The 62411-nt window shown below is 45.8% G+C and overlaps 1 protein-coding gene across 2 annotated transcripts; it reads left to right on the plus strand.

Moving 5' to 3' along the window:
* The first annotated feature begins 15778 nt into the window (after positions 1-15778).
* Positions 15779-57650, plus strand: KIAA0040. 2 transcript variants are annotated; one of them, XM_082613244.1, is made up of 4 exons: positions 15779-16184; positions 31133-31205; positions 32344-32534; positions 54086-57650. In XM_082613244.1, the coding sequence occupies exon 4, from the start codon at positions 54218-54220 to the stop codon at positions 54515-54517; it is 300 nt and encodes a 99-aa protein (XP_082469370.1). In that variant the 5' UTR covers positions 15779-16184; positions 31133-31205; positions 32344-32534; positions 54086-54217; the 3' UTR covers positions 54518-57650. The 2 variants fall into 2 exon arrangements, with proteins under 2 accessions (XP_082469370.1, XP_082469369.1); XM_082613243.1 differs by lacking the exon at positions 32344-32534.
* The last annotated feature ends 4761 nt before the right edge of the window (positions 57651-62411 follow it).

Consider the following 62411-nt stretch of genomic DNA (forward strand, 5'->3'; position numbering starts at 1 on the left):
TAATACATGAATCAGCTATGTACATTGTGAAACCTAAGCCTTATGTTGTTTATTCCACAATATAAAAATTTAAACATCTTCCATCAAGAAAAAAATAAAAACAAAGACAAGACATGCCAATTTGTGGAGAGACCCACAGCACCCTAGGGTTTTGTGCCACTACAGATCATCTTATTTATGCTACAGAAATAGTTGATATGTCCACAACAGGTATCACTAAATGATCTCAGTATGTTTTCTCACTGAACCTGAGATAAGGGGATAAGGAGAGGTCAAAGACTAGAGTGGAAGCGTCCCTTGTGCTGTTAAAAATTGTGCTGTTAGGCACCATTGAAATGGCTCTACGGTTGCATTAAAAGAGCCACTTCAAAATGTCATCTACACAATCTTGCGTCTCAGGTCTGCCATGAAAGGGTTATGTGACCTTTCCAAAGGTCACATAAGTTCTTTAAGCTTCTAATTCCTCTCCTGTAAAATGAAGACCTGGACCAAATAACTTCCAAAGTCCCATTCTGACAGTTTACAATTCTGACTTTCCTTTTTACCACATCTAGTTATCCCTAGTCACTATCTGTACTAACAACCAATTGCCTGAGGCAGCAGAAGTCTAACCCCTAGTCCCGAAGACACATGTGTGAATTTTTGACCCAAACAGCACAGTTCACTTGAAATATCCCATGGGCCCATCGGATCAGTGCTTTTGCCCCACACCTTGGGCAAACGTGCACTAGAAGTAAATCAGCAAGAAAATGACTGCTGCCCCCAAAGCAGTGACTTGAAAATCAATATTTACCTTGCCTTCTGTGGTTTCATTTCCTGCCCGGAAATGGAGCTGGGTGCTGCAGATGGGGCCGGAGATGACAAACACTTCTGATATAGGTTCTGAGTTCAGCATGGCTTCCTTTGCTGTGAGATATCGCTAAAACACTACAGAACTTTTCTTTACGTGGGATCAGGCAGAAAGCACAATTCAGATGGACTTCACTTTGGATTTCCTACTTTGGATGAAATTAGATGGAGCATCACCCTCCAAAGTGCTTTCCAGACTCAAGGAACCCCCAGGGTAGGTAAGGAAAGAGGAGGCACCCAAGGGTTCCAGCAGCCAGTAGGCAACCGGTATGAGAAATACAGTTGCACTGGGCACCCTGCCAGGAGGACCACAGAGTTGCCCCAGGAAGAGCCCACCCCTAGCTCAGCAACACTGGATCACAGCCTTCTACTGGGGCAGTGAGCTCTGTCTGCATATTTGTAAGGGCATTTAAGGCAGTGTTTCAAAGCATGAGTTATAACGCCAGAGACCTGGGTTTAAGTTTTATTCCTGCCCCTAACCACCTCTCCAAGCCTCAGCTTCCTCATTGCTAAAATGATGCTAATAGTAGAATCTAATCATAAGGGTCATTGTGAGCATTAAATAAGACAGTGAACGTAAAGCAATAAGGTATAGTCACTATCTCACAGTGCTGTGCTGAGCTGTACTTGAGCCTGAGACAAAAGGAAAAATCAGTACTACTGAGCCTGTCTTTGTTAAAATCTTGATATTTTGTGTTCATCATGAATTTTTTGAATTTTTAATAAAAAAATATTGCATTAAACTATTACTTATCTTAATTATTGAGGGTTTTTTTTGGCATCCCTTAACTCTTACACACTCACCTAAGAACTCAGTAGATGTTGGCTATCATTTTACCAGCATCATGCAATGACTGCACATCACAATTTAGCACTTAATTATCTAATGTCTTGTATTAGTCACTTATGTCCTGTTTCCCAACTAATTTGTATACTTATTAAGGGCAGAAATTATGACATATGTCTTTTATCCCTAAAACTGCTGAGTCATAAGAGATTCAAGTAAGTGCATGTCCAGTGATGGCTTATAGTCTAAGGTAGACAATTTATAACACCACTGTCCTCTAACTGTTTCATGTGTTTGAAGGTTTTGTCTCATGATCCTTGAGAGGGCAGGGATGGCATCTGGCATTTATTCTCTGCCATGTCTGGTGTAAAGATGGGGGACAGAATCAAAGAACTGGCAGGGACCTTTGAGTTCATCTAATCCCACCTGCTCACTTTACAAAGAAATCATTTGATGTCCAAAGAGGTTGCATGATGTAGCCAAAACCCCTCAGTGATAGCACCGGGATCTCCTGGGCTCTTCCCATGCCAGTGCTCTGCTAATTTTCTTTTATCTCTTCTTGCCCATCAGCATCAAGCACGGAATTTTGCATGTAGGATAAATCTAATAAGTGATGTAGATGATTGATTTCTGGAACTTGAGTAACCTTTGCTTAAAGAGGGAGTAGGGAGTCATGGCCTGGAAAAGTGTATGTATTTACCAACTATCCACGTCTCCTGGCTCAGTGTGGCAAGGTGGTTATGAGAACACTGGATCTGGAGTTAGACAGCTCTGTTTCAAGTCCTGGATTCACTACTTTCTAGCCATGTGACCTTGGATGAAATTGCTTCTTAACTGAATTTTCCTCATCCAAAATAGGAACATAATAATGGTACATACCACATAGAATTGTGAAAAATTACACAAAACAGAAACATGCAAAGAGTATGGCAGGCTACTTAACACATAGTAAATGCTCAACAATTATTAGCAATTATCACTATTCTAAAAGTAAAGCCCTAAGAGTTAGGTGGGCTATAAGAGCAGATGGATAGAGTTATATGTATGGTTGTTTAATATACCCATATTTTTATATAATGGTGGATAAAGACTGGGAATGGGGAGCTAAATTATTAATCAAGCACTTATTATTATGCTATATCTATCCCATGAAGCCTCATAAATAACTCTGATGTCCAATGTATTCTGTGAGATCTCAGTTCTATATAATCATGACAAGGGCCCCTCATGTACACACACACCAGCTGCCTAGCTCCTGAAATGTTACAGATTTTCCAAAAGCAACGGGAGCCCAGGCCAGTAGACTAGAAAAGGGACCTGTCATAGAGTCAAGAATGCCTAACTATAATCCCACTTTTAGTTCCATTTCAAAGTAAACAAACTATATTAGCAAGGACACCCAATCGATAAGCAGAAGCCCAGACAAATACTAAGACACTCCATGACTTGAAATCTTGCCAGCACAAGCCTGATGCTATGAACAATGGATGGAGTAACCCAGGGAAACCAACTGCATAATTGAGTTCACACAATACCTCACCTACTTTTATTCTCTTTTGCCCTCCGCTAAAAGCAGTACTCTGAACCCAAATTCATATGACTCCACAGGAAGATGTGAGGTAGAAGTGTGAAAAGTATCCTATTTTTTTAGTACTTAGAACTTGGAGGAAAGAAACAGACTTGAATATCCCAAATTTCCAACCAAACACTCCAATATTTTGCATTTTTGCAGCACCTTTATACCAAAATCCTCAAACCACTTCTGCTTGTCTGATATTAGCATCTCAGGGAAGCAGCCAGGAGTTTGTTGAAGCATTTTAAAGAGCACTTAATATTCAAAGCTGTTTTGAATTTTGAAAAATAAGGGAAAATACCAATAAAACCATTTTTCATCCTGGGTCAAACCCTCTATTGGCAATCTGAAATTTCTCTTAAAATTCAAGGTTTCCCAAAATCAATGTGGTATCCTAAACTGGATCCTCAAACAGAAAAAAGGACATTAGTGGATGAATCGGTGAAATTCAAAGAGTCCATAGTTCAATCATTAGTATAATACCAATGCTAATTTCTAAGTGCTAATTTCTAAATGTACCACGGTTACATTAGATGTCGACACTAGGGGAAACTGAGTGAAAGATATGTAAGATCCCTGTATTTTCTTTGTAACTTGTCTATAGATCTAAAATTGTTCCAGAGTTTATTCAAATATTTATTTTTATATTAGCAAAAAAATAGTAAGTCAAGATTTCTTTGCCAAAGAAACTTTGGTGAGTGAAAGGGGTGGGGATTACTATTCTCTCTCCCCACTGAAAAATATATTAAAAGGACAAAAATCTCCAGTTTTTTACTAGAGATCAACCAAAAGATGGTGGCCAACTCCATTTCTCCTCAAGGTAACATGTTGGGAAGCTAAAGGGAACTGGGCTCTCCAGTCTGTAAAACAGAGATAATGACCTCTCTCTCATGTGTCTCAATGGGGAATCAAGGACACAAAAGAGGTACAGCACTTGACCTGTGTCAGGAGCTAGGTGAGTGGCATTGTCCTTTGCCCCATCTCAGGACATCCCCACTGGCGGCTCCTGTCAGCGCCTCAGGGAAACCTTACAGGTGGTCCCTCTGGGTGGAAGGATGGCTCCTCTATCTTGGCAGGAGGGCTCCCCATGTTCATGGCCTCAGAAGACCTGCTGGACGTCTTAGCTCCTGGACAGTGAGCTGTGGTCTCTCAGCCCCACCTCCAGAAGCAGCTTATACTCTGCTGGGCTCCTGTCAAACTCTCTGGGGGCAGCTCTGTCCTCGCATCACTTTTTAAAGAACAGCCTGCCCATCACTCTGTGGGGACAGGGAGACAGAAAAAACTACCACTTACTTAACTGATTTACTTTTCAGTAAGAGTGAGAAGGGAAACCATGAGTCATGAGCTGAGGCTGGGGGCTCAGCACTTGCCCCACAGAGTGGCACTGTGCAAGCCACAAGGTGGGTCATTTCTAGAGCAGCCTTTGCTCCCCTTGGCTTGGCCCAACTTTTAATATGTTGCACTGACTCACTGTCTTTTGCTTCAAGGAAATTCTTAAATTAACTAGACCTTGACACTGTATGACAGTGTAGAGCCCATTCGTTCTTCCCGGCATTGTCCAGTCTTGTGGATAGAGAATATTTTGGTGAAAGTCCCAAGTTTTTTTGTCCTATCTCCATAGGTTGTGAATTTTCTTGAGTAATCTCTATTCCAAATATTCTGCCTTACTGATCCTAGACACCACCCAAATGTCCCAGAAACTGAAAATGTTTTTAGTATTTTTCTCTCCCTGACGGCCTCATCTATCTAAAGGTGACCACATGTTCTGCCAGCCCCTGGGCTTTCTTCAGAAGTGGTCAGGGTTCCCATCAGGTGTGTGGGTACCATCAAGGACACTTCTCATGCTTTTGGCCACTTAGCATCTGAATCCTTCCTTTGTTTGGAGAGTCCCTCTCCCTGTGAAGCAGAGCTGGTCGCTCACTGTGGAGCTGTCAACGACAGATATTTGCTTACTGGCCTCCCTTGCAGCAGATGGGCTAGCCTTGAACTAGACTCTACCAATCAAACGAACCTAGTTCAGACTTTAAATTGGAAACTAGTTATACAAAAGAGCAGGAGTCACCCAGAATCCGTTCTGGTGTGGGGATGGCTCCCCCCAGCTTACTGACATAGCAGTGGTGGCAGATTCAGGGCAGTTTCCAGCACTTACTGTCAGTGTGGCGGGGGTACAAGCTGCAGTGTCTGTGCTTAGCAGGAGCTGTCCTGGGTCTTCACCAGACCAGTTCTCCAGCACAATTTGGATATTTCCCCTGGCCGAGTAGCCCCAGAGCCTGGCCTTTTGACCTTGCTGGAAATTCTACAAACCAGAGCCTACTTCACGGGGTCAGCAACCTGTGTGGTCACACGGGGCCCCAGGCTCAGCATGATCCTGTGCTTAGTTAAATGGTCTCCTGCCCGTCTTCCAATCCTTCAAAGTTTTCACCAAGAAGCCTCACATTTTCATTTTGCACTGGGCCCTGCAAATTAAGTAGCTGAGCCTGCTGTGAGCTAGCTAATATACTTTAGGTTAAGGGGTTCTTAACCTTTTGTGTGCCATGGAGCCCTTTGGAGGTCTGATGAAGCCTATGAAGTATATAAGGAACGTTTTGAAATGCACAAAATGAAATACATAGGAAGCCAGTTATATTAAAGTATAGTTAAATTTTTAAAACAAATATATGATAGCATAATATGTGTGATTTTTTATTAGTACATTAAATAAATCTAGTGGCAGGTCTAGTAACTGCTGTTGCCCAGAAGTAGCATTTTGGAATGCCTGCAACAACTGAAATGTGACTTGAAAATACCTATGACTTTTTTTTTTTAAGATTTTTTTAAATATATATTTTTATTTATTTATTTACTTATTTATTTTTGGCTGCATTGGGTCTTTGTTGCTGTGCATGGGCTTTCTCTAGTTGCAGCGAGAGGGGGCTACTCTTCGTTGCAGTGTGCAGGCTTCTCATTGCGGTGGCTTCTCTTGGTGCGGAGCACGGGCTCTAGGTGCGCGGGCTTCAGTAGTTGTAGCACATGGGCTCAGCTGTTGTGGCTCACGGGCTTAGTTGCTCTGCAGCATGTGGGATCTTCCCGGCCCAGGGCTCGAACCCGTGTCCCCTGCATTGGCAGGCGGATTCTTAACCACTGTGCCACCAGGGAAGACCCTCTATGACTTTTAAAGGTGAGAAGGTCACAGGTATCTGATTTGTTGTCTATATTCATAACTTAAAGAAATGCTACATTCAGTGATTTTTTTAAAGTGATCCATCCAAGTCACAGTGTCTTTATTTTTTAATTAAAATTTAATTGTAAAACTTAATTAATTAAAATTTAATTTAAATAAATTCCTTTTCTGCTTCAACTAGCCAAAGCTGTTATTTTGTTGCTTACAAAGAGAAGCCTGTAGGATACAGGTACCTGATGTGACGCAGGCCCCAGGACGAATCCTGAGTATGCCAGGGCTCTCCATAGAAAACAAGCAAACACAACAGTCATAGTGGTCGGAGGTGAGTCAAAGGCGTATCCAACATAGCTCTGCCTCAGCTGTTAGTATCTTAGAAAAGAAAGTGTCAATGGTGACAGTCCAGGATGCTGTCTGTGAAACATGTGACAAGCCCTAGATGTGTGGTATAAACCAAGTGATCTAGATGTCTGAGCAAGTGGAGGTCCCTTCCAGCTGGGAAGGTCAGCTATTAATAACGGTTCTACCTTATGAGAAGGGAGATAAAGCACATAACAGTATAATCATTGCTCCAATGTCCACAGCAAGTTAACAGAATGTTGAAGAATCTCCTTCCTCAATTCCCAAATCCTAATCCAGAATTCTTTGTTCTAGCCACATTACCTCTCAGGTATTTCAACATGCGTATGTTTTTTTACAGATCTCAAAGGAAATATGATAAAAAAACATACCTCCTCGGGTACTATTCTCTTGTTCCCCTTCCACTCCTCCTTTTGGGACAGGGGACTCAAAAGCCCTTCAACACAAAGGGAATATCTATCCTTTGGACACACTTGAGAAACCTGGGTTTGTTCAGAAAGTGGAAAACAATCCATTCGCAGATATCTTGAATTTTCCAAAGTAGTTTTATATCTATTATTATACTTGAGCTCTGGGCATATATCATTACCCCTGTTTTATAGATGAGGAAACCAAGGGTCAGAGAGGTTGCGACTTGCTCAAGGTCACAGAGCAAGAAAGAAAACCCAGGTTTCTTGCTTCTTAGTCCAGTGTCCTTTCCTCTGCCCACAACTCTCCAACGAGCAGATCATAACAAAAGGGGAGGCTGTCTCTGAAAGGGAAGTACAGTCATGCAGATCGTCAAAAAACCAAGACACCCACACCCCAAATTCTGGGCAACAGGTGTCAGCTAGGAGAGGCTCGAAAAAGAAAACAGATCACCAAATCCTCTGGCCCTGAACAGGCTTCAGTTTGAGCCCCCAACATGGGACAGAATTCCTTTGGCCAGTGCCCAGCACACAGAGTCCTTCCCATTCCTGCCTGGGACTTAGGCTCATAACAACAGCAACAGCAGGAAAAGGGCTTCATGAACATAAAAATAAACAAACTTTCTATTTTTAGCAGGGCTGCAGCTGTGAGAGCTTCATTATTTGCTTTTTAGCTGCAGCATTCTGAGGGAGGAGAGGCAAGCGGGGAAGGGGTGGGAGACGAGGACAACTAGGGACAGTCACACTGGGAGCCAAATTTTCCATTGCTGAACCTAATTACACACAGGTCACAGAAACCCATGTCCAGCCTGGAAGTCTGTGGAGTCTGCAGGTCTGGAAAAACTGCAGAGCAAAAACCAGGAAGCCAGCCGGTGACTGGGCTCTCCTCTGGCCATATATAGAAATCATCTTTTGCCCAAATGGTTTTTAGAGCGACTGAAAACCGTGTTGTAGTGACTCCATCAGAGGAGTGGAAGACAAGCTTGTGAGTAGAGACCTATCAACTCTTAACTTAGGCTCTAGCGAGAACCCGTGTGAATCTCACAGAAACTCAGATCCAGCATCTTCCAGGCTTAAACCTGGCTGGGGTCCAGAATTCCCAAATAGCCTGCAGCATTTTTCTCCTGCTCAGCCCTCGCTGATAGCACTCAATATCAAAATCTTGAGAAAGGACAACCCTAATGTTGGAGGTGGGGAGAAACAGGAGCTGTGGTTCCTCCTTTCTGTTTGCCTGAAACAGGATTGGACATTATGAGAAGGGAGTTCCAAGGCCACCACAGAGGAGGGACCTTTCCTTATACATGTCACAGTGGCTTTAGGAAACGTATGCACCTGATCTGATTTCAGGAGTACCTCTTTAGCCATGCAAATACCTTTGGCTGTGCCATACCCTGACCCCATGGCATCTTTAATTACATTCTTTTCCCCTCTTGTGGCCCTTTTCATGCATGGTCGCAACTATATTTTCAGTCCTTCTAAGCAGACAGAATTGCAGACCCCAAAGCAGTACTGAGGAAGGAAAGAACCCAATGCTTTGTGCACTTACAAGGAAATAAGTGCCCAAGCAAGGGTACCATGCTCTTCCACGCTGGGAGAGAATCTCTACAACTTCCTGGATGTGGCCTTATGGCTGGCGGGCTTCATTCACTGGCAAATGTGTACCGAGCACCCCACTGTACCGTCGCCTGCAGTCCAGTGTGGGGAAGAAATAAACAGACAATGTCATCACTGTGGGGCAGGCTCTATGATGGGTAAGCGCAGAGTCCTGTGGGAACACAGAGGACTGGCTTCTACCGCAGTCCTGGAGAGTCAAGATCTTTTCCGAGGAGATGGTGTCTCAGCTAGAACCCAGGCAGGTAGAGATTGGGTAGGGCAAGAGTTTCTCCTCGAACACTCCGCATGAAAGGGTAGTTCTCAAATAATAACATGGTAAGAGGACATAGCAGGGCTAAAATATACAAGAACTTAACCCCAGCACCTCAAAAATAGTCCCAATAACATTTATCATTTTACCCAATAACACTACTGAGCAAACCAATTGCTGGCAAATTACAAGAAAAAAGACAGTATCATAATCTATTTGACTGTGAATTTTGACAGCTAACAATGTAAGCCCTGGGATCTTAAGGTTGGAAGGGATCAAATGGGCTACTGAATCCTCTCACCACATATAAAAATCCCTTCTACAGTATCCCTGCCAGATGGTCACCCAGGCTCTGCTCAAATTGCTCCAGTAATGGAGAGCTCTCCACGGATCAAGGCAACTAGTTATTAATAGTTAGTTTTAAAAGCAGGAGCTGGAGTGTGTAGTGGCCTCCTACCCAGCTGAAGTTCAGTCTCCCAGCCTTTCCACGCTCCAATAAATCCTACAAAAGGCCACCAGATTAACTCTGAAAGTGGTCAGTCCATTGTTCAAAACCTGCAGTGACTCCAACTACTGACATACAAATTCTAACCTCCTTCTAAAAGAAGAGCCCATATCAAAATGTAACATTGGTTATATTTGGTCATGAGGTTTATGGATGATATTTTGTTTTTCTCCTTCATACTTTTGAGTTTTTCCCCAGTTTTCTGTGAGACAGAGAGAGAGAGAGATTAAGAAAGGTAATAAAATAATTAATGTTATTTACAAAAAAGTCCTACCATGTTTATTCGTTCATGTTGTACCCAGTTTAGAAATCTTTCACTCTCTTTCCCAGTCTTTAAATTCTTCTGCACCTACCAGATTCTGGCCAACCCACCTCTATGTTTCCTTGAGTGCTCCAGCCCTTACTGACCTTAAATCCAAAGTATAAAATTGAGCACTTTATTATAAGCAGTTTTCTACTATCTGTTAATCATCTCATGAGATGTGGTCAGTTCCACATCAGACTGTAAATTCCTTAAGGACCATATCATAGTGCCTATCTAGCACAAGGCAGAGGCTATTGTAGATTCTCCATGAATATTTGCTAGTGGATAGATGGATGGATGAAATTCCACTGGGTGTATTTATTAGCTCAGTTGGTTAGAGCACAGTTCAAATGATCAGAAGAGCACAGCTCTAATAAGTTTTGTATGTCATCTGATCCTATGCCTCTCAAACTAGGGTGCCCACAACACTGGAGGAATATGGAAAAGTAAGTCAAGTGTATATGAAGCCACAAGATATTAAATAATGTCTTCCTAAAGCAAAAATGTCCTCCTTTGGGGGAATACTCTGGTGGAAAAGTATGAGAAGCACTTTTGCAGCCCATCCCTTTCCAAGTGCAGGAATTCCATCCAAGGTTGACATCCAGATACTGCTTGAGTTCATCAGTTTAAGCTTTGCTTCTAGATACTTTCAGATGCCAATAGGTCTATACCCCACCACCTCCTGGAAGGTATCATTCATCCTGCATACAACAATGCAGAGATCACTGGTCTAGGAGCCAGAACACCTTGGTTCCAGCCCAGTTATGCAACTACTGTGGGTTACCAGCCTCTTCAAGCCCCAGTCTCTCATCTACTCTGCCCTCCCAACAAACGTTGGGTTAAATTAAATAATACATTTGAAATGTCTTTGTAACTGTAATTTATGTGCAAGCTTCAGGTATTATTATTGTTGTCTTTATCATCCCAGAATCAGGGAAATGGATTGTGTCCCATGGGCACAGAGGCTGCTTCCCAAACCTGTCCTGTTGACTAAGGTGGGTAGCAGTGGAGCTCTGAATTCAGAAAGTTGTAGGTGGAAACCTGACTCTAGTGTAAGCTCCACCAGACTAGAGTCTCATTCATTTTTATATATCTCATGTTTTGCAATGAATGTGTTTCTGTTTATTGGGATTTCTGCCTTCCGTCATTTACCTGATCTTTGGCAAAATTAAAAATTTTCCAAATCCCTGTCTCCTTATCTCTTAGGTAAGTATAATAGTAACTCATAGTGTTAAAAATGCATTAGCTGCCTGGCACATAGGAAGCAATAAGTCAGCCGCAGTTAAAACAGAGGGAGAGGGTGAGTGTATTTCTGCAACTTGGTAAATGAAGGCTAAACTATTATTTTATGGTTTTGTCAGCCCTTCCTTTTACCTGTTATGAAAGAGCCAGCCTAGGGAAAGGAAGGTTATTTGCAGCAAGGTTGGTGTTCTGAGTCACTGAACTAGTTAAGGAAGCAAATTTCAAAGGCACAGTTACTTTGTGGGCCCTCAGGGCAAGAGGAATAAACAATTCCAGTCTTCACAGAAACTTCTTCCAGAATGAATATGCTTGGGCAGGGCAAGCTGGGGTTTTCCAGAGGTCTCTCTGACAAAGTGACAAGAAATGTTTTACCTAGGCCATGGAAATGCTACATGAAACCCACACAATGGGCTCACTCAATAAACTGATCAGTAAACCGAGAGCAGGAGACAAGGGGAGCCAAAAAGAGAGGCGAAATGAGAGTTCTGTGGAGCCCTCCTCCCACCCTGAGACCCCTACCAGAAAAATGGAATCCTGAGGCCCTTTGTCTACATGTGCGCTAAGCCAGTGATGAACCCCAACAAAGAGCGATCCGTGCAATGCTGCCAGTTCCAGAGACAGTGCTGGAAAAATAGCTTTCGAGACACAGCCCCAGGAGGCTGGGAGACAAAAAATGAAAACTGAGCCACTTCATGCCCCAGAGGTAGAAACAAAGGGCCTTCCGAGCTATCACCACCCCTCACCAGCCCCACTGCCGGAAGGGGTGCTCCATCTCTAGAACTTACAGGAGCGCTCAAGAAAGCATAAAGCACGTGGAGCAGAAGGGCACAGGTGTGTGGGGGGACATTGAAGAGTTTCCTGAACTTCCCCCAATGTCAAGGTTTGGAGCTACAGTTATAAAAGTAATATTTTCCCTGGCATCTTGGATGCAGCATTGAAGACATTTTGGATGCTGCATGGAAAAGAGCTCCCAAGAAAAGTATATTGTCACTGCTCTTTTTAGAGGAGCTTTCATAATTAGAGTAATTTATGTCAGAATTAGACAGTTTAGGGAACAGAGATCTAATTGCAAGAGATAAATATAATAACTGGTAGGAAAACAGGCTCTCAAAATCTGTTTAGAAATCCAAAGCCAAAATGAAAAAGCAATGCATTTTAAAAGGGCTGTAAGGGGTGGGCAGGAGTGAGGGGTGGGCGGAGGCAGGGAGAGGAAATGCTTTCTCAGAATAGTTATAATTTAGCTGGAAAACTCACTGTTTTTTGGATAACCTGCTAAAACTGAACACGAATGAGACTAAAAATAAAAGATAGCATCTGCAGAAAATACTTGGCTAAGGTAAAAAGAACAAAGTTTTGCTACCTTCATGAGGCAAAGGCCATGGAGACTGTAGAATTAGGGATGCCCATTGGCTCAAAACCAGGCCAGGACTCTTGTCCACAAAGACCCCATGTACACGTGGTGAAAGGGCCCATTGGGCCACCCTGACTCCCAGCCACATGGAGTCCATCTCAGCTTCCTGCAGCACTCCTTTATGGCTCTGCCATTCACCTGTCTGTCCAAACCCCTCTGGAATCCATTTATGTTGCCAGCTTGTGCCACCTCTGGTAGATAAGCCATCCCATAAATTCACTACCTGCTGCACAGTGTAGTATGTCCACTGACTTCTCCTGAACTTGCCTCCCTCGTGGTTCCGCAGTGCTGCTGTGTTTCAGGCTCTGGTGCACAAGTCTGTGTTCACCTCATCCACACCATTTATAAGCTGACCATTTCCTCCTAACAGCCTGCATCTTGTCAACAGCCCTTCTGACTTCCAGTGGGTGCCTTAAGGATCCAGGCTGCTGTTCAGGTACTTTCTGAAGTACCCGTGTACACTTTTAGACCCTCGCCCAAGTGTTGCAGGCAAGAATATACCACCGGTTAAGGTGAGAGTAAGATAATGTTCTCAATTTAATATTTTCCCGCCCCGAAGAACAGGCCCATTTGGTCACAGCACTGTCCTGGTGCACACACATTATATTGACATGGCTGCTGGACTCAGAGGGTTTGCAAACTGATGGGACAGTGTCTTCAGGCAGCACAAGGCCAATAGTGAAAATCAACCTGTCTGATACAGGGCACTTTCAAGAAAGAAAAGCTAGTGTGGCAGTCCTGGCCTTCACAGCAGGCTAAGGTTCTATGCTAAATACCCCCTTGATTTTCACAACCCTCTGAGAGGCAAGTGACACCTTTTGTCCCCAATATATTGATATGAAACCATAGCTTAGCAGGTGCTAGAGTTAGGAGGGGAAGTCACTCAAATCTCCAGTCTCAGTTCACAAATCTGCTTATTTGGGCTTCTTGTTTTTTCTTAATTAGATGTTAATGCTCTGTTTCACTCCATTTAGAGCCCACTAACCTCTTGATCACTCTCAAATATCTTTACTAAAAATATGAAAAATAATGAGGATTAAGCAAAATGTAACAGCACCATGGTGGCCTGGGGCCATCCATGAGGTCATCAGACTTGGGATTTCACTGCCAAGAGAATAAAATAGTAGGTGGGTGCTCTAACATGCTTTTTTGTAAGGGATGCGTCATCCGCCCAGAGTGAGAACATCCTGGCCAGTCACGCACTCCTTTACTTCTACCATAATTGCATCTTCCTAGTAATTGCCAGTCCCTCAACAGACTTGGCAGCCTTGGCAAACCAATGTAAGCGAATCCGCCATCTTGCCCACTGCTTTCTCTGCCACAGAAGCTGTTGGCCTTCCTCACTTACTAAGACATCACAGAGATACCACCTTATGGATAGGCCCGAGATTTTCTTTCCACCATTGACAGGCATGTCCATCAAGCCCTAAACTCAAATCAATTGCCTCAGTTTCTCTTGTTTAATTTCTTCCCGTTCTCTCTTAAAAGCAACCCTAAAAATTGTCATGTTGGCCAGAGCCAACCTGTAATGTTGCTCTAAATTTCCAGGAAAGCATCTTCTGTAACCCCTCCTCAGTAGGCCTCATTCCAGGCCTGAACATGACCCTTGCTCAAATGTGGAATTCCTTAACAGAAGGTGACTTCCTCCTCTACTTGATGATATAGTAGTAAAAGGATGGATTGAGGGGTTGGAAACAGACTCAAATCTGGGTTCCACCATTTATGAGTTATGTGACTGGGAGGAAGTTACTTAGCTACTCTGAACCTCAGTTTCCTCATCTGTAAAACGAGGATGATACTATGTCTCATAACTGTGTTGTGAAAGGCTGAATGATATGTTACGGGCAAAGCTCCTGGCACAGTGCCAAGTGTCCTTAGCATGAAAGGAAATCTCCACTCCCGAATCCTCAGGCCAGCATTCAAGGCCTCACTTTGCCCCCTGCCCCTACCCCATCCCTTGCTCAGGGCTCTGTTAGACTCTGGCTTTAAACTCTGAGAGTGTCAGAGGAACAAACTCTATGTAGGTAGACAGTTGTAAGCTCAAAATGTGGTTACAGATTGAGCGTCTCCCATCTTGGTTAGCACATCTGCTAAGGGAAGCCCCTCATCTGGAGCAATCTCCTCAGCCCAATCTTCCAATCTCTGCTGGCCCTACCTGACCACCTGTTAGCCCACCTGCTTCTGGGACCCACCTTCCCCGTCTTGTTCAAATCCAGACTAAGTTTTCTCCACCTGGGTTTCTGGGAAGAAGGTCTCATCTAATTTTCTTCCATTGGAGGAAAACTTTCTTTTCTCTCTTTCCTTAATCATCTTTGGCATTTCTGACTGGAGGGCTGGGTTTTCTCTTTGGTCTTTCAACTCAGAGCCATTTGGTTTCTCCATCGCTAACAGAAACAGATCTCTTATTCCTCAGTCGAAACAGTTGGCTGCACTAGTCATTTTAACACCCACACGCAGAGGCCAAAGGACACCAGCACTCAAGCACAGGAGCTGGTGGGCAAGACACGGCTCAGCACCTGGCACCTGGGCACCTGGCAAAAATAGTCAAGAGGGCAGCATCTCAGGTCCATGTCATGGAAGGACCTCTGAGGAGGCCCCTAGACACTCCAGGGCCAGGTTCTGTTGTCAACCCACCCTCCCCCCTCACACACAGTACCTGGGAGACACTGAGCTCCCTGCCATGGGTAATCAGAAGCTTTGTGTCTGGAGTCCTCCATCCCACGCTGGTGCAGCTCTTTCATTTCCTAGCTTTCCAGGTGCTGGACTCCAGATCCACCAGCTCTGAATTACAAGTGGATAGAGGGCAACTAAGGATGGGAGGGGAAGCACCTTTGAGAACTTTGTGAAGGCGTTTTTCCCCTCCATCTCTGCTTCTGACAGCTCCTGCTGGAGCACACTGTTTCTTATGGCCTTTGGTGAGCAGTGCAGAGACTTTTCCAAGGTGTTGCGTGCACCCCACCAAACACACCGTGCTGACCAGGGGAGCCCATCACGTCCTTTGTCCAGATAAGGCACTGGAGCCTTCACCCAATCTGCCCCATGGCCTCCCTCTCCAACACCTCCCACCCCCTTTCCAAGAAGGCTGCTCCATTAGGAAGGGCTGGGCTATTTTCACTTAAGCCCACTTTTCCCCGAATTAGGTCTCAGATCCCTGGGAACTTTGGTGCCTCCGTGAAAGCGACTGGGACTGGTTCCGCAGGCTCCTGAGCGGCTGTGTCCTGCAGGAGGCGTGTTCCGGACCGACAGGGCACCGACACTTAAGGGCGGGGCAGGGAGGGGGTAACTGGCGGGAAGTCGGGGTGGGAGGGAGGGCGAGTCTGGGCCGTGTGCGCCCAAGTCCAAGGGCACCCGTCCTCCGCGGGCCCCAGGGTGGCGAGTTTGGGCCGAGCCCAGGGAGCGGGAGAAGGAGCGAGTCTGATTCAGGAAGTCGAGCCTCTGACATCAGGGGCAGGACGGAGTTGGAGTGAAACCTCAAAAATGCGAGGCGTCGGCCAGCGGGAGGGCAGGGAACACAGAGGGCGCCTTTCTCGCAGCCGGAGGCAGGTACGCGCAGCGCGGGGCGGCCCCCGCTGACCCTCCACCTGGGCCTGGCCCGCGCGGGACCCGCAGGGGCTTCCAACGAGACACCAGGACCTCGCCCCTGCGCCCGATCGCTGGTGCACGGGCAGCACCCGGCGGACCCCCGAGCGACCACGCCTGCAGGAAGCCCTCCAGTGGACTCAAGGGTGAGTCTCAAGATTTTTTGTGGTTGTTGTGTGTGTGTGTTTTAAAACGCTTTTTGAGCTGCCCTCCGTTTGCAAGGGGGGCTTCCCACTCCCTCCTTTCTTTAGAAGATTGAGACCAGCCCTCTAGATAAGTGAAATTTAAGGATTGTTTCCAAACAGCCTCTTGCCCCTTCGCAACTTCACTTCCAGAGTTCCCCCGCTTTGCGAGGATTCTTGGCAGCCTTACTTCTGCTTCTGGGCTGAGTCCACATGGGTTCCTAGTGGGGTTTGGGGTGGAGTTCTCCGACTCCCGGTGACAACAGCTGCCGGCAGGAGCGGCTTGAAAGGGACAGAGGGACATTCAGTTTGCTAACAAAAAAGTCAAGACCTGAGACCCTCCAAAAATCACCCCAGGCTCAGAGGTTTCTAAATTATCCTAGGTGAAGCCAAAGTTTCAAGGGGTCTAAGATACTGGCCACCGCGAAAACATGGCCTGGAGCCAGGGCTGGAATGGGAACCTGTCTGCTCTTCCCGGAGCCTCTGGGGGGATATGCCTTGACACAGACCGCTTGCTAACTTCTTTACCTCTCTCAACACTCCCACACCCAGTCCCTCACCCCACCCATGAAGGTAAAATGGAGGACACAATGAGACCTGTTCCCCTAGTATTTTGAAGAGTTTCACAGGAATACATTATAGTAGAGTTAAACTATGGACATTAGCTAGTGGGAACGCCAGTCCTGCCTATAACCGAAAGGGAAACTGAAGCAGACAGGCACTGCCCTAATTTCTTAGAGAACACTGGCAGCCCACATGCTAGCTGCCTGGCAGGACTGCTCCACAGATTCTGTTGAATGAGGAAGGGTGGTACACTTGAGCATCTGAGAAGCACTTTGCTTCCAAAGCTGTTGCATTTCATTCACTCGGCTGAAGTTCATAAGAACCTGCAGCTAATTTGAAGGGACCCTCATTCTGAAGTCCTCTTGGATAACGGGAGAGCCTTGAGTTATACAGAACAGGACTGGAAGACAGCACTGACGCTAGGTTGTTCCTAACCTCTGTACAAATGGTTTGCAAGTTCCGCCTAGAGAATTCAGCAAGGATGTCACCATCAACCTCCTGGTCTGATGTGTCTATCTTTCGCCTGTGCTGGGCTGGGGAGGCAGCTGTATTAAAAAATCTGATCAAGTTTTTCATTTCATCTGAAGTTCTTGCTCCCCATCCCCACCCCAGATACAATTTTAGGAAAGAAATGTATTGCAAAACAGATGTTTCTCCAGCCTTCAAACTTTGTTAATATTTAGCCTGTGGAATAAAGAAAGGATCTTTTCTGTCCTCTTCCCTGAAGACCAACCCCAAGAGAATAATGAACACTCAACAAGCAGAGTCACTGATTTCATCAAACAGGGATGTACATCCATCCCATCCATTCATTCAACAGTTACTGTACCCACTGTGTGCCAGGCAGTATGCCGGGGCCTTGGAGTCCAATTATCATGATACAGTTTCTGCATTTGAGGACATGAAATCTGGTAAATGAGACAGAGAAGCAAACTACAGTTCAGAATAATACACATCATCATAGCAATAGCTATGGGACACTAAAACAATCCAAAGGAGGGAGTGAATAAATCCCCCAGGAATTATCTGCAGAAATGATGGATGAGCAGGTTTTGAGAATGATTAGGCATTCCCAGGAAAAGTGTATTCCAGACAGAGGAAAGAGTATCTGCAAAATCAATGGCAGGTTGGGGGAATTGCAAGTAACGGGGATTACACTACTGTACAAAAAATGGTGAGCTCTTTCCTGTAGCAGTGGGAAGTCATTTTTTAAACAGGGCAACAGTATGGTCAGATTTGTGTTTGGAGAGAGAACTGATGGCCAGATGGAGGCTGACCTGGAGAGATGAGGAACAGAGATAAGGAAGACCTCAACTAAGATAATGGCAGAGGGAACTGAGAAAAGGGCATGGACTTGAGTGGTGTTTAGGAAGTAGAGTCAAAGGGACCTGGTGACCAGGTGAACGTGGCAAAGGAGGAATGAGCAGAACAGAGGATTATAAGGTGTTGAGCTGGGGATGGGGAGATGCACCATGATGCTTGTAATGGAAACCACATGAACTAGGGGAGGAGTGGGCTTGGGAAGCAGATTTTTGAAGAAAACGATGAACACTTTAGACACATTTAAGTTGGATGTACTCAGGGGATGTCCAGGTGGAGATATATGGGAGGCAGTGGGCACACAGGTCTGGAGCCCGAGGAGAGGCGGAGGCTGCTCCAACGTAACTATCTCAGATGCTGTACAGAAAAGCAGTGTCGAAGGAAGCTAAAGAGGCCCGATTACACTGTCAGTGAGACCACTTGACCCTGAAGAGTCTTGGATTTGTCAGTAATGGCCTACAGGTATTATTTTCATACCACACAGTGACTTCCGGATGACTCTCTCTAGACTCCCAAGGTTTTCCCCGGATGCCTTGCACGGTGATACCTAAAATGTTGGCGAGAACCCTAAAATGGCACACAGGTGGTACAGATGCATTTAACTGAACAAGTAAACCCCCAAGAATCACTCCCCCATGTGAGAAATGAATACTTTAGTTGAATTGTAAAATCTGCAGAGACACCTCCAGAACTCATACCCCAAATCTAGTCATGGCACCTGTGTGGGAGAGTCCTACCTTCATTAAAACAAGAAGGACAACTTTCTCAGACTAATTCTAAACCACTATAGAGTGGTCCTTTAGGTCTGGCTGCCAATGCCCAGATCAGGATCTTATGTGTCCTGGTGTGGAAGAAAAAAATCCTTGAACTTGGAACTAGACAGACATGGGTTCAATTCTTGCCTTGACCACTTACTAGCTGCCCTTGAACAAGTCTTTGAATCTCTCAGCTTCATTTCCCTTATATTTAAAATGGAGATAATTATATCTCACCAGGGCAATAGTCAGAATCAGAATCAAATTGAAAAAGAAAGTACATTTAATGTGCTACATAAATTGTAAGGTTCTATAAAAATGTAAGGGGTTTTTATTAGTAGTACTAGTCTTTCCTCTTGAAGCTACCAAATCAGATGGACTGTGTAGGTGCAGGATCTGGGCAGCGTCTTAGGCCCAGACTCGCAGCTTTTTAACTGCATGAAATATTTTAAGGCAGTAATTATAAAAGTCTCCTTCCATCAGAGCAATGACATGCATCTATTCTGGCCACTTCTCTTTTTACTCCTTACCTAATGTGGTCAGAGACCAAAGAAGTAAATGCTCTCCTAAAGCGTATGCAGGTTGCACGGTGCACAAGGGCTCCTGGGAGCTCATGGGGCTGAAAGCAGTCAGGGTTCCACTTGCTAAGCCACAGACCCACCCCCTTTGCAGCCAAGTCCACCCAGAGGGGACACTTTTTCCTAATCCTCACCAATGTGCTAGTTGAACCAGTAGTGGCCCTGAATCTGAGCATCTTTTGATGGCTTAGATGTCTCTGTGTCTTCTCCCAGCCAGAGAAGCCTGACATATTCCAATCCAGTGAAGCTCAAGTTTTATGCCAACATCCAAACTTTCAAGTAAACATACTCCCTGTAGGAGCTGGTTGTTGAATGAAGAAAGGAAATAACCACAGACTCAGAGACTTCAGATGGAAAGACACTTTAGAGATGAGCTAGCCCCTCCCCCCTCACTCCACAGATGAGCAAACCAAGGTTCAGGGAGGGAAGTGTGTGCCCGGGTCAACAGCTGGTTAATGAAGGGACCAGAATCCAAGTTCAGCAATAGCAAACACTCTCTGGACTTTCTATCACCTGGACCTTCTGTGCCTCACACACAGGGGCACACGCAGGCACTCAAGTGCTGGCAGAGAGGAAAAGCGAGAAGATTCTACTTGAATGCTGAATCTTCCCCGAGTGGTCTCTGGGGGCAGACCTTCAGGAGATGTGGGCAGATCTCCTCCTTTAAAACAATCTCCAGGGCCTCCCTGGTGGCAGAGTGGTTGAGAGTCCGCCTGCTGATGCAGGGGACATGGGTTCGTGTCCCGGTCCGGGAAGATCCCACATGCCATGGAGCGGCTGGGCCTGTGAGCCATGGCCGCTGAGCCTGCGCGTCCGGAGCCTGTGCTCTGCAACGGGAGAGGCTGCAACAGTGAAAGGCCCGTGTACCGCAAAAAAAAAAAAAACTCCATACCACACCCATCCCTTCTGTTTCCTCGATGTCAATCCTTAAACTGTTCTCAAGAATTCCCAGAGAGGCCTCAAGAAGGAAAACAGCATTGGGTGCCTTAAGGAACTAAAGCCTGTTTAGTGTTTCATGAAACTTATCATGAAAACTGTTTCCAGACCAGTGGGTGGGTCAGCATTACACATCAAATATGATATTCAACTGACCATTTGATGAGAAAGGCTCTAAGCGAATCACAGGAGCTCGTGAGACTCATCACAGGCACAGTAAGAGATAAAACCGTGACAGACAGACTTTCCCTCTCCAAGCAGCAAAAGGAAAATCTACAGCAAATTTTTGGATGGGCAATCCCCAGGGCCATCGACCAGCTCAGGTTTCTGACATTTCTCCCACATCAGCCCGAGCCATCTGAACAAAGCACCACCTGGGGACGTCAGTGGCCCCTTAGTGGAGACTGGGCAAGGGTAGCTGAGTTCCAAAACGAACTTCACACAAACACAAGATTCCTTTCTTAGGGCAGCTCCCAAGGGGCTATGGCAGTGTCCGAACCAAATCCTGGCCCTGGGAAGAGACTTCCTCCCACGTCTGTAAGCAAACTGCTCCATGGAATTTGTTGCTAAGAAATGAAGGAAAACCAAATCATAGCTGTGTTTCTTGGTCAAAATTGAAGATTGTGTTTGTAAGTCATTGCAGACTTGCCCTTGCTCTTAACTGTCTATAACTCCTTCCTGTGAGGATGTTTTTCAGTAGACTTTTATTCTCCTCAGATACAATCCTAATTTCAAGCCGCACAGGCTTAAGTAAAGCCCATCAGCAATTTCTTTTTGTTTTCCAGGCAAGTCATAAGAGAAAACTGGCAGAAGAGAAGGGGGAAAAAATGTAATAGCAATAAGGATAGTTGTATGTTATAGTTCTTTTAGTCTTCAAATTGTCCTGAGAAGGAAAAGCTGGGGGTACACAGGTTTAGAGATGTGTATGGAGGCTGGGGGTTGGGGACGGAGAAGAAGGCAGGGGAAACTGGGACATTCAATTAGCTTTACTGTTAATGGGAACAGAATGGCAGACGGTGCACATGCTGGGTCTTAACCTAAATGAGGTGTGACCGCGGCCACCTTAAATAAGAGAAGAGAAAAGCTGCATGCGAGTCCAGAGCCTGCTTTTCCCACCCCAACCCAAGGAAGATCCTGAGGCTGTGTCCTTTCTAGGTTTATAATCTTAGGTTCCTATGCAGCTCCACCAATGGGACAAGGTGCCGGCTTTCAAAAGCCCCTCTGCTGTAAAAGTCCCACCGTAGCCTGACGTTCCAGAGAGCCACTCAGGCACACAGGCCCGAAATCACCCAGGAACTAACGCTGGGGTCAAAGTGACCTTCCCAGTGATCAGGGACTGGGAGCAAACAAATGGGCATCCAACTTTTCTTGCCCCCATGAATCTGTAGTGTGCACACTAGGCTCTCCATAGCTATTTGCTGAATAGTGGTGTTAAGAATTTGGGGCCCACAAAAATGACAGCCACTGCTGCCTCCCAGCCACCCGCCAGGTTGCTTTACGAGCACATCACAGTGGTTTACTCAACATCATGCTAGGGAGAAGCGGCAAGGCTGGAAGAGAACACACCACTCTCAGGGCCAGCCCTGCAGACCTACCCCATCTGTCAAACTCCTTTCTTGTAAGTGACTGATGGCTCCCGCCCTCCCCTCCCTCACTCCGCCTTCCATTCCTGACCTGAAACATCCCCCTGCTCCTGCCCAAGGCCCACAGTCGGCTGAGTAGCAGTTGCCAGTGCAACCTGGCCACGGCCTAGATTAAAACCTCCAGACTCATTATGTGGGTGACCCACCCCATGCCATAATGAGACCTCCCCTGGGAGAGGGGAGCACATTGGCACAGCACACCACCCAGACATTACCTGCTTGCTCAGAGCTCTCCTGGTTTCCAAATTAGAAACTCAGACCCTGCTCTGTGGGATATTTGGCCCAAAGCCTTCTCCGGTTCAGGAAAAAAGCAATGATGTGCCGGGTGCCTTAGGACACTTGCTGATTCCCAAGTATTGTGTTCTTTGTAGTTTTGCATGAAGACATTATTGACCCCTCTGAGGAAAGAGCTGGTTTTTACTGTGTTTCAGTGGATGGGTGGATGGCACAGGTTTCCATGGCTGGATGTGGAAAGAATATCTCATTTCCAGACAGAGATACTGCATTTCCCCCTCCCTGTCTGGGACAAGAGGAAGGGATACAGTCACAGAGCATGTGACACACAGGGAAGAAGGTCTGATGCTCCTGACTGACATTTTCCAGGAATAAGTCTTCAGTGGTTTAAAAAATATTATTCCTTCAATAAGGAATACTTCAACCACTGAGGTATGTGGTCATTCAACATTTGGTATTGGAGTGAATGAATAAATACACACTAAAAAGATAATCAGTGACGTTATACTTCTCAAATCATTAATAATGGAAACTACACCATTCTTTTCCATTTAACCATCAATCAGCTTTCAATAAATTTTGTGTTATCTCCTCCCACTTTTTTTATTGGGGTGAAATTCACATTACATAAAATTAACCATTTTACTGTGAAAAATTCAGTGGCATTTAGTACATTCATGATGCTGTAGAGCCACCACCTCTATCTACTTCTGAAATACTTTCATCGTTGCAAAATAAACCCCCATGCCCATTAAGCAGTTACCTCCTATTGCTCCCTCCTCCCAGCCCGTGGCAACTACCAATCTGCATTTATGGATTTATCTATTCTGATATTTCTTATAAATGGAACCATACAATGTATGCCCTTTTGTGTCTGGCTTCTTTCATTTAGCATAATGTTTTCAAGGTTCATTCATGTTTTAGCATTTATTGGTGCTTCGTGCTTTTTCATGGCTGAATAATATTCCATTGTGTGTATGTACCACCATTTGTTTACCTATTCATCTGTTGATAGACACTTGGGTTGTTTCTACCTTTCGGCTATTGTGGATAGTGCTGCTGTGAGCACGCAGGTACAAGGATTTGTTTGAGTACCTATTTTCAATTGTTTTGGGTAGATACCCAGCAGTGGAATTGCTGGATAATAGGGTAACTCTATGTTTAACTTTTTGAGGAACGACCAAACTGTTTTCTCTTCTCCCACATTTTAATCAACATATTTATAAATTCACTTTCCTTTCTTGAGGATAAAGTGCATATTAAGTGGCGTGCTTTCCCACGCCTGGTCCCTTATTTGTTGCCTTTAATCTTATGCTTTGAGGAAAGATATTAAACCTGGCTTCTTGTGGTCCTAGAGATGAAGAGTTATTTGGATACTTGAGATAGATAATATTTGGGTAAACTATAAGTCCTTCTTGGTGTAGCTGAGTAGTAAGCAACAGATAACACCAGCAATATTTATGGAGGACCTTATGTGTGCCGGGCACTGCATTAAGAAAGTCACATACTTCTCACTTAACCCTCATGACCATTCAACTATGATACCTATTTTACAGAAGAGGAAAACTAAGGTTTCTACCAAGAGCAAAGTTCTCTTCCTCTGGCTCCAGAGTATTATCTGTAAGCCTCTCCTACAAAGAAATTCTGCAACTGCCACCAATGATGAATCAGAAGATGTTCAATATCTTGGGAGCTTACAGTCTACTTTGGTGGATGGATAAAGAGGCAATTATAATACAGTGTCATCAATGTTATGATAGGTGTCAAAACAGGGAGGAAGTGCACTTAGCCCAGCTCTAGGTGACAGACTTACCAGAGGAGACAAAATCTAAGTCAAAGTTGTTATTTCATTTATAAATAAATGAGCCTTTGTGCCCCTTAGTAAGGTTTGACTGTCTCCCATCCTCCCTTTGGCAACACCACCTCATCATTCCCAGAGCCCAGTGTCTGGCCCACAATAGCTGCTCATTAAACACAGGTTAATAAACATATGTGCTTCTGCCGATGGAACTTCCAGCCCCTGTCACACTGTTACAGAACTCCAATGCCTGCAACTCACCTCATATGCTTTCTCAAAAAAACGGTGGCCCAGGCATGAGGGGAAGGAAACTAGAAGGGCTTCTGTTGTTCTCTCTACATCTGACGGCTCGCATACATGAGAAGACAAGAGAAGAGTGGGAAGAAGGGTGGGGAGACGGGGGGGACTGTGAAGACATCTCCCCACACCCAGGGGAGGAGTCTGCAGAGGTGCCTGGGATCCTGAAGCAGAAGTGGAATGAACTGCTAAACCACTTTACCAAACTGTACATTCTCCATTTCATCTCAAGGCTGTGTTGTTACTTCAAGACTCCTAGCTCATGGTTATCTGGTATCTGGGGCAATTCACCTTACCAGCAGGGACAAGAATCAGTAGCCTCACAGAAAGGTCTAGACTCTCCCCAGTTGATAATTCTCACTCCTCTTTCTCAGGGGTTTTCAGTGAGACTGGTTCACGTTCAGCACCTCTCTACAAAAGGGGAACTGCAAAAACTCTTAGGAGCCCTGCTGGCCTTGCTTTAGAAGGCAGGAGCTGTCCCAGCGTGGCTCTGGCTGCATTTTTTTCATACATATTTCTTAAATGTCTTTGTGTGTGCCAGACACTATACCGGAGGCCGTGGGGAATTTAAAAAACAAAAACAGGCACAGATCCCACCTGCAGGGGCCTACTTCCTATGCCTAGGAACCTGCCAGCCCTTAGCCGTAGTCCTGCCCCCTCATCCAGAGGTGGAAGAAACAGCCTCCCCCCTGGGATTAGAGCCTGTCCTGGGATCTCTGCTTGCTGGTGCCACCCTCTCTTCACTCACCACCCAGGCTCTGTATGGTGTGACTCTCAGCATCCCTGACACCTGCTTCATCCCTGCTCAGCTGGCTCCCCAGGCTCTGACCAACTTACCTAAGCCATAAGCTGCTGCTTTGGGTTCCTACCCCAACCGTGAAAGCAAGGCCTTCTTGTTCTGCACAGGCCCCAGTCCTGGTCCCCATCCACTGCTGTAACCCTACCCTGTTATAGCACCCGTGACCTGGTCCTGCAGAGGCCAATGCAAAGCTTGTGGAGATATGAGGGCTTAGTCTCCCAGGAATGAAAATGTGGGCACCCTGGCCTGCAGGAGGTAAAATACAGCCTCACAAAGGCACTCTCAACTCTAGGTCTTTTCCATCCCATAACCATTCAGTCAGTTCACTAATCAAATGGACAAGCATTTATTGAGCATCTACTATGTGCCAACAATGAACTAGGCATGGGGGATTCCTAGAGGAAAAAACTCTCAAACAGTCTATAGTCAAGTGGGAAAGCAGACATGAACAGCATCTGTACCCTAAGAATACAATAGTAAGACAACACAAGTATCCAACAGTATCTTTCACCCATTGTCAAGGAGGTAATATAGGAGAGAGGGACAGAAATGTTCCACCATGATGATCTCTATGTAACCCATGATTGCAGAAAAAGCCCCAGGCCACTCAATTTTCCTTTCTCTTACCCTACCTGGTGGGGGCAGTACAGTACACAGGTCAATCTCTGCTGCAGTTCTACAGGCCAGAGCATTCCTCACTGGCTCTGCCTGAGATAACCAAAGCGTCCTGCCATGCTACACACAGCAGTCATCAATCACTGCGGTCCCTTCTGCATCCCTGAACTCCCCACCGCTGGATCATAGCAGGACTCACAAGCTCAGCACCCACGAGGCCTGACAGATAAAGCCAACATTTATGGAACACTTACTCTGTGCCATGTGCTGCTTTAATGACATGATACAGATGATTTAACTCATCTGATTTCCATAACAATTCAATGACACAGAATCTCTTCTGATTCTTCTTTTATAGTTGAGGAAACTGAGGCACAGAGGGGTAAAGGGACTTTCCAAGGTCAGACAGCTAGTGAATGCAGGAGGGGCAACCTTTGACCCAAGCTGATCCGCCTGAAAGAGTAACACAGGCGGTGCGGGAATACGGGCAGGACCGGCTGTGCTGGAAGCTGTGGTTCAAACAACCTCTCTTCACTGGTCACATCTACCTCAGGGGCTTCCAGCTTGCAACCTGTGGTCTAGGTTTGCCCTTCTTGCACAAAAATCTCATTTGGTTTCTACCAACCTTGGGCTAAATGTTACCAGTATTATTACATGGGTAGGCTAAGTGTGTGTGTGTGTGTGTGTGTGTGTGTGTGTGTGTGTGTGTGAGAGAGAGAGAGAGAGAGAGAGAGAGAGAGATCCCTTTGAACTTGTGCCAACTGGAACCGGCTTTGGTTACCCTTGTGGCCCCAGATTTGAATTCAGGATTATTACCAAGTTTAAGAACATACAAAGGAATAAAGCGTGTTTGGAGTTGAGAGGGAAGGAGGCAGAAAACTCACTATCCACTCAAATTTTCTTACACAATAATCTGCTTTCATGGTTAAACATGAAAAACATCCCCTGAAGGTCCTTGGCCCAGCGTATCATCAGTTACCCCCTGCCCTGTCCCTGAACATTCAAGTCATAATAAGTAAGAAGGTAAGGAGGGAGAGAAGGTCTCCCAGTAGCAGCCCTTCTCCTCAGGCCACTGGAATGCCATGGATTAGAGCAGCTGGCTGGGAGAGGGCCAAGCAGCAGTGAGCTGCTTGTTGCCATGGTAACAATGGGAGATTCAGAGTCCCCAGATCTCGGCCCGGTGCCTAGGCCACCTTGATTGGATTCTTTCTCTGAGCTAGCTGTGCTTTCTTGAGCAGTCTGGAATCTCTTCGTTCTCATCCTCACTGCATTTAATCATTCCATTCTCCCTGCAGGTGCCAAGTCAAATCACACCCTCCTTGAAGCCTTGCCTAGATTCCTCATTGGAATTAACAGTTTCCTCTGTGCTGCTCCCATAACCATTTGTTGGCATTTGCCCCGGGACACTTAACTAGTCATGCTTCATAGTTCCCCTGTGCTCATCCATTTCCCAAACAAAAAATAAATTCCTTGACTTCACAGTCTCCATCTTTAGTTCAGTTTGGAATCCCTTACCCAGGTAGTTGGCAGGTTTCTACATCTTGTTAGGCAGCATTAGCTGGGAGAGCCCTAGAAAAGAGAGAAGTTTCTTGTGCACATAGTAGGTTCTCAACTAACATGCACTGAATTGAACTGTGCGCTGCTGTGCTGCAGCGAGGGGAGAGGGCGGTTCCTGGCCTCCTTGGACTCAATTGTGTCAACAACCCAGGTTCAGGGAAGGAAGAAAAAAGTCAGCAAAGAGTTCCTCCCTCTGGAAAAAAAACAGGGAGAGCTTTTTGCAGTAATAACAGTGAGACAGTGAGACGCTGAATGCTACACACACTACTCTACTCAGTCGGCTTGGCATCTGAAAATTACCAAATGGAATGATATCAATTCATGACACCAAAATATGTTAGGAACACAGCCAATCAGGGCTTTCCAAAAACGTGGCGATAACCTCACTTTCAAGTGATATAATCATAATATTCAATATGGCACCCTGTGAGACAAAGGCCCATATCCATTTGAGGCCAGTGATCTTTGGAAGTCAGGTCTCTCTGCTGTCATCTGTTTCTTGGCACTGACAGCCTCACTGGAGATTCAAAAGTAGCCAGTCACCAAAAGAGGCCTGCGGACTGTGCTTGCAGTCTGGAATGCCCCAGAATATCTGGCATCTGAGCACACTTTGAGCCCAAGCTGAATGAATTCTCCAAGCCCAGAATACTGAAATTCCAATTGGTAGATTTTTTCTTTTCCTGAGTATCTTCTATCTGGCCACAATGCTGGGTGAGAACCCAGAAACCAGGGTAGCAGAGTGGAATCAGCACTGGATATTTAGGGGTAGAACTGCCACATCTTCCATGATCAGCTGTGAGACCTTGGGCAACTCATTTAATTTCAGTGAACCTCAGTTTCCTCGTCTATAAATATGGTCATTCATTAATTCAGCAAATACTTTCCAAGAACAAAACAGGTCCCTGGATGCCCTACTGGGAATAGATTCTGTCTAGAATGGAAGAAAGATGATTAAATAAAATGAACCTAAAGTGGGTTGAGGGCTATGGTAATAGTATAGGGACGGTGATGGGGCACAGGACAGGGGCTCTAATCATAATGAAGTCACAGAAAGTTTCCCAGGGGGGATGATATTTCAGCAGAGACTAAATGCATAGAGACCAGGAGACTGGGGGGTATTGGTTGGGGTGGGATTGGGAGAGAGTTGGGGGTTTCAGATAAAGAAGCTTCCATGAGGCCCTAAAGCAGGGGGGACCACAAATCTCAGGGAGTCTGAGAAATGGAAGGCTTTGTAAACTGGAAAAGTGACTGGCTGCCATTGTTTTCTCCTCTCTTGCTGCTTTTTAGGAGTTAGTGGAGTAAGGAGAGTATCACTCTGGGAAATGGGAAAACTAGAACCCAGTCTGCCCTTGGCCACTGACCAGCTTTGCAATTTTAAACAAATTTTGAACACCCATTTCTGTTCTTTATTCATCTGTGAAATAGGGCAAGAAATCCCTTCCCTCCTCACATTACAGTGGATTTAATGAAGAAATGTTTGCAGAAGCTGTTAAAAAATTAAAACGAGTTATTAAGTGCAGGGTCTTTGCTAGGACTTTCCCCAATCATAAATAAACGCAAGCCCATTCAGACTGGAGAAGTGATTGCATCAGGGTTTTTTCCCCCCTGCCTTCCTTCCCAAGGGATCAGGAGATAAATAGCAGTTTCCCTCTGATTGGTTTGGTGATGTTATTTCAGTTCATAATCCGATTTTGTCTAAGGGAGAAAGTACGCTATTAATAAAAGGGTTTTTTTAAAATTGTAATATTTGTGATTACTGAGCCTGGCTAGCTAGGGCAGACTGCCCATGAGCCCAGGGTGGGGCTTAATCCTGCTCTGGCCAAGGCATACTTCGAATTACAAGAGGGATCAGGTAAGAGAATGTAGCCTCTGAAACACTGATGCTGCTACCTGTCTTCTGCTCACCAACTTTCAGGGCTTCCCTGGGGCCCATTACTGTACAGCAAACCTATGTTGAGCCTTCCCAGCCCCCTGAAATCTCACCAGCCTTGCCGGTACCACATCATTTCCCACTCTTCCTCAGGGGGTTTCTTCACTGCCTTCCCAGTCCCAAACTCCGTATGTGCTGGCCTCTGGACCTCTACTCTTGCTTTCCCATCCTACCCAGCTCAGCCCAGCTTCCCTTCTGCCACCCAAATGTCCAACCCTCCATGTGATAACACCTAGCACGGGGGGGGGGGGAGGGGGGGGGCACCCAACCTCCATCTCCTCCAGGCAGCCTCTCCCTTAAAACCTAAGCCAGGCTTCCCTGGTGGCGCAGTGGTTAAGAATCCGCCTGCCAAGCAGGGGACATGGGTTCAAGCCCTGGTCCAGGAAGATCCCACATGCCGCGGAGCAACCAAGCCCGTGTGCCACAACTACTGAGCCTGTGCTCTAGAGCCCGCGGGCCACAACTACTGAAGCCCGCGCACCTAGAGCCCGTGCTCCGCAACAAGAGAAGCCACTGCAACGAGAAGCCCGCGCACCGTAACGAAGAGTAGCCCCTGCTCACCGCAACTAGAGAAAGCCCGCACACAGCAACGAAGACCCACCACAGCCAAAAATAAAAATAAAAAATAAATTAAAAAAAAAAACCTAAGCCAACATCGATCCCTCTCCTTTCTAACTGTGCATGATTTTGGCACTTCCTGATATTTACCTTAGCCTTTAATCGCTTGTATTATTTTTGAAAATTAAACTGTGAAGAGCATTATCAGTCTATAAAGAATCTCATGTATATATTATTTGACTTTTACCACAACACTGGATGGTGAGTGGAGTCAGTGGGATTATTATCTTCCCATCTGAGATGGGGAACCTGAGGCTTGGAGATTCGGGGACCTGCACTGTCACCTGTCAGGACTTACCATGTTCTAAGCTTCATTCAGAAACTCTCCTAGGATGGGAACCAGATCATAAACCTTTTTTCCCCTCAGCATCATGTTGATCACACAGCAGATAGTTATTAACTAACATTTCTTGAAATGAAATCCATAAGCAACTACCGGAAAAATAATTGGAATGGCGTATTTCACTGATGCACATCATTGCTCTTAGTACTATTAGCCTCTTCGTGTATAAAGAACAGAATGCTTGCAGCATTCCTTTTATTATAGTGGCCCAGTAAACAACCTAAGGGAGGCTCTCACGTGTTCTATACAAACGTCCCCACCCCTGCCCCCGGGGGTCAATCAGAGGGCAGCCACTCATGCAGGCTCTGCCCCTTCTGTTCACACCAAGCAGCACGGCCCCACTGCCTTCTGGCAAAGGACGGAATGTGCTTATCAGAACTGGCCTGGCAGGGTTGACATGCTGGGCTAACCCTTGGAAATCTGGAGTCATCTGGGCACATGGAGGATCCAGGTGGCCCAGAACCGCTGCAGAGCCAGGTGCAAGAGCCTCGAAGGTTGGGGTGGGGTAAGGGTGGGGTCCATCCATCCATTCTGGGTTGGAGGTAGGAAGACCTCCCAGCGTGGAAGCCAATTTTCTAAGAATTCCAGGCCACTGTGACTACCTGGCAGAATTGAGGGGTGTTGTTTGTTGCCATGTCCCTACATCTACTTGGAATAATACCAATTATGACTCTCAATTTTGTACAGCTCCTAACAGCCTAGGAGCACATTCACATGCACTGTTGCTTTGACACAAGGACCCTCCCTGCCAGGCAGGTACTCACTTCCAGTTGGTTGTTGACTTTGGAAAGTACCTGCATACAGTCAGACCTTCAGAACTGCACCAAAGGACTGAGAGGAAAGCCAACCCCCTCCCAGCCCTGCCCCCGATGCCCTTCCGTAGAGGCAAGAATGCTATCTGTCATTTTCTTGTGTCTCTTCCCAGATTTCCCCCATTTTGGAGATGAAGAAGCTGGGGCCCAAAGCAACTGAATGACCTTCCCGAGGACACATACTGAGTAAGTCACGGGTGAGAATTTGAACTGGCTTCTCACACCACTATGAACTTCCCCTGCACTCCAGGCTATATTTTAGCCAAGAATTCAGCTCATGAAAATCTACAAGCATGTAAACAAATAAAACCAGATAAATGTCAAAGCCAGAACTGGAGGCCTGGAGCTCCATAGGCTGTCCACTGAGAAGCAGAGCTGCCTACCCCTCTCAGGGCACTCCAAGCCCCTTCTCTGGCTGCTCCAAGCCAACTCCCATCTCCAGGACTCTCTCCTGCCTTCCACCTAGCAGGGGCAGGACCATACATCCTGACCGTTTTGCTCTATCAAAGTGTTCCCATCCAGTGTCCTATTTCTTCAAGACCCTGATACTTTGAGGGTTGGTCTGATAACAATATGTGTGTGTGTGTGTGTGTGTACACACACACACACACACACACACACATTCTGGGCTGCTAAGGAAAGATAAAACTTAAGGCTGGTACACAGCCTACAGGTAGTCCAGGCCTGAGGCCACAGGTAGAGAGCTGGGAGACAAGATCAGAATTCCCTGGCCTTTCCCACCATCCCCCCACCTCCCAGTGGCCCCATGTGCTTTCCAGAGAGTCTTCCATAAAGCTCTGAGGCCTCCAGGCAAGAATGGAGCAGGGGTGGTAGATAGGGAGGAATGACGGGGTGGGGCTGAGGGAAGAGCGAGTGTGTGAGCATGTGAGTGTGTAAGTGTGTGTGTGTGTGTGTGCACGTACACTTTGGTATCTATGGGGAACTCCCCTAGCCCACAGTCCCCAGCAGTTTCTTCCATCCATACTCCCAAATCACTCATGGGCAATACCTGCAGCCTCCTTTGGGAAGGCCATTTCAGGGGTGGAGAGGAAGATAAGATATTTGGGGGCAAAGGCAGGCAAGTTGAGGGCATCAGGGATGAGGTGAAGCCAGTGGCAGTTGCAGAATTTCTCTAGAACAGGGTCTTACAGGTAACAGTCTATTTGCACAGAAGCACCTAAAGCTGCATTTCATGAGACTGAGCAAATATCATCTGTATCAAAGAAATAGGGTACTGAGGCAAAAAAGGGGGTGCTACTTGCCTGAGTGGGGGCTCGATAAATATTTTAGCACACTCATATATGTCCTCTGCATTCACCAACAGTTATTTACCAAAACTGTAAAAAAAAAAAACATCTACATGCAACGTTAGGGATACAGATGTAAACGCCTACACACAGAAAGTGAAGGTTCATTCTCCAGCAGCATCAACTCTGTGCTACCCGCCCTCTGGACGGAGCCTGTGACCCGAAGTCTGATGAACCTGAAATATTCCACACTGTGCATTCCGCAGGGGTGAGTTATGATTGGAATGAGAATATTTCTGCTCACTCCAGGATTTGGCCTTTACCTTTTAAGCCTTAATATTGCAGTAAGGTAGCTTTCGGCTTTTAATTGCCCTGAGCTTTTGTTAACATTAAATGAAGGGAGGAAATGGAAGGGAAAATAAAACCGTATCTGTATGGCTTTTGAGTTGCATAATTGTATATTTTTGCCACCCCATTAGTTTTCAACTATTCCAGCCCATAAACCTCTCCCCCGCCACCACCGAAGAAAATAAGTCAGTCATTCGGTTATCACTGCAAACTCTGCCAAATTCTCAGTTCTCTTCTCTAATATTAAAGAGAATGATGCACCTTTAAATTGAGTCTATTTTTTAATTACCACCTGTGGGAGACCCTGAATCACACAAGTGCTTGGTCATCTTCTTGCTTTTTAAAAAAACACACGATCCTTCTAGGCAGATATGACACTGGAAGACTTAAACATCAGTTCTTGGAGTCAGCCACAAACTGTCCCCTTTATCTGGGGACCAGAGAAGGCACCACCCCTCCCCGACTGCTTCTAACTCGAAGATGACCTCAGAGCCTCAACTCACACTTTCCAAAAGTAAAACTTGCCGCAGTGCTTTACCACACCTATGAAAACTGGCTCCAAAATCTTTTACCAAATAGTTTCGAAGAGTGAAAATAAGAACAGTATAACCCAGGTATGTCGCTGTAACCATGGCTACAGGTTTTATTAGCACTAATACCAGGATGTGGTCAGACTGGATATATACAGACGGCAAACACAAGCCTGAGTGGTGTCAGAGTGCGTGCCCGCAAACTTTCCAAATTGAAAATGTAGTCCTTAATGACTATGATTCACAAAGGACCTGGGGCGGGTGGAGGTGGGGATGGTGGCAGTGGGTCAGAGGGAGGAGAAGGTTTAGGGCAGAGGGCTGCATCGGTAAGAGAAGTCAGGGTTCTAATTTGAGCTGTAATTCAGCTTTAACACAATCCCCTAATATGCCACTGCTTGCATTTAGATTGCAATTTTCCCTTCTCGATGTTTTCTCACAGGTCTTGTCTGTCCTTCACAACAATCTTGAGAGATATCTGAGATGGCTAATAGCCTCACTTCTCAGACGAGAAAAGGGCTCAGGAAGCTTAACTGATTTGCCCAAGGTCAGAGGCTTGGAGGACAACTGAGCCGGGACTAGAACTGGGTCCTCTTAATATTCTTTCCACTGCACCCCTCTGCCAGCCTTTTGTATTCTGCTTGGGACATTATGATATGTATTCATTCCTCTTGCAAATATCCCTCATCCTTATTATTTGTCTAATTAGCCAGAGACCAGGATTAATCCATTAAACTGGAGGCGACAACTGGAAAGTAAGGCTTGCCTTTTGTCTCTTGTCCTCATCTCTTTTTCAAGCCCCCTGCGTGGTCCTCCCCTTCATGGATGACAGCACAAAGAATAGGTAATGTCGTCCCTATTCCAGAGGGAGGGTGTGGTCCAGGGGCTACAGGCTTAATATGCCTCCAGGGACCAGGTAGGTGTCAGGACTGGGTGAAGCCAGCAGGGTGGAGACTGGGGTACAGGCTGGGGGAACATCAGTCCTTCTAAAGCTCCAGCAGATTATAGCTATGTGGGAGGTTAGTATGACCAAATTTTAGGACTCGCTAAAGATTGAGAATTTTATATGAAATCAGAGGAGGAAAAAAAAAAAGTAAAATAGAAGCGCCTATGGGTTGGATATAGCTCCCGGGCTGTCAGTGAGTACTCTAAGGAGTTTTATGCCTTTGGGTCCCCAGCACCCACTGTCATACGTGACATATTGCCCTTCTCTTCTTGTATTTTTGGTCCTATTAAAATGTGAGCTCCTTGAGGTCACAGAAGGTGTTTTAGTCCATCAAGAGTATATCCATAGGGTGTGGCACACCTGGCAGGCTTTCAAATGCTTGACAGATGAATGATTGGTGAATACCCCTTCATCCTAGAAGAGAGAAGTCCTCAGCATCCGTCCGGAGAATGGCGGAATGTAAGGACACAACAAATGGTGGCTTTTGGATTCAATAGATCATTCCCTGTTCCTGTGAAAGGCGATAAGACATTATGCCAAACCTCTGTTTTTGAGGCTTTGGCCTCCTGAGGTATCTATGTCAAAAGAGGCCAGTCAAAGGAAAACAAGTGAGCATTCTAGCTGAAATGAAGAGGAGAAAGTTGATAGTGATGGACAGAACAAGGCATCCCTAAGAAACTAGATCCTGGAGGTCAGGAGGGCTGAAAGAGGGGCGGCAGCTGAGAATGAAGGGAAATAAAATTAGCAAGAACGCAGGGGGCAGGCAAATGGGTCTGCCCTGATTCCTAGGATTGGCTGACTCACTCCCACCGGTTCACAGAGAAGTTGATCGGACTCTGCTTATGAATTCTGTAATGAATGGATGCTTTTGCCTTTCACACAACATGAGTAGTATAATAACAAATAGGGTGCTATATGGTTTTCAAGGCAACTTTAAGGACCCCACTGTGTGAAGTGTACTTAGCCTACACGCTTTACACACATTGTCTTTACACACGTCATTCACTCACTCACGCACTCATTCATTCATTCATCCATTCAACAAATACTTATTGCTAGCCCACTTTCTGCCAGACACTGTTCTGGGGAGAAAGAATAAAAGGATGTAGCACAGTGGAAAAAACACCTCGCCGACCTTCCTCCCCACGGATACAACAGAAATACAGCTACACGTGGAACAACTCCTACAGAACACCTACTGAACGCTGGCAGAAGACCCCAGACCTCCCAAAAGGCAAGAAACTCCCCACATACCTGGGTAGGGCAAAGCGGAGAGATCCGCACACAGAGGATCGGTGCCGAGCGGCACTCACCAGCCCGAGAGGCTTGTCTGCTTGCCCGCCGGGGCGCGCAGCGCTGGAAGCTGAGGCTCGGGCTTCGGTCAGAGCGCAGGGAGAGGACTGGGGCTGGCGGCGAGAACTCAGCCTGAAGGGGGCTAATGTGCCACAGCTAGCCGGGAGGGAGTCCGGGAAAACTCTGGAGCTGCCGAAGAGGCAAGAGACTTTTTCTTCCCTCTTGGTTTCCTGGTGCGCGAGGAGAGGGGATTAAGAGCGCTGCTTAAAGGGGCTCCACGGACGGGCGCGAGTCGCGACTGAAAGCGCGGAGCCCAGTGACAGGCGTGGGACGCTGGGGCTGCTGCTGCCGCCGCCAAGAAGCCTGTGTGCGAGCGCAGGTCACTGTCCACACCGCCCTTCCGGGAGCCTGTGCAGCCCGCCACTGCCGGGGTCCCGGGATCCAGGGGCGGCTTCCCTGGGAGAACGCACGGAGCACCTCGGGCTGGTGCAACGTTACGCCGACCTCTGCCGCTGCAGGCTCGCCCCGCACTCCGTGCCCCTCCCTCCCGCCCGGCCTGAGTGAGCCAGAGTCCCCGAAGAGGCTGCTCCTTTAACCCTGTCCTATCTGAGCGAAGAACAGACGCCCTCCGGCGACCTACACGCAGAGGCGGGGCCAAATCCAAAGCTGAGACCCAGGAGCTGTGAGAACAAAGAAGAGAAAGGGAAACCTCTCCCAGCAGCCTCAGAAGCAGCGGATTAAAGCTCCACAATCAACTTGATGTACCCTGAATCTGTGGAATACATGAATAGACAACACATCATCCCAAATTGAGGAGCCAGGAGTCAGTGCTGTGCCTCTGAGGTGGGAGAGCCAACTTCAGGACACTGGTCCACAAGAGACCTCCCAGCTCCACATAATATCAAACGGCGAAAATCTTCCAGAGATCTCCATCTCAACACCAGCACCCAGCTTCACTCAACGACCAGCAAGCTACAGTGCTGGACACCCTATGCCAAACAACTAGCAAGACAGGAACACAACGCCACCCATTAGCAGAGAGGTGGCCTAAAATCATAAAAAGTCCACAGACACCCCAAAACACACCACCAGACGTGGACCTGCCCACCAGAAAGACAAGATCCAGCCTCATCCACCAGAACACAGGCACTAGTCCCCTCCACCAGGAAGCCTACACAACCCACTAAACCAACCTTAGCCACTGGGGACAGACACCAAAAACAACAGGAACTACGAACCTGCAGCCTGCAAAAAGGAGACCCCAAACACAGTAACATAAGCAAAATGAGAAGACAGAAGAACACACAGCAGGAGAAGGAGCAAGATAAAAACCCACCAGACCTAACAAATGAAGAGGTAATAGGCACTCTACCTGAAAAAGAATTCAGAATAATGATGGTAAAGATGATCCAAGATTCTATTTCCCAGATCCAAAATCTTGGAAATAGAATAGACAAAATGCAAGAAACAGTTAACAAGGACCTAGAAGAACTAAAGATGAATCAAGCATCGATTAAAAACACAATAAATGAAATAAAAAATACTCTAGATGGGATCAATAGCAGAATAACTGAGGCAGAAGAACGGATAAGTGAGGTGGAAGATAAAATAGTGGAAATAACTGCTGCAGAGCAAAATAAAGAAAAAAGAATGAAAAGAACAGAGGACAGTCTCAGAGACCTCTGGGACAACATTAAACGCACCAACATTCGAATTATAGGGGTTCCAGAAGAAGAAGAGAAAAAGAAAGGGACTGAGAAAATATTTGAAGAGATTATAGTTGAAAACTTCCCTAATATGGTAAAGGAAATAGTTAATCAAGTCCAGGAGGCACAGAGAGTCCCATACAGAATAAATCCAAGGAGAAATACGCCAAGACACATATTAATCAAACTGTCAAAAATTAAACACAAAGAAATCATATTAAAAGCAGCAAGGCAAAAACAACAAATAACACACAAGGGAATCCCCATCAGGATAACAGCTGATCTCTCAGCAGAAACTCTACAAGCCAGAAGGGAGTGGCAGGACATACTTAAAGTGATGAAGGAGAAAAACCTGCAACCAAGATTACTCTACCCAGCAAGGATCTCATTCAGATTTGATGGAGAAATTAAAACGTTTACAGACAAGCAAAAGCTGAGAGAGTTCAGCACCACCAAACCAGCTTTACAACAAATGCTAAAGGAACTTCTCTAGGCAAGAAACACAACAGAAGGAATATACCTACAATAATGAACCCAAAACAATTAAGAAAATGGGAATAGGAACATACATATCGATAATTACCTTAAATGTAAATGGACTAAATGCTCCCACCAAAAGACACAGAGTGGCTGAATGGATACAAAAACAAGACCCATCTATATGCTGTCTACAAGAGACCCACTTCAGACCTAGAGACACATACAGACTGAAAGTAAGGGGATGGAAAAAGATATTCCATGCAAATGGAAACCAAAAGAAAGCTGGAGTAGCAATTCTCATATCAGACAAAATAGACTTTAAAATAAGGACTACTAGAAGAGACAAAGAAGGACACTACATAATGATCAAGGGATCGATCCAACAAGAAGATATAACAATTGTAAATATTTATGCACCAAACATAGGAGCACCTCAATACATAAGGCAAATACTAACAGCCATAAAAGGAGAAATCGACAGTAACACAATCATAGTAGGGGACTTTAACACCCCACTTTCACCAATGGACAGATCATCCAAAATGAAAATAAATAAGGAAACACAAGCTTTAAATGATACATTAAACAAGATGGACTTAATTGATATTTATAGGACATTCCATCCAAAAACAACAGAATACACATTTTTCTCAAGTGCTCATGGAACATTCTCCAGGATAGATCATATCTTGGGTCACAAATCAAGCCTTGGTAAATTTAAGAAAATTGAAATTGTATCAAGTATCTTTTCTGACCACAATGCTATGAGACTAGATATCAATTACAGGAAAAGAGCTGTAAAAAATACAAACACATGGAGGCTAAACAATACACTACTTAATAACGAAGTGATCACTGAAGAAATCAAAGAGGAAATTAAAAAATACCTAGAAACAAATGACAATGGAGACACGACGACCCAAAACCTATGGGATGCAGCAAAAGCAGTTCTAAGAGGGAAGTTTATAGCAATACAATCCCACCTTAAGAAACAGGAAACATCTCGAATAAACAACCTAACCTTGCACCTAAAGCAATTAGAGAAAGAAGAACAAAAACATCCCAAAGTTAGCAGAAGGAAAGAAATCATAAAAATCAGATCAGAAATAAATGAAAAAGAAATGAAGGAAACGATAGCAAAGATCAATAAAACTAAAAGCTGGTTCTTTGAGAAGATAAACAAAATTGATAAACCATTAGCCAGACTCATCAAGAAAAAAAGGGAGAAGACTCAAATCAATAGAATTAGAAATGAAAAAGGAGAAGTAACAACTGACACTACAGAAATACAAAAGATCATGAGAGATTACTATAAGCAACTCTATGCCAATAAAATGGACAACCTGGAAGAAATGGACAAATTCTTAGAAATGCACAACCTGCCAAGACTGAATCAGGAAGAAATAGAAAATATGAACAGACCAATCACAAGCACTGAAATTGAAACTGTGATAAAAAATCTTCCAACAAACAAAAGCCCAGGACCAGATGGCTTCACAGGCGAATTCTATCAAGCATTTAGAGAAGAGCTAACACCTATCCTTCTCAAACTCTTCCAAAATATAGCAGAGGGAGGAACACTCCCAAACTCATTCTACGAGGCCACCATCACCTTGATACCAAAACCAGGCAAGGATGTCACAAAGAAAGAAAACTACAGGCCAATATCACTGATGAACATAGATGCAAAAATCCTCAACAAAATACTAGCAAACAGAATCCAACAGCACATTAAAAGGATCATACACCATGATCAAGTGGGGTTTATTCCAGGAATGCAAGGATTCTTCAATATACGCAAATCAATCAACGTGATACACCATATTAACAAACTGAAGGAGAAAAACCATATGATCATCTCAATAGATGCAGAGAACGCTTTCGACAAAATTCAACACCCATTTATGATAAAAACCCTGCAGAAAGTAGGCATAGAGGGAACTTTCCTCAACATAATAAAGGCCATATATGACAAACCCACAGCCAGCATCGTCCTCAATGGTGAAAAACTGAAACCATTTCCACTAAGATCAGGAACTAGACAAGGTTGCCCACTTTCACCACTCTTATTCAACCTAGTTTTGGAAGTTTTAGCCACAGCAATCAGAGAAGAAAAGGAAATAAAAGGAATCCAAATTGGAAAAGAAGAAGTAAAGCTGTCACTGTTTGCAGATGACATGATACTATACATAGAGAATCCAAAAGATGCTACCAGAAAACTACTAGAGTTAATCAATGAATTTGGTAAAGTTGCAGGATACAAAATTAATGCACAGAAATCTCTGGCATTCCTATATACTGATGATGAAAAATCTGAAAGTGAAATCAAGGAAACACTCCCATTTACCATTGCAACAAAAAGAATAAAATATCTAGGAATAAACCTACCTAAGGAGACAAAAGACCTGTATGCAGAAAATTATAAGACACTGATGAAGGACATTAAAGATGATACAAATAGATGGAGAGATGTACCATGTTCTTGGATTGGAAGAATCAACATTGTGAAAATGACTCTACTACCCAAAGCAATCTACAGGTTCAATGCAATCCCTATCAAACTACCACTGGCATTTTTCACAGAACTAGAACAAAAAATTTCACAATTTGTATGGAAACACAAAAGACCCCGAATAGCCAAAGCAATCTTGAGAACGAAAAATGGAGCTGGAGGAATCAGGCTCCCTGACTTCAGACTATACTACAAAGCTACAGTAATCAAGACAGTATGGTACTGGCACAAAAACAGAAAGATAGATCAATGGAACAGGATAGAAAGCCCAGAGTTAAACCCACGGACATATGGTCACCTTATCTTTGATAAAGGAGGCAGGAATGTACAGTGGAGAAAGGACAGTCTCTTCAATAAGTGGTGCTGGGAAAACTGGATAGGGACATGTAAAAGTATGAGATTAGATCACTCCCTAACACCATACACAAAAATAAGCTCAAAATGGATTAAAGACCTAAATGTAAGGCCAGACACTATCAAACTCTTAGAGGAAAACATAGGCAGAACACTCTATGACATAAATCACAGCAAGATCCTTTTGGACCCACCTCCTAGAGAAATGGAAATAAAGACAAAAATAAACACATGGGACCTAATGAAACTTAAAAGCTTTTGCACAGCAAAGGAAACCATAAACAAGACCAAAAGACAACCCTCAGAATGGGAGAAAATATTTGCAAATGAAGCAACTGACAAAGGATTAATCTCCAAAATTTATAAGCAGCTCATGCAGCTCAATAACAAAAAAACAAAGAACCCAATCCAAAAATGGGCAGAAGACCTAAATAGACATTTCTCCACAGAAGATATACAGACTGCCAACAAACACATGAAAGGATGCTCAACATCTTTACTCATTAGAGAAATGCAAATCAAAACTACAATGAGATATCATCTCACACCAGTCAGAATGGCCATCATCAAAAAATCTAGAAACAATAAATGCTGGAGAGGGTGTGGAAAAAAGGGAACACTCTTGCACTGCTGGTGGGAATGTGAATTGGTACAGCCGCTATGGAGAACGGTATGGAGGTTCCTTAAAAAACTACAAATAGAACTACCATATGACCCAGCAATCCCACTACTGGGCATATACCCTGAGAAAACCATAATTCAAAAAGAGACATGTACCAAAATGTTCATAGCAGCCCTATTTACAATAGCCCGGAGATGGAAACAACCTAAGTGTCCATCATCGGATGAATGGATAAAGAAGATGTGGCACATATATACAATGGAATATTACTCAGCCATAAAAAGAAATGAAATTGAGCTATTTGTAATGAGGTGGATAGACCTAGAGTCTGTCATACAGAGTGAAGTAAGTCAGAAAGAGAAAGACAAATACTGTATGCTGACACATATATATGGAATTTAAGAAAAAAAAAATGTCATGAAGAACGTAGGGGTAAGACAGGAATAAAGACACAGACCTACTAGAGAATGGACTTGAGGATATGGGGAGGGGGAAGGGTAAGCTGTGACAAAGTGAAAGAGCGGCATGGACATATATACACTACCAAACGTAAGGTAGATAGCTAGTGGGAAGCAGCCGCATAGCACAGGGAGATCAGCTTGGTGCCTTGTGACCGCCTGGAGGGGTGGGATAGGGAGGGTGGGAGGCAGACGCAAATGGGAGGGGATATGGAAACATATGTATATGTATAACTTATTAAATTTGTTATAAAGCAAAAAAATAAAATAAAATAAAATAAAATAAAATAAAAAAAAAAAAAAAAAAAAAAGAAAAAACACCTCGCCCTCAGAGAAGTATGCTCATATCTCTGTTTACAGAAGAGAAAACTAAACTCAAAGTGCTTAAGTGGATGTTGCCCAGACTGCACGCCAGTGCTAGTGAAGGAGGAAAAATTCTTTTTTTTTTTTGAGGGATAACTTTATGGGTTTTTTTTTTCATCTTACTATATCATTTTTTAAACATCTTTAATGGAGTATAATTGCTTTACAATGGTGTGTTAGTTTCTGCTTTATAACAAAGTGAATCAGCTATATGTATACATATATCCCCAAGGAGGCAAAACTCTTGGTGCATGTTTTCTGGTTTAGGAGAAAAATCAGGAAGTTATCATGATGATCTAGGGACATAAACAAGTCTGTAACTTGCTAACAGGCTGGGGGTATTGCGTTCTATCACATTTAGCACAGCTGGAATTTTCAGAGTATCCGAGAGACATGATTTTTAGTGTTTAATCCTAAGAGTGACTGAAAGCGACTAATTATTGTCAGAGTCTATGACATGGACCCTTTGGAGACAATGTAATTAGGGAAGAGAATGGAGAAGAGAGAGGGAAGAGGGCAGGAGAAAGAGTAAAGGAGAATAAGGTGGCTAGAGGTTTTAGGCCATCCACAACAGAAAGTCAAAGAAAGCCTGGATGAAAACCCTTTTAAACTCCTTTCATTGTTCTTAAATTATTCTAATTATTTTCCCCACATCATCTTTGAGTAGAGAGAAGGTGTCGTTTTCCTCCTCTGTATTTCCTAGCATAGCTTAATTAATACTTGATTGATTGAAAGATTGACTCATTTGAACCTGGAGTGAAATGGAGCTTTTTAATTTTCTTTCTGCTGAACCTGAAATAGAGCATATAGTAATTAGGAAAGGATCCCTTGTTATCAGAAAGTCCCAGCCACAATGAGCTCTCTGTAACTGAGCAAAAGGAAGGTAGATGATTATTTAGGAGCTGATAAAGCACACTCCCCACTCCCTTCTGCTTTCAGTGATATGGGAGTTTCTTGATCATTATTTCCTCCTTAAATGAGTTACTTGGCTGGAAGATCCGTCTGGATGGTGGGCTAAATGGTGGATAATTGTCATCAAAGTCTGGCCACAGGTGTGACTGATGGCCTCTTTTCTGTGCCTTTCATTGCCCCTGCTCTCTCTCCAATGACCTCAGTTGACTAATTTACTTTTTTTTTTTTTCAAGATCTCTTTTCTTTTAGGACCCTTGGGTTAACCAGCATGACTTCATTCATTCATTCAGGGACATTCCCGACTCTGAGTATCTACACAGAATAAGACAGGCAAGGGCCCAGTTCTCACTGAACTTATCTTCCAGAGCAGGAAGAGAGTCCATAAATGCGTACACTACAGTGACAAGAGCATCACGTGTGACTCCGAAACTTTAGAGTGGGAAGAACTACCAAGGCCATGAGACAGGATGGTGTGCTAGAGGTTGATGGGGGCTGGGCTTCTTAGATGACTTGGTCAATAAAGGCTTCGTGTTGAGGTAACATCTGTGGTTGCAAATGAGTGGAAATGCCTTTGTGTGGAACTCTGCATGTTAGGAAGCAGTCGGCCAGGCCAAGATCTGAGAGAAAATGTACCAGAGGGACAAACAAGGTCCTGAGGGGTGGACAGCTCTGAAGTAGGTGTGTCCAGGGCACAGCGAGTGAGAAGGGGTTACAGGATGAGATTAGAGATGGAGGCCGAGCCAGCTGATGGAAGCACTTGTGGGGTATTTTTATTCAATACTTTCCAGGCATTGGGAAGCCATGGGGGTGGGGAAGGGTGGGGGGGCTCGTGTGGGGAGAAGAGGCTATAAAGAGGGAAGAGTAGAACCAGAGAGACTGGTTAGGAGGCTGTGCAGTACTCCAGGTGAGGGGTTATAGTGACCTAGCCATGAAATGGACAGAAGTGGATAGATGCAGGATATATTCTGGAGATAGAAGGGATGAGACCAGCTGAGGGGTGGGAGTGGTATGAAGCAAGAGGGTTACATGAGTCTCCTGGGGCTACCGTGACAAAGTACCGCAGGCTGGGTGGCTTAAACAACAGAAATGTATTGCCTCACAGCTCTGGAGGCTAGAAATCCGAAATCAAGGCGTTGGCAGGGTTGGTTCCTTCTGAACCAAGAGCTTTCCTTCTGAAAGCCGTGAAGCAAGGATCTGTTCCAGGCCGCTCTCCTTGGCTTGTCAATGGCCATCTTCTCTAAATGCCCCTTCATTGCCTTCCCTCTGTGCAAGTCTACCTCTATGTCCAGATTTCCCCTTTTCATAAGGAAACCAGCCATATTGGATTATGGACCCACTTTACTCCAGTATGACCTCATCTTAACTAATTACATCTGCAAAACTGCTGTGTCCAACTAAGGTCATATTTTGAGATAGGGGTTAGGATTTTAACATATAAATATATCATATATATATACATATATATGATTCTTTGTGCTTTTCTGTATTCTTTTAATTTTTCAAAGAAAACAAGTAATTACAATGTAGTCAACAAGGGCTGTGACGGTAGGTTATTGGCTCCCTGAGAGCTCAGAAGAGAAAGAAATGGATTCAGGGAGGTCTGCAGGCAGAGGACTGACAGCCACAGAAGACCTCCCAGAGGAGGCTGGAAGGACAAGGAGTTTCCCCGTGAATGGACCAAGGGAAGAGGTGAGAAGACATTCCAGGCAGGTGGAACAGCACGTGCCAAAGAATGGCAGTGTGAGAGAGCAGGATGCTCGGGAGAATTTGAAGAAATGTGGCAACAAGGGTGGGGGTGGGAGACGAGGCTAGGGTGAGAGCAGAGACCAACAGCTCACAAGCGATTGGTCCCCCTTGCTAAGGAGTTGTGATGAGCATGCAAGCGACGGAGGGCCAAAGACGGGCTGAGCAGGGGGAGCATGACCCCATTTGGATTTTAGAAGATGAACTGAAGGAAGGAAAGCTAGAGAGAGGTCTGAGGGCTTGGACAAATGCAAGAACAACGAGTGTGAAGAGGAGGGTGCCTGTGCTCCTCGGGGTCCTTCCTCTGCTTCTCCACCCTCAGCCCTCTAGACTCATGCCACCAGAGCTGCCTGGCTTGAACCCTGCTCCACCTCCGGCGCTCTCGGGCTCCAGCTCTCTCCTAGACTATGCCCAGCTCTTTCCCACGGCGGGCCTTCGCCCTGCCGTTCCTGCCACCTGCGCACAACTGGACCCTTGTCATCCCTCCAACCTCAGTTCAAAGTGACCTCCTCAGAGGCCATGCCGACTGTTTGCTTTATAGCACCAACAGCGTGTCTTGGCTTCTTTGTTTGTGCACCTGTTTACTATCTGCCTTCTCCCTGCGGAAAGTAAGCAGCTTTACCATGTCTGCATCATTCATGACTATATATCCAGTGCCTGGGAAGGAACTGACACATACTAGGAGCTCCTTCAATGCACTGGCAGAAGGAAAGAAGGGAGAGAGGGAAGGAACAAAAAGACAGTTTGGTGTGGGGGAAGGATGGAGGCTCAGGTCCCACTCTGCCCAGTGACGTGAGATCCACGGCGGGTGAAAAGGCTGTATCCACACGCTCATAGCGCTGCTTCTGAGTGATGCCTATACATGTTTTAATTCTGAAAGGGTTGCTTTGAAAAAGAATGATGAGTGTAGTAACAGTCTCCTTACTACAGGAAAACTATAGAGAAAGGAGAAAAAAAAATGCCTTTTAAAGGAGACCGAAAGAATCAGTCATGACTCCAGAACCATCCCAAATTCTAAAAAGGCAAACAAAATCATCATTAGCTAAGAAGTCGAGGGTGTTTCTTTGGCCAGCCTATTCCTCTGGGGTCAAATAATAAAGGCACACATCTATGGCCAGGCGTAGCTCCAAGAGGCTCTACATCTACTGACTCATTTAGTTTTCACAACAGCCTACTATTATCAGCTCCATTTTATGAAGGAGGAAAGTGAGCCCCTGGGCTAAGTAACCTGCCCAATGTGATAGACTTAGCGAGTAGCAGCATCAGGATTCGAACCCAGGATATTTGGTCCCGGAACCGGCACTCCGAAGCACTTAGCTAAACCCCTCTTGGCTCAAAGCTGCACCACAGAAGAGTTGTTAAATGTATCACATATTTGTTATAATCGTTGCCAACGTTAGCTTTTTGTCACTTGTATGAGGTAGGATGGGCTAATTGCTATAGCGAATAATCCTTAAATCTCAGTGGCTTCCCCCAACAAAGGTTTCTTTCTCATTCATTCCACTGTTCACTGCGGTCAGCGAGGTGCTCTGCTAGCAATCATTCAGGAACATCTTCCATCTCTGCTGTCCCAGGGGCCCTGGAGTCCTCCCCTGGGCCCTTTGCATCTGGCCAGCCAGTGAGCAAGCAGAGAGAGAACGTGGAGGCCCTTGGGGGAGATTTCAGGAGCCAGGCCCACGTTCCTTTGGCCAGAACTCAGTCACACAGCTCCAGAGGTGTCAGGGGGCTGAGAGGCATAGACTAGCCTGAGCCCAGGATGAGGACATGGTGGGCATCTTGCCTAGTGCTGCTTCAGTAGTTACCTGTACAGACTTCTGTAGGGGAAACCTGGCAGGAGGGGTGCTGGGAGTCAGAAGACATTGGTTCTGGCCCTGAATCCACCAGTTGTCAACTGTGTGACCTCCAGCAAGTCACAGCTTCTTTTGGTCCCAGATTCCTTATCAATAAAGTGAGGGAACCCAACCAGATGACCCATCTCTGGATTCATCCAATTCAGAACGTCTACATGACAAAGCATCATTTTATTATTTTTAATAACCATGGTACCTTAATCGTTTCTGTACTGATGACCTATTTGTGCTTTTGTTCAAAATTGCAACCATAATTATAACATTGATTCTGAGGGAAAATACTATCTATTTTCTTCTAATCCTCAATATCTAGTTCCACACCATGTATGCATACTCTGGGGGGAAAAAAAGAGGATCCAATTTTGTATTTGGACTAGTTACTTGAAGCAATTAATTAAATTGGGGGGAAATACAGACATCTATTTCATCATGCCTTTTTAAGTTAGGTTTTAAGTTATAAGCGTAATATTCCACTAGCAGATTATTTTCTGTAATCTGACAATCTTTGTACAAAACAGTACTTACATCTATTAGAGGGCATCTGAGCGTGCCAGGTGAGCAAGGTGAAAATACATATCAAGAAAATACAAGAAATCAAGAAAATACATATCCAGAGCAGCAGAGTTACTAACTGCTGACTGAGGTTCCATCCGCGCCCTAGCTGCCAGAGAGCCTTGGTTTCTGAAGTGTGTGATATTGTAACCACAGGGATTTTGCAAGGACTGCAGGGTGGTTTTGGGAGCGGGGACAAGGTTTGGGCAGGCAGAGTGGAGACGCCTGGGGCTGAAAAAGAGGTTTTAAACCCTCAGGAGAGATGGCGAGAGTCAGGTAGAGCCTGTTGGATGGGATTCCTACTTTAGGAATATATCAGAGTTGGAGACCAGAGAGGAGACTAGGGCTAGAAGAAGAAGAGCAGAGCCCAGCCCAGAGACAGTCCTCATGTCCCTCCGCCTGACAGTGCTCTCACCGCATCCGCTGGAGAACACCCAAGTCAGGCACTGATCCCACCCAACGCCACCACCCTCACTCTGGTCCCAGTGCCATGTCCCCCGAACAGCTGCAGTCGTCTCCTCCCCCTCCTGCCCTTGCCAATCTGTTCTCTCTCACCCCAGTGACAGTGTTCTTTATGAAACACAGATCTATCCTGTCCCCTCCTTGCTTGAAATCCCATGGCCCTTACAGTACACACCAGCCATTGACATGGCTTAGCAGGCCCTGAAGGTGTAGGGCCACCTGCCTCGAGGGCTTCACGTCACCCCACTGTCACCCCCACTCACTGCTGCTGCGTCCAGCCACACTGTCCTTTCAGGTCCTTTGCAGGAGAAGCAACAGGTCCAATTGTTCATCTGAAAGAAACACAATGAACACATTATTTCCTGTGTTTCCAGACTTTGTGGGGGGGACAATTTATCATGTATTAACAATTGAACTCATTGCTTTAAATTTAGAGGCACTTCATCTGAAAAGGTATTGGAGAGTTGAAAGAAAACACATCATGCATGTTACTTGAAAGTGCTTTAGATAAGTTTAGTCTATGTCCTCGAGAGTTTTCAGACACCCTGACCACATGTTTGCTGTTTCTGTCATTCAGATCTTAGTGAAGCCATCCCCACCCAGAGCCTGCCCTGACTTCCCTGATGGGTATCACTCACTTTCACAGCATCCCGGGCTTCTCCTTCATAGCAACTATATACTTACACACCGGTCTGCGGGGTTCTTTGATGAGTGTTTGCTTCCCACACCAGACTTTGAGCAAAAAAGGGACAAGGATTGAGCCTGCCTGCTCCTGGATACCCAGGACCCAACACAGTTCCCAGTGTGTACCAGGTGCCGCATAAGTAGTCCCTGAAGGAATGACTGAGCAGACTCTGTCCTGATTGTCATTTCCTTTTCATCTCTTAATCCCCTCCAGGCCAGCTTGCTTATTCCTTCCCCTGTGCCGCTCCCATGCCCTTTACACAGAGTTTGACCACAGGACGCTTGATCACACTGTGCTTCTGCTATTTTTTTTTTTTTTTTTTTGCGGTATGCAGGCCTCTCACCGTTGTGGCCTCTCCCATTGCGGAGCACAGGCTCCGGACGTGCAGGCTCAGTGGCCATGGCTCACGGGCCTAGCCGCTCCGCGGCATGTGGGATCTTCCCAGACCGGGGCACGAACCCGTGTCCCCTGCATCGGCAGGCGGACTCTCAACCACTGTGCCACCAGGGAAGCCCTGCTTCTGCTATTTTTGTCTCTGCTTCTTACTAGACAGGGAGGAGCTCAGGATCTGAATGCACAGGGCCAGACACATAGTGGGTGTCCCGTGAATGTTTATTGCATTGAACTGTGACCTCCACGAGAGTAGCTCTGGCCCAGGTGCCCTGACTACACAAGAGCAAGAAGTAACACCCAAGGAGGCTCCCTGCAGCAGGCCCTGGTGCTGCTGTGTATGAAAATAAACCTCTTTCCCACCTCTCCTCGCCCATGATCCATCCATCCTCTCACTCAGCACATGGCTTCTGAGCTTACAGAAAAGGGTCATCAGCTCAACCTGCTCATTCAGCAGTTTTTGAACCTGATAATTGTCCAGAAACACTTGGGTTGTTTGTTATAGACATAAATTCCTGGGCATACCCTAGACCTACTGAATCAGGGTCTCCAGGAGTGTAACTCGGGAACCTGCATCCTTCAATCCCTTGGTGACACACTTGGTGACTCCCTTCCCTGGCCAGAAGGCCATCCTGCCGTCACCTGAGATCTCTGGGTGAGGAGATAAAGCAAGCACAGTGATGACCACAACACAAGGTACGGGCTCAATGGAACATTTGAGGAAAGGCCCAAGGGAAGGTCTTTGCCCCCAAGTTACAATTATGAGGTGGCCCCCCACACATACCCAGGAGTCTGCAGCTGCAGCAGAGGAATCTTCTAAGGCTCTGAGGGAAACCTAACCCTCCTGCTTCACCCCACCCCCTACAAGAAGGCCAAAGATTTAAACCATTTGGAAATCACTCTGGAGAAGGTTTCAGGGATTTCAATTGGGTGCCATCATGATCCTTATCATTAACATTTCTAGAAAGCATTTGCTATCCAACAGACACTATTCTTCAGCTTTACATGTATTATTTCACCTAATAGACAGAAATTACAAGAGGCCGGTGCAAAGTCGAAAGCCCTTCCCCCTTCTTGGGGAGCTCCAGAAGCAACAGCAGTCTGAGGGCCAGCCCTAGACACAACTCTGGAGCAGCTCTTGGCTCTCAGGGATGGATCAGACATCCCTGTGGCAGGAGCCATTCCAGTACACTTCTAGAGGTTCCAAAGCCTGGAGGGAAGCTGGGGCCTGCAGAGGGCTAGATGCTCTCCCCAGGTCTCACTTTATGAGCTCAACAGTCCTCCAGACACCATCAGATGTTCCCCAAGCAACCCTTTTCCATTCCTGTTGCTGGATGCCAGAGTCTAGAATTACAGCCACAGAACTGCAGACCAGTTCTAAGCAGGGAGGTCACCTGTGAAGCCCTTTTCATTTGAATGGCGGGGCAGGGGGTGTGTGTGTCCATGGTTCTCTGGCCATGAAGACTGGGCTACAGGTGAGGGATGGGGAAGAAGAGCTCAAGGCTAGAATTAGTCCACTGTTATGGGGAGATCACTCGCTATTTTATAGATTATGTTTTATAGTATTGTACAGTTTACGAAATGCATTAATCATATTGAGCTCTTAATCTTCACAACCTCATTACAAGGGAAGCTTATTAGCTTCATTTTGTAGCTGAAGTTCGGTAACTGGCCAAGGTCACAAGAGTTGACCCAGGGCTCAAACCCAGGTCTTCTGGCTCCAGGATCTGTGTTCTCCATCAACATCTCACATGCAGGCAGACAGATGCTTGTGGGAAGAAAGAATGGATAAGGACTCTCTCCCAGCTAGATACTACGAAGGATATAGAGGTGAATACTGCTCACTTTCAAGGAAACTGAAAGGACCTATTCCCCTCTTCTCCCTCCTCATAACCACCCCCACAACCACAATCAAGGTTGGTTAGCACCTGTTGTTGGTTTTACAAGAATAGATGAATTGTTTTTCAAACAGTGTGGGTGATACTTGAGAGCCAACCAAAGGATGGGGTCTCCCGAGAGCATTTCTAAGGCTCAAAGTGTGGCTCTTTTTGCAAAAACGTTCATAGAAGCTCTAACTTGTAATTCATACCACCGAGGAGATATTTGATTGTTTCCTGGAAATGCTAATAATGCAAAGCTCATAAATACTAATGAAACACTGTAGATGAGAAGAGCTCAGCAAGTAACGTGGGGGAGCCTAGAAGAGAATTCTTAGATTAAAAAAATATAAAGAATACCTTTTAATTGAACTTTCCCCAGACAGGGTTCCCAACTGTTAATGAATACTCCCTTTGGCTGTATGGAGAGTAGACTCAAATAAGTACCTTTAGGAATCCAGAAGTGAATTATGGACTTAGCTTTAGCTTGAAAAGAAATCTGTTTACTCACAGGCTATTTTAGGTGCCATGGGATGGATGAGTTTGAGACAAAGGTTGGGATGGGTGGGAGGGCCTGGAACATTGAAATAAAGACATAATTCAACTGCATGCTTTTACTTCATCCAACTAAGCATCCTAAGTTGGAATTTGCTTCTTCTATTTGCCTTTTGGCACGATCCCTCCATGATAGTAAGACCCCTGGAAGGTACAAGGCTCCATGATACCAGAAAGCTTATCTTTGTCGTTCATTCCTGAATCCTCAATACCTAACACAGCGTGTGGCACATATTAGGTGCTCAATAAATGTTTGCTAAATGGATGAAACATCTTCTCTTAAAACACCTACCAGAGGTTTTCAGATTCTGTTATCTTTTCCGGAAGGGCAGCTCTGATCACAACATCCTCCTGTTATAAAGCCTCCCAAATAAACACACCCTATGAAGGGCCCCTCTACCTTGGCCACAGTCTACAGTCTTTCTCTCTCCCACCCTGAGCTCCAGGCTCACCAGAAGGCCCCTCGTTCTCCTACTGATGTTCTAGAAGTTTCACGGCCTGGAATCTTTGAACATCCTTTTCACACGTTTTTCTGTCAAGATCCTACTCATCTCTTAAGATGCTCCATTCTCAAGTGGCTCTACTTTTATGAAACTGCCCTAATATTCTCCAAGGGCTTGAGGCCCTTCTCTCTCCCTGGCTGAACCCAAGAGTGGACTCTGATTCACATATGCTCCCCACAGAGACCAGCACGACCCCTGGCACAGCAAAGTGTGTCAGCAAGTGTTGTTTGCTGCTGTCTAATTGAATCACAGAAATGCAGTGCAAGGAGCATCTGGTCCCCGAAAGTGTACATGTAGGGTCAGGTTAGAGAAAAGCACCTGACAACAGAGCAGAAAAATCCCTCTGGATGGGCCAAAGAATACTGGGCCATACAAGGCTGAGGTCAAAGCAAAGGTTATAGCAAAGGGAGAAGGAGAACCCAGAGGAGAGGCAGGTGGTGTGAGAAGGAGCAAGCAGCGAAGTGGCCCCTCTGAGGGGCTGTGGGGAGACCAAGGGTGGTTTTCCTCTATAAAAAGCCTGTATGTTTGCTGGTGTGTGGCAGGTCCATGGCGTGAGATGTTCCCAGACACTCAGAGGGGCTCAGGCAAAGCCTCCAGCAAGGAGACATAACTTCTCAGGATGCTCTCCTTTGTTGCATGTTGAATTTAAGTTCAGGTGCCATATGCTTTCTATAAACCTTCTCTTGGGTGGGACTGGATTTTTACTGTATGTATCTTCATGCATTTGTGAGGTGTCTGACAATGGGAAATAAATCTCTTGGTAGTCTTCTTCTGCAACAGATGGGGATAAATGTTTCAGTCAACCTGAGGGATAGCAAAGGATTGTAAGATTCTATAAATTCTGGACTACTTGCCAAAAATGGGTTAATTCCACACGAAAGAATAGGAGGCCCAGAGCAACACCTGTGAACGGCTCACCCCTTGGGGATCAGGAGCCAAACCTCCCAGAATCCATAAGGCCAGCTCTGCCACTCCCTCACTGTGTGACCTGTGCCTCCGTCTCTTCAGCTGTAGGATGGGGGGAATAACTGTACCTCTTTCATAAGGTTGTGCTGAAGACTAAATGAGTTGATAGGTGCAAAGTGCCTAGAACAGTGCCTGGCATATAATAAGTGCCAGCTTACAGCATGATGTCAGGCTCCATGGGCCAAATGGCACAGGTACCAATTTATACAATTGCATAAACTATAAATAATGTTATGAGGGGATAGGTCCACATGCCTGCAGACCAGGACGGAGATCCTGGGCATGCCTGGATGGATACATGGGCACTGGGTACGTAGGACACTTATAGAGTGTGTTATCCAAGGAATTAGACCCCCAAGGACAACCGCTAGGACACCACGTGTAACACACCACCCAGGTGTGTAACACACACATTTATGCTCCAGTGCAGGACAACCCAATGAAGCCCAGACTTCAAAATGATTCTGGACCCAGGTCCCCCAGTGCTTCCCTCCATTCACAATGCACCATCCCATTGCTCACTTAAAAGATAATTTACATGAAGGTGACTTAGAAAAGTATCAAATAAAATACAAATATAAAGTCACCATCCTTAGTTTTTCTGCTTGCCCAGCAGCCTTAGGAGAGTGCTGGACCCATTGTTCAGAGGTCTGGGTGTTTATCACAGCTCTGTGTGTCCTCAAACATGTCACCTCAACACTATGGGCCTCAGATTCTGCATCTTTAAGTGAGAGAGCAGTGGTCAGGATGATTTATAAGGTCTACAGCCTGGGCAATGTCTTTTTTATTTTCCTGAGCAATGTCTTAGGCCAAGAGGTCTCTTCAATTTCTTTGAATTATCCCTGTCCTCCAAGTCTTGTTTAGACCCAAGAACCTGTGGATTCCAGAACTGAAGTCATCCCCGTTTCCAAGCACCATCACTCATCAGCCTGCAAAACTCTTTCCACTGCAAAGAAAGGGAACAGGCAGGGAAGGAGACTTGGGAATCTTTGGCTGGGGGACAGAAAGCAGAGACAAGGGTAATGAGGGAGAGGAAGGTAGAAACAGAGAGAACTGGTTTCCCACCCAAAGCACGATAAGTCCTTGCCAGGCATAGGAGTGGGGTATAAGGAGGGGGGAGACACGGAGCAGGGAAGAGAGCATGAAGGGACAGCAAGGAAGGCAGGAGTGAGGCAGGATGAGGACTGATGACCTCCTAGCCTGGGGAGGTCCAAGTCCCCTATGACAGCCAGCAAGACTTGGACATTCTATCTTGTGCTTAAGCTTTAATTAGTGTTGAAAATGGCAAGTTCATAGAAGGTCAGATATGGAGCTGTCCTGTGGAGAGTATGTATTCAACACCTTTCAGGTGAGCTGCAGTGGAGAACTGCTCCTGTAGAGGGTCCAGGGAGCCAACCCCTTAACCAGAACACTGTGAATACACACATTGATTTATTTATCTGACAATTGCAGGGCACTTACTATGTGCCAGGTCTGATATGCTATTAACTTTTATATCCTAAGCCCCAGACAGTTGTACACAGAAAGAATGAGTTAATACTTCATTGACTAAATCCATGTGTTTATCTTGTTTACAGAGTCTCAATACAATTTCAGTGAACTCCAGAAACCTTTGATTTCCTCCCATTTCCTAAGCCTAAAATCAATGATGTTATTAAAAATCACAGACCATTCCCACTGCGTATCTCTTAAATTATCTGTTTTTCTCTCTTTAGGTGCTATCCGTGGCATGCCCAAACCCAAAGCTGATAGAGGAATAAGTTACAAGTGGGCAATTCTGCAACCTGTCACGCCCAGGCCTTGCTGGTGAGCTGAGAGGCTCCTCTGGTCCCATCTAGCCAAGCATCATGGAGAAAATCAGCACCTTCTTTAGCACCATCTGGGACACCATCTCGGCCAAACACCAAGAGGGCCTCTTCAACAGCATCTGTCTAGGCATCCTCCTGGGGCTGCCCCTACTGGTGATCATCACCCTCCTCTTCATCTGTTGCCACTGCTGCTGGAGCCGGGCAGGCAAAAGTGGCCAACAGCCAGAGCGAAACAAGGGGAAGAAGAAGAAGAAAAAGAAGAAGGCTGAAGAAGACCTCTGGATCTCCGCTCAGCCCAAGCTTCTCCAGATGGAAAAGAGGCCATCACTGCCCGTCTAGTTAGACAGGAGGCAGAAGTGTCCTCCCCTGGGGGCTCAGCTGCCTTCCAACCACACACAGGGTAGGGAGGAGAAATCCCTGAAGTGATGCACTCACATCCACAGAGGAGCTACTCAACCAAGGGGCAAACCTCAGACTGAGTATCCCCACGGAGGGCATTCCCGGGGGACACGTCGACCAGTCTCGGGTGCTGTCTCTGTGTGTCCAGTGGCAAAGCTCTTTACTACAGACTCAGGCATGCCTTCCACCCACCTCTGGCACATTCCATATGCAAAAGCACAAGGGACATTTATCCATACATCTTGACATATCTCCCAAATGCACACCACACACACACACACACACACACACGCAAATTCAGGCAGCAGGTACCTGGACAAGTATATACTGTTCATCAAATGGTCACAGAATGTCTACTTTGTACAAGGCACTAAACAAGGCAGTACATTATCTGCTCTTGGAAAAACATCTCATAGGAAAGCCTGGCAGAGCCAGGCACACATGCGCCATTACATAACTAGACAAGAGGCCTACACACTGTCAGTGCCATACACCACTCAGGTTAGAGATGTATGCTTTTCTGTTCCCATCCCTACATAGCCCTTTACTGCGGATCTTCATATTAGGACATTCCAGCAACCTGGTACAGTCCCCGTTCCTGTATATTGAAGTTCCTGTGCTTCTGACCTCTCACCTGGGAGGAAAAGTTTAAAGTGTGATGGATCAAAATTCATCGAAAGCTATCGTCTTGCACATCATGACAAGGTCCTCAACACCATGGATGGGTGTTTAATGTAGTCCAAGACCTCTCTTTGAGATGCTACCCTCAGAACCACTCAGCAAGGCTCCCTTCTCCAAGCGAGGACAAACGGCTCCTGGTCGCAACCGCTAGAAGGCTATGGAGACTGGGTGTACGCCATCCACTTCAGTGGACTACCGTTGTGTACCTGTGCAATGTATGTTTCACAGATGGGAAGCGGATGCTACCCCTGAGCGAGTGATCCCCTATGAAACCAAAGGTTTTCAGCAGGGAAGGAATTAAGACAATCACAGGTACAGTCTCACAGAAGGCACACTGGAAACAATTTCATAAGGCTGTCATGGATGTATGGTATGTTGCAGATGGGATGCAGAAGTTAGAGTTTAAATGAAAGTAGGACGAAGCTATACAGAGGTTGATCAATATTTATTTTGAAGCTCAGGCAAGTGCCTTGCACACAGTCGGTACTCACAACTGTCTGTGGATGCTGTCGGATATGTGATGATGTTAAGGGTAAACTTGTAACACCTCCCCAATTCCCCCAAGTGACCTTCTCTTCTAAGTGAGCCCACTAATTGCTGCAACAGATGGAAGTTGGGTATTGAATTCTGCAGGAGGAGGGTGCATGCAGGACCAAGGGTCAGGTTGACAAGCGTGCCCTGAGAGCCATGAGGACACGTAAGCTAGGTCCGCGGTGAGTTGAGGAGAGTGTCTTCCCACCAGGCTGAGGTTGGGGGGGGGGGCGAATTAATCCACTCATAGGGTGAACTGGTTGGTATTTTGATTGTATTGTGACCATATCACAAAGATGGATAATTTCCAACTTGGGAGCAGTTTGGGCTCTAAAAGTTCATTTGCAAGTCTGCTGGGTAGCTCTCTTAAAATATTTTCCCACGGAAGCTCTTCTAAATGGTGGTGAAATTGCAATTTAATTAACAATGTAGCTAAACTATGATATTTATAGAAGCAAAAGCTAAATTCTGAAAGATGGTGTTCATGGAAAAATGTATTCTATTTGTTCACTTGGGCTAGCTGGTACTCAACTGCCCTCCAGGTAAAGTCCAGGTCTAGTCCTATGGAAGGGAGGTGTCTGGTAGCGACTGCTGCACCAAGGTCTTCTGACAGATGAGCCTGTGAAGCATAATTCAGGCCTGCTTATATTTTAAAACCAGTCACGTTCACCCTCTCACCCTAAGTGGCCTTAGATACCCTGGGCACTCAGGCTCCTTATGCATAAACCTCTTTGACCAGAGAAAGAAGCACCCTCTGATGCTCTGTCCACTTGTCGTGGAGCATCTGGCTGCCCCCTTCACATCCCAGGATGACCTGTCTTCTCCCCACACAACATGCGTGTGACTCCCCACATACCCCGCTGCCCAGCAGGGTGAGTTGCTCTTTCAGTCTCCAACTCCCAGCCCCCCTGAAATGGATGACTTGGGGGAGACGTGGAAGCTGATGGCCGAGACTGGTGTCAGATATAATCTAGGAGAGAGGATCTCCGGGATCAGGGACTGCACAAGTGCCACGGTTGCCTTGACAACCGGCTGCTAGTTTGAATTAAGAGAGCAGTCGGTCGTCATTGCCGTGCGTGACAAGGCCTCTGTCTCCAGGGGCAGCGACCCACTGTCTCCTCACAGAATGGACCTGCTCTACGTCCAGGTATGAAACACCCAGAAACACACTTCTCAGTTGCTTCTGTACCCAGGTTTAGAGACCCAAACCCTGAAAGAGGCTTATCTTTTTCCCACCCAACCTCCCCGAAAACCTTCACTGGAGTACCCAGAATAGTCCCGGAGTGTGATACGCCTGCAAATGTTTGTTGAATACGTGGGTGCGTGAAAGGAGCTCAAAGCAATAATTGGAGTCCACTACCTTTTCTTCCCACTTCGTTCTCATCTTTCTCTCCCCCGTTTTCTTCTCTTATTCCCCCCCTCTCTGGGCACCACCCCAGCTCCATTCCTCTATCCCTCTCCATCTTTACTCCTTCTTCCCAGCCTCTGTCCCAGAACTGCCACTGGCAGCCAGGGGTGCCTCAGGACTGGAGCCCGCTTGGCCCATCTTGGGGAGGTTAAGCTAACAGAAGGCAAAAAGGATGGTAAAGAAGAGGCCTCCTAAACCAGCCCAGGCTGGGGGAGGAGCCCCCAGGCCCAGGACTTTTGAATGGTCAGAAGAGGTCTTTCTCCCACTGCTTAACGGATTCGCTTTGGGTTTCTTGGGGGGAGGGGAAGATGTAGAAAAAAGGGCAGTTACCTCTTCAGGAAGAATACAAATGGTCCAAGTTGTATAGTATTTGTCAGTATTTTTTTTTTTCCTGGAAAATTCAAACACACCAAGAGAAGAACTTATTTAAATAAAATACTTTGAAAATGAAAAGCCACGCCTGGCCTCCTTACTTATGGAATCAGATAGTTATTTTCTTGACATTGGAGATTACCGTCTCCCAGACATCACTCAGAATGCTCTGGGACACCAAACACCCAGCCATCCCCAGGCACTGCCTTCCCCGGCAGAGTCAGAGGTCCAACGACCAGGGATGAACTCTCGCACCACTGCCTGCAGAGCGGACACCTCGAAGACTAGGCACCCTCAGAGGTGCCAGCTGCGGGAAAACACACTGATGTTCCTTGGCAACACGTAGAGAACGTTCCCATCAAGGAGGTCAATCAATGTCATCTTAAAGGAAAAAGGGGGAAATAGCGAAGACTAAGTAAAAACAGACTTCTGAGTTAAATACGGTGCTGGAACGGGGAGAGACCAAAAGCTTCCATAGTAGCTGCAAGGGAGACAGACAGATAAATAGAGGAGAGTAGGTGGACGATACAGAAATAGAGACAGACAGACACACACGTGTACGAATGTATAAATATATATCTTTTTCAAGTCGGCCATAGCTTTGCATTGGTTAAGAAATGTAATGAGTTAGATGCTCCTGATTCCTCCCTTGATGATGCTAAGCTGTCATCAAAGCAGAAACTATCTAGAGCAGTGCTGTCCAATAGAAAGAACTAGGAATGATGGGAATCTTCCTACCCTGTCCAATAGGGTACCATTAGCCATATATGGCTATTTAAATTAATTAAAATTAAATAAAGTTAAAGGTCCAGTAGCTGAGTTACACCAGCCACATTTCACTTGCTCAACGACCACACACGGTTGGTGGCTACCATCTTGGAGAACATGGGCCAAGAAGCTTGTGGGGGGGAGGGGTCAAACACGCTTGCAAAGTACCACGTTTACTGCACTTCAAGCACCTAGGCAGCCCCGAGCCTCATCTCTTCTGAGGCAGGCTGATTATTCCTGTACCTGTACTTGATCCCTGGGCTCCCTTCCCCATCACCACACATCCCATCACCAACTGAGGACAGAGACCCTTCACTCAGCTCTCTGACCCTTCCTCCAGGACTTCTAAAACTTTCCACCCTAGAGAAAGGAACGTTGCCCAGACAGCATCTGGGGCAGAGGCAGCTGCTGCACACCTGAGCGGATGCCAGAGCTCAATGCCATCAGCTCCACCTGCCCAGGCTCAGCCCTGACCTTGGGGGTGTGAATGTAAATCTGGACGATGCTATGAGCATTCTCAACTCACCAGAACACTCGGCACTGACCTCTTGCCCTTTGCCCTTAGTATTATTCCCAGATTCTAAGTCACAGGATTACAAGATTGAAGAGTCCCTTTAACACAGCTTGCAGTCTCTGCCATAGGTTCAAAGGGATGTTTTCAAATACCTGTGATACTTCATTCAGGAACAGCCATGCGTGCAGGTATCTAACTCCCTCTTGAGGCTATTTATTCCATTAACATTCTTTTTTATAAATTTATTTATTTATTTTTGACTGCATTGGGTCTTCACTGCTGCGCTTGGGCTTTCTCTAGTTGCAGAGAGTGGGGGCTTCTCTTCGTTGTGGTGTGTGGGCTTCTCACTGCGGTGGATTCTCTTGTTGCAGAGCACGGGCTCTAGGCACACGGGCTTCAGTAGTTGTGGCTCATGGGCTCAGCAGTTGTGGCTCATGGGCTCAGTTGTTGTGGCTCGTGGGCTCTAGAGCACAGGCTCAGTAGTTGTGGCACACAGGCTTAGTTGCTCCGCGGCATGTGGGATCTTCCCGGACCAGGGATCAAACCCATGTCCCCTGCATTGGCAGGCAGATTCTTAACCACTGCGCCACCAGGAAAGTCCCCCCTTTAACATTTTTAATTCTAGTATGTGCCAAGCACATCAGGTGGCAGCAATATAAAGTCATCTGGAGGGGCTCACAGCCTGTCTGTGGGAACAGACAAGCAAAGAGACCATTATAATACGGTATGGTCACTGCTTCCAAAGAGGGAAGTTTCAAAGCTGGAGTCAGGGCAGGCTGTGGGGAGATGGGGGGCGTCACTCAGAAGCTGTCCCCCAGAAGAGAGCTGCAGAGGAGGCAACTGGGAAAGGAGGGTACCATTTGCATCTGCATACAACCTGAAAGTGCAGCCTGGTGAGGACCACTGTAAGTGTGGGAAGCTAGGACTGCAGTTGTCCAGACTCTGAGGCTAACTCCAACTCCCACTGTTGTGTAATTTAGGCCCAGGACTTAATCTCCGTGTAGAATTAATGACAGTACCTATCTCACAGGGATGAGAGGATTAAATGAGATAATGCATACAAGCATTTAGCACAGGGCCTGGCTTACTATAAGTGCTCAGTAAATGTTCATTATTATTAAGGACAGAAGGAAGATCATGAGAGAGTTGTGTCCTCGAAGTCAAAGGAGAAGAAACTTTCAAGAAGAAAGCCAGAGTCTGTAGAGTCAGATGGTGCAGACAGGCCAAATGAGATAGGGACTGAAAATAATGTACATCTTCTATTCCCACTGATGTAATACGTTCCTTAATTTCACCACACACTGCACTGTCCACAGTATTATTAATACTCTTTGAATTAAGGGCTCCCAATTTACAGTATGTGACAGGTGAACTTCTTAAGTAGCTATCCCGCCTCACCTCAAGCCACCCTAGGGTGACAGTGCCTCCTGGTGGCCAGATCAGGAGAGAGTTTGAGTCAACATCTTTTTCACCTTACAACAGTGTTTGCCTTAGAACATCAATCCTATGTCACAGGTCCTCAAACTAAATGTGCTAAAGACTCACTGTGTTTTATGTGATAGTCACAAACCTGTCAGGGTCAACGATGCCACGCTCATTTGCTACATAAGGGATTTTCATAACCCTAAGTCTTAGTTGCTGTTAAAACATATTTCTGGTGAAGTAGTCCAGATTTTACATCACTGCCTAGGAAAGCTTCCCTAAGTACACAAGTTTTCCCATCACAACAATATCAGACTGTATGGCAACCATGTTCCTGTGTTCCCAGCACTCTAGCCCATTCTCACCCACATTAGCCATTATGAGGCCAGAATTCTAACTGTCTTATTCAGCACTGTATCTCCAGTTCCTAGCATGGAGCCTGGTGCATACTATATGCTAAATAAATGCATTGATCAGGGGAAAAAAAGAAAGAGAATCACTGGGTGTTTCTTACAAGTGCAGAGACCCAGTCCCCCTCTGCCCTTCTGCTGGATTTGTTACATCTTGGATGAGACCAGACAAGCTGCTCTTCTAACAAAAACTCTAGGTAAATGACAGTGGTCTCTGAACCATACCTTGACAAATATTGATATTATCTAGATATTCAGAAACCAAAAGCATTCTATCATCAAATAAGTTTGTAAAGCACTGCATACCATGACTTTCCCACTCCTCCTTGGAATGTGCAATGCAGGTATCACATTAAAGGTTCTAATGGGTACTGGAATAAGGAAATGGTGTAACTCCGCTAAACTCAGCTTTCCCAAGCTTATTTGACCGTGTAACCTCTTGTTTTAGCACCTCTGGAGGAGCAAGGGTTCCAAGGAACACAGTCTGGGAAATGCTGCCGTGGAGGGTTTGTGTACCCCTATGCTTCATCTGTTCGTCTTTTACTGCTAACACCTCAATTCATATCCTCAAGGAAACCCCTTTCGAAATGTAGAGATTCTCCTTTACCTTTACAAACCTTTCTTTCTCACTCTGTTCTTTCTCTTTCTTCTGTGAGCCATAATAATCCTATTGGTGGTTATTCATAGAAAATACACCTTAGAGCTAGCTAGGGATACACCTCTATCAAGGAAAAAAAAGAAAATCCAAAAGCTCTGAGTGAAGTTATGGAGACTAAAGATGCAAGGCCTCTATCTTACCATTCCAGAGTGCTTCTACCTCATAGTTAGGGGCACTTTCAATACCTCATTTGACTCTTGCAGCAACTGACACAGTGAGTAAATCAGGGACTAACGTCATCCCCATTTTATAAAGGAAGAAAGTGAGGGGCTTCCCTGGTGGCACAGTGGTTGAGAGTCCGCCTGCCGATGCAGGGGACACGGGTTCGTGCCCCGGTCCGGGAAGATCCCACATGCCGCGGAGCGGCTGGACCCGTGAGCCATGGCCGCTGGGCCTGTGCGTCCGGAGACTGTGCTCCGCAACGGGAGAGGCCACAACAGTGAGAGGCCCACGTACGGCAAAAAAAAAAAAAAAAAAAAGGAAGAAAGTGAGGCCCAGAAAGGTAAGCAACTCACGCAAACCTGGAAACCTGAAGACCAAAGTCTTCAGACTCCTGTCCTAGTGCCCCTTGTGCACACAGGGCATCATGATGCAGGCCATTCTGCTGATCTGGCCTCCTCAGAGACTGTTAATTTGCAGAAGCACCTCCTTTGGGTCAGAAATTTATAGAATCCCGTAACGGGCTCTGCCCACAAGCCTTCATACACCCAACTGTCTCCTTCAGATGTTCCACCGTGTAGCATGAGCCCTGACAGTTCTGTTTTTTCTTTTTTGTAATCCAAGTGCCTGACTTAAGCTTTGATTGCAGAGGCATCCACTTCAAAGAGGCACCCACTTCAAAGACCACTATGCAGGATAAACACACTGCCAGCCACACAGCTGGACAAGGACCCAGGCCACCTCCTACACTGCGGCTCCTTTGTTTTAGAGATCCTGGTTGATTTCAATAACTAACCATTTGGGCCTCTTGATTTTTTTTCTTCTTTTCCTGCACTGGAAATTCCCACTCCTATGTTTTAAGTTCACCAGTGAAGAGTGAGCCCTCGAAATCCTAGGCCCCCACTGCAGAC

The sequence above is a fragment of the Mesoplodon mirus genome (assembly GCF_964341445.2).
Source record: "Mesoplodon mirus genome assembly, chromosome: 3".
Taxonomy (NCBI): domain Eukaryota; kingdom Metazoa; phylum Chordata; class Mammalia; order Artiodactyla; family Ziphiidae; genus Mesoplodon; species Mesoplodon mirus.

Bases quoted from the DNA above. Each gene is read 5' to 3' on its own strand.
- KIAA0040 (XM_082613244.1), top strand. From the start codon at position 54,218: ATGGAGAAAATCAGCACCTTCTTTAGCACCATCTGGGACACCATCTCG.